This window comes from Phocoena phocoena, chromosome 9 (assembly GCF_963924675.1).
Source record: "Phocoena phocoena chromosome 9, mPhoPho1.1, whole genome shotgun sequence".
Classification (NCBI taxonomy): Eukaryota; Metazoa; Chordata; class Mammalia; order Artiodactyla; family Phocoenidae; genus Phocoena; species Phocoena phocoena.
Genome location: NC_089227.1, coordinates 33,520,315 through 33,592,403, shown reverse-complemented (window position 1 = coordinate 33,592,403; position 72,089 = coordinate 33,520,315). Strand labels below are relative to the sequence as shown.

Genomic DNA, 72,089 nt, shown 5'->3' with positions numbered 1-72,089 from the left:
GTGTTATTGAAGCTCCACTAAGTTGCTTTGGATTGTACTTAAATTTTCTTAAATGCTTTTATCATTTCTACATTGAAATGTCCAGCAGGTGTGCCATATCAGGAACCTGATTGGAGGCATTGATCTGTTCTTTTCTCTATTTGATGGGCCCCTGTAGGTGAGTTGTAATTTTCTGGGTTCTGCTCATTGCAGCTAAAATCCAGCTGCTGTGGAACACTAAATGACAGTAGTCCCACAGGAGGTAGACTCTGTACATGTGGGCTGGCCATGTTGCAGGTGCCAGGTTATCCTCCCTTGCAGCAGGAAGTCTTTCTGTTCCCTGGTGTCCACAGGCCTCTCATCTTCAGGGATAGAAAAAACAACCTACAACTCCAACTACTTCTCCACTTGTGAAAACCCAAAGAAACGAAGCACACTCAGGTGTACTCATCTTGGTCTCTTTATCCTCACTCTCACACATACACCCTCATCAAAACAGGATCACGTTAAGCTAAGTAAAGGACTCACAGCCTTCAGATATTCACCATGGGTTCCTAACTCTGACTTCTGCCTTTTCACCCAACTTGGAGCTGCATCTGTCATGGCTCTGAGAGCCCAAGGCTCCCACTTTTAGTCTCTACCTTCCCGCTGGTTGCCGTGGCAGCTTGGATGGGTTGGATTTAGAAGTAGAGGAACCAAGATGCACGAAGTCAGTATATTACCAAGAACCTTGCTCTTCGGGTTCTAAACTTTTAAGAAATTGGCATTTGTTTGGCCTCGTCCCAGGATACTCTGCACCACGGTTCTCAGTTAAGGAGCTGTTGACTGACATAGGACCTGTTTACCGATTTCCTGTAATGCCACAGTAAGTAGGACACCTTCTAAGCAATAATTTGCCATAGTTTTCAGGATATAAATTAATTTATATACATCATCAGATATAATTAGTCTGTGGTTTGGCCTGTGCCTCGATATGGTTTTCACAGCTCCCCATGTGGTTCTGATATATAGTCAGGTTTGAGAACCACTGATATAAATGGTGGCTAGACCTTTTAAAACTACTGTTTATAGTAGTGTTTACCAAAGTGAGGTTTGAGAACTGTGGAAATCAGAACACCTAAGGGTGGGCTATTTAAATCAAGTCCCTTAGACTCACATAAATCTAATGAATTCTTGGGTAGACAGCTTAAAATTGGCATTTTTACCAACTATTAAGATGAATCTTATGCATACCAAAAGTTTTGAGAGCCACAATAAAAGATGTGGTTGAATTCCCTGTGAGGATAGAGACCAAGAACATAGGAGGTACTTGTGAGTGACAAGTGAAAAGCTCCTACCCTTTTAAATGTTCCTCAAGGCCAGGTGGTCCAGATCACCCTCTAATACTTAACTGACGTGGCATAGAGAAGTGAGATATTGCCACTAAATAGTTAACCTGGAAGCTCTCTTGTTCCTCACTCACTAATTTGTATTTGGGGAAGGACGGGAGAGAATAGAAGACTCAAGAGAAGAGAAGAAGGCAGTGTGCTCCAGAGTGCTTTTAGACATGGTCTTGCCTGCCAATTGCTCATACATGCATTAGACAGCGTAAGCTATGTTACATACAAGTAGCAAATTAACCTCAAGATCTCAGGAGCTTCACAAAATCAGTTGGCATTTCTGGCTCATGGTATATATCCAACATGGGTAGGAGGATAGTTATTCTCTACATATTAGTCAGGAACCCAGAAATAACAGAAGCTCTGCTGTCTTTCCATACAACCATATCAACACAAGTTTTCAGCATTTCCTAGAGAAGGGAAAATAGTGTGGACAATTTACATCTGATCTACCTGCCTCTACCCTGAAGCTATGTATGCTACTTCCTCTCAAAGTCCGCTGGCCAAAATTAACCATATGGACCCAACCTAATTGTGTGGGAAGTTGGATGTTTTCTCATGAGTACAGGAAGGAAAGAATTGGATATGATGAGCTCTAGCGATCTCTGCCACACAACTGTTTACTATGCACATACTATGTGCTAACTACTGGGCCAGAAAATAGGAATTAGCTTTCAGATAAAACAGTCACCTTCCTGCTTTCATGGAGCTCATGAGACAATGAGGAGGAAATACAGATATTCCACCTATATAATAACAAAAGACAGAGTTGTAACTCACATGAAATACAAATTTTACCCAGCATCAAACTTTTCAAATTATTAGAAAGAAATATCAACAAAATATGCTACAACAATATCTGGCAGACCTAAACCCATCAGATGCAGCCTCTTGTTTTCTGCACTATGATGAGTTTTGGTTTTGGAGTGAAGGGTACTTACTTTGCATGGCTTGAATTAGCAAAGGGAAGCTTCTTAGGGTTTGCGGTCTCACAGCTTATACATATCATCTCACAGTCCAGTTCTAGCCATGTGATTAATTTGTATTCATCAGCACAGCTGCTGTTAATAAATCCATAAATTACAGATACATTTACAACAAACATGCCAGACAGATCAGGTGCATTTTGTTAAAAGCATTCCTAGCTCAGTATTCAGGAGCTAGTAAATTTCATCAGTTAATATTTGCAAGAAAGTGTGGTGGGATTAAAAGAAAAAACTATCTCAGGCGTTTCCAGGGCAGAAAGAATATGTCACAGACCCACTGTTAACCTTTTCCTTTTCGGCACATGATCAAACAAGCACACAAAGTAAACCTACCACAGTGGTGAGCACCCCAAGGGAATGTGCATGCTGCTAGAAAGGGGGAAATGACACGTCAGGGGAGTCAGAGGTTGACATGAAAAAGTGGTATTTGAACTGAGAATTGAAGGCAGAGTAAGGGTTAACTAGGTGACAGAAGGAGAGAGAGAATTCTCCAGGCAGAGGTAATATAGCATGTGGGTTGGGAAGGAGCAGGCTTGCTTGAGAAACTGAAACACGTTGGTGAGGCTGGACTAGAGGAACAAGATAGAAAACAGGGGGAAAATTATTCCAGAGAGATCTGAAGGGGTCAAACCATGGGCAGGGCAAGATAGATAAGTTATTTTTATTTCAAAAGCTGAGAGAAGTGTTGCAGTAGTTTTAATGGGGGTGCACAGAGAAAGACAGGAGCATTAGAGGTGAGGGGAGTGCGGAAATACGGAGGTGGGTTAGATAACTAATGGAGACATCTTAGCAGAGAGGTGATGGCATGAATTAGGAATGTGTCCTGGAAATAATGGAAAGTGGTTTGATTCAAGAGGTGGTTAGGAGGAAAAGTAACCTGAATTGGTAAACGATTGGATATGGTGATCTCATTCAACATTAATGGGGGATGTAAGATGCATTTGTTTTATTTAATTAGGTGGTTCCTTTAGTAATCAATCACAAAGAAAGTCATAGCTAAGGGAATAAGAAAGAGTAGGAAGGTTTTCCCATGTACTTGTCAAAGCTTTGCCATACCCTTGGTTCTAGTTCCTCAGCGGCCATCTAATAGCTGTGTGATTTGGGGCAAGTTGCTTAATATATGCCTCCATTTTTTCACCTTTAGAATTAATAATAGCTGCCCTACTCACATTAAATAAAATGGTGTAGGAAGGTATTTTTTAAACTGTAAAGCAGGTTTATATTTATATATACAGTAATTATATATACCATATAATTATAATATTATATTATTACTGTTAAATATAATTATGAAATCTCATTCTTCAGCCAAAGCCCTGAAGAAGCTGAGGGAATGAATAGTGATGAGGCTCCAGTAGTAAACAGAGAAGGGTAAATTCACGGTGGGAAATCTACATACGGACAAGCAAGGTAAAGTCAAGACTGACGGTTTGTTTTAGAAGGTTTTACTGTAAGTGTATATGCAGAAAAACTCAACTTTCAAGCAAATAACAATAATCATATAATTCTCTTGCCAAGAATAAAATCTTTGAGGAGGGGACTTCCAAGTTTTTCCTTCTTTCCCAATTGTAGTTTTTTTTTTTGTCTTTTTTTTTTAAGGTGTAAATTCTGGGACAGCATTCAATTTCCCATGAATTGTGCAGAGCAAGTGTGTGATGACCTTATTCTCTCTCAGATTTTGATCTAGTGGATATTCCCATGGAGTCTGCAGGAATACAGACATCTACAGCTGAGCCTGAGAGTCATGGAAGACGTTAGAGAAAGATGTGTGTGTCGTGAATGTGTGATATAGGTCTTCTAGAAAGGGTGGGGGAAGGGAACTTATGCATGTTCACTCTCATTTCTAAGATGCAAGATTTTTCATTTTTTAATAGTTCTGAAATTGGGATGCAATTTATGACTATTTAATGCAGTATTTATTACACACATACACCCCTCTGTCAATAAAAACTGTTGTTAAATTCTTGCTACATCTGGCACTGAAAACATTTTTGCAAGGAAATACAATATGTTAACTTAGAGTGGTCACAATTTTTAAACAACCTTGCCAGTAAAAAACAAAACAACAGGGGCTTCCCTGGTGGCGCAGTGGTTGAGAGTCCGCCTGCCGATGCAGGGGACACGGGTTCGTGCCCCAGTCCGGGAAGATCCCACATGCTGCGGAGTGGCTGGGCCCGTGAGCCATGGCCGCTGAGCCTGCGCGTCCGGAGCCTGTGCTCCGCAACGGGAGAGGCCACAACAGTGAGAGGCCCACGTACCGCAAAAAAAAGCAAAAAAACTCCCAAAACAACAAATAACTCTTTTGTAGAAATTGTATTGTTTTAGCGGGGATTATTCAATCTTCATTCATTCATTCATTCAAACAACTTTAGTAAATGCCTACTATGCACTGACCCTATCTCAGATAAACAAGTCCCTAGATTCTGAGAGGAGAAGGTGAGAAAACCATCGTATGCAGAAAGGCCACTACTCCCAGGTAGCCCTGGATTGCCTCTGTCATGTTCCTCTGCCCAGGAATTTGCCCAGGAGGTACCTCTTTCCATTCCCTTTTATTTTCTCCTCTAGGCCTTTAATTCTTCAGACTTGGCTCATTTTAACACCAGCTACTGAAGATCCTGAAATCTCTTGGAGGAAACTCTTGACCACTCTTGCCCAAGGTGAGGTGGAGGTCAGTGATTCTGACCCTCCACTCAGGAATCATGCCCATTAGAGGGTGTCCTTCTGTAGGAATAACAATCTGCTTTCCAGAGGATCCCAAACCAACTACGTAGTCATCAATTGACCCCAATAAGGTGAGGATTAAGTATTCAAGAATGAAATCCATAAAAATTGCCTCAGATATAAGGAATAAAGTTTGGTTTCTTCATCATGGCATTCAGAACTCTAAGAACATAGGGTGAAACAATATTCTCAACTCTTCCTTCCATTTGCCTACTATCCAGTCTAGTCAAACTGGTTTAATGGTGATGAATTGGGAGATTGGGATTGACATACATACACTAATATGTATAAAATGGATAACTAATAAGGACCTGCTGTATAAAAAAAAACAAACTGGTTTAATGTCTGGTTATTTGCTTATTACTGCCTAAGGCCTTTAATCATCATATTCTTCTAATTTTTAAAAATGAAGAATAAAGTAAATACAGTTCAGTGTACAAACTACTCAGTTTTTATCTAATATATGTAAATGCATGTACTTACCACGCATACCAAGGTACAGAATATTTTCAACACCCCATAAGGCTACCTCATCTGCCTTTCCAGTTATCACCATCCTCAGAGAGAATTATTTTCTGAAGTGTATTACCATAGGTTAGTTTCCTGTATTACAGTTTGACTTAATTATCTAACAAGAGTGAGAAAATGAAAGGGAAGCATATATTAGTTCTTTCTGACTGGTTCCCTCTTTCACTTCTCTACTGGATTTGTGTAACTCCAGTAGAGAAGTTTCAGAATGGCGTCTTCTATTGAGCCAGTGATCGAGAGACTGAGAATCTAATTGTTCAGTGAGCTAAAAATCTACCTAACTGTGCTATCACTGAGTTCATGTTTCTTTTATTATATTTAAGGATATGACATGACAATTCATTAAAACCAGATGTATTATATCTATGACATCCTCTGACTGCCCCATATAGTAATCCACAAAAAAAAAAGAAAGAAATGAGATGAGTTTGAAAAAAACAATGTTCTCACCAATTTCCTACCAAACTTACCTCGTGTCTTTTGACAATACCATTTGGTGACAGCTACGTGTAGGGAACCACACTAAACAAGAAATAGAAAATAATTCCATTCTAAAGTCAATTACAATCTTCAGTAGGGAAGATAAAAATATGAAAATGACTAGAGTCATGTGAAGATGAAGACATATTTCTCTATGAAGAGAGACTGCAAGTGGAGAGAGTGAAAGTTTAGGACAATCGTGCTGGTGGCCCTCAACAAGAGAAATAGGATGTAAGGCCATTAGTTGGGAGCATGAGAGGCCAAAGAGAGTCTTTTTTTTTTTTTTTTTTTTTTTTTTTTTTTTTAATGCGTTACGCGGGCCTCTCACTGTTGTGGCCTCTCCCGTTGCGGAGGACAGGCTCCGGACGCGCAGGCTCAGCGGCCATGGCTCACGGGCCCAGCCGCTCCGCGGCATGTGGGATCCTCCCAGACCGGGGCACGAACCCGTGTCCCCTGCATCGGCAGGCGGACTCTCAACCACTGCGCCACCAGGGAAGCCCGAGAGTCTTTTTGGCAAAGGTACCAGGGAGCTTTAGGTATCCTCAAAACCAAATATCTAGAACTGAAAAGTGTCCAAACCCTTCTATATCTACCATCAAATCTATTATCACTGAAGCTCAGAGAAAGTAAGAGGTAATAGCCAATAAACGCTGTCAGAGCCCTGTGTAGAAATACAAGAAGTCTGATCTCTAGGGTCAACAGACATAGCAGGAAATAATATTCCAAATGTTACAAGACCTCTTTTCCCTTTGACCAGGAAAGAATGTTAGAAATAACACAAGTCCTCTTTTCCCTATGGTTGATAGAAAGAAACTTAGAAGTCATCCAATCTCAGTTAATATCAAATCAATCCTTATTAATAGAAAAATCCAACTCAGCATTTCATTTTCATTGGTCTGAAAAATGATGCCCAGCACAATCTGGCTAAAATTCGAGTTCAGCTTCTTTGCTTGTCTCTAGGTTGAACAAATGTTAGTCTTGTGATGTCAAGCAAAATTATAATTAAACACTGAAGAGGTTAATCTACACCTACCCCTGATGTCTTAAATGCACATTTTAAATATATTTTCTAAGTGTTTGTCAAAGAAATCTGCATATACATCCACACATCTCATTTCATCTACTGCATGACAGAATAGTTTGTATTTGCTCGGATGGTTCTTAATTCATAATGGAAGGGGGAAAAAGATTTGCCAGTTTTTTCAACCTATCTTTTTATATATTTTATGGATATATAACATTTCTAAATGATTCAGACAAAGAAATGGTATTTTTTGCTCATTTTCCTATCTTAGCTGATCATTTTATTTTTAATGTTTGAGCCAGTCATCTCACTTAATCTTAGTCAGTGGGATGGAACTCTCTTGCCTTAACTATTTATTTTACAAGGCACTCCATTTGAATTTTGAGCCACTCATTGTTAGAATTTTACTGTTATGAAGCCCAAACCAAGAAACAAATCACTGGTCCTAATCTGACAGCTGAACCTGAACAGAATTAGTTAAAATGCCCCTTGCATATACAAATTATATTCAAATATATAAACGTTTAGGAAACCTAAATGAGAAGCTTGCTTTTTGTTGTTGTTGTTAGTTTGTTTTGGTTTGATAACAAAAATGTCCAGGGAATACAGTGTTTTCTTTGTAGAGACAGAAATGCCAATCCTCTTCTAGTTTTCCACGGAATGGTAATGAAAATTTTTTGACTCATATTTCCCATTTGAACATCTATTTCCTCCCAACTCTAGTCTTTACAAATAAATACAAGACAGGATGATTACATTTTAAAAAGTCAATTTAGTTCATCGCTTTTCTAGCAATAAAATTAGTTCACATATTAGAAAACCGGAAATATCTGATCAGCTAGGAAGAAAAGATGTGTGACTCTATAGGATTTTTGAGCATTTTATAAAAATTAAGGGAAAAGGCACTTTTCTTTAAATATCTAACTTAAATTTCATGTCCTCTGTGAATCTTTCCCCTCCCTCAGTTTTCTTCAACCTTCAGTTATCATCTGTTTCCCTTTAATGCTTTACTTGTGTCATGGTCATAGCCCACATTTGTATTTTGGTTCAGGGTATACAAATCTGTCTCCCAGCTAGATGGTGGGCTACCGGAAGAGAAGAAAATTAACCATTTATTGTATCCCTTGGGCCTGGAAAACTGTGAGAGATCCATAGATATTAATTGACTTGAATTAGAAGTTGAATTAACACCACTTCCCAAAGACAAGCTGAATAGATTCTATTGATTTGTTCCAAGGTCACAGATGTTGACGGTTTAGAATGAAGCTGATTCAGCTTTCCTTATCTCATTTAGACAGGCTGATTCGGTACACACAATTCATGCATTTCATGAAAATGTGTTCCTAAGAATATCTATCAAGCTTTCATACTCGCAATATGTATAACATTTGTATTTTACAACTTATTGACACACTACGTCTTATGGATGGCCACACATTATCTCTATGAGTCATTTTCAGCAGAATCCTAGACACAATTATTCATACAACTTTCAGATTCATACAATCTTTAGATTCATACAATTTTTAGTCATACTTTTTGATTGCCTGAATATTTTCTCAGGATTTTTCCTACTTAGGCAAAGAGACAACTATAAGCTAACTGAAATAAAGCAAGCTGATTCTATTGTACTAGAATGGTTTTATAATAAATCAAAACTCTCATTCTAGGTTGAAAATGAGCAGACTAATAAAAAAAAATATCCAAAGAGCAAAAGTAGGTATTCCTGGGTTAGATTATACACCAAGCTCACAAAATCTAAAACCTAGAACAAATTCAGAAGATGGCGGTGTGGGAAGATGTGGAGTTAGCATCTTCCCACAACTAGGGCACCTGCCGGCCTCTGGTGGGGGGCTCTGATGCCCAAGGAGACGGGAGGAAACCCAAAGTGAACTGGTAGGACATAGGGGGACTCAGCGGGGAGGAGAAGTGGAGGCCAGACAGGATCGATACCCCTGAGGCTGGGGAGATCAGGAGTGGCAGGCAGGAGGAGCCGTCCAGGAGGAGCGGGAGAGACGCAGAGGGTGCTTGCCCCGCCCACTCAGGCAGGGGAGCCTGCTGAGTTTCCAGACCAGTCCCCTTCCCTCCAGAGACCTCTCCAGGCCACAAAGGCCCTTGGGGGCATAGGAGGGAGGCCAGGGAGATCAGCAGAGGCAGAGGGGAGGGGCCCTCCCAGACCAGAGCAGCAGGAGAGGAGAGGAGGGCATTTGCCCCGCCCACTGGGGCCCAGGAAGTTTGCTGGGCTCCCAGGTAAGCTCCCCTGCCCTCTGAGAGCAGGGGTAGAAGGCACACCTGGGCCCCGTCTGTTCCTTGAGCCTAAGCCCCACCCCCCACATCCCCCAGGGCCTTTTCCAGCCCTGTGGGTCCTGAGCATTACCCCCACCTACCGCCCAAACGTCACCCTCCACAGCCAAGACCTTTCCCCCGCTTTTACTGTTTTTCTTTTCCCTCCTCCTCTTTTTTACTATTGTGGTACTGATGTACCTTCTGGTTGTTGACTCATCTATATTTTTATTTTTATATTCTTCTAAGATATCTGTTAGTTTCCTAGTCTAATTTTATTTTTCACTTTTTTTTTTCTTTTCTTGCCACCACAGGTGGCTTGTGGGATCTTTGTTCATGAACCCAGGGTCGGGCTGAAGCTCCTGATGTGGTAATTCTGAGTCCGAACCACTGGACTAACAGTGAACCTCAGAATAACCCAGGGAATATTCATCAGAGTGAGGTCTCATGGAGGTCCTCATCTCAGCACCAAGACCCAGCTCTACCCAATAGCCTACGAACTCCAGGCCAAACAACCAGTAAGACAGGAACACAATCCCATGCCTTAAAAAAAAAAAAAAAAAAAAAAAGAAGGCAAAAAAAATCTCACAGATGAAGAAGCAAGGTAAAAACCTACAAGACCAAACAAATGAACAGGAAATAGGCAATCTACCTGAAAAAGAATTCAGAATAATGATAGTAAAGATGATGCAGAATCTCGGAAATAGAATGGAGGCATGGATTGAGAAAGTACAAGAAACGTTTAACAAAGATCTAGAAGAACTAAAGAACAAACAAATAGAGATGAACAACACAATAAGTGAAATGAAAAATACACTAGAAGGAATCAATAACAGAATATCTGAGACAGAAGAATGAATAAGTGAGCTGGAAGACAGAAAGGTGGAAATAACTGCTGAGGAGCAGAATAAAGAAAAAATAATGAAGAGAATTGAAGACAATCTCAGAGACCTCTGGGACAACATTAAATGCACCAACATTCGAATTATAGGGATCCCAGAAGAAGAGAAAAAAGAAAGTGTCTGAGAAAATATTTGAAGAGATTGTAGTGGAAAACTTCCCTAACATGGGAAAGGAAATAGTCACCCAAGTCCAGGAAGCACAGAGAGTCCCATACAGGATAAACCCTAGGAAAAACACACCAAGACACATAATAATGAAACTAACAAAAATTAAATTTAAAAAATTATTAAAAGCAGCAAGGGAAAAACAAAAAGTAACAAACAAAGGAATCTCCATAATGTTATCAACTGATTTATCAGTGGAAACTCTGCAGGCCAGAAGGGAGTGGCAGCATATAATTAAAGTGATGAAAGAGAAAAACCTACAACCAAGATTACTCTACCCAGCAAGGATCTCATTCAGAATCAATAGAGAAGTCAAAAGCTTTTCAGACAAGCAAAAGCTAAGAGAGTTCAGCACCACCAAACCAGCTTTACAACAAATGCTAAAGAAACTTCTCTAAGTGGGAAACACAAGAGAAGAAAAAGACCCACAAAAACAAAACTAAAATAATTAAGAAAATGGTAATAGGAACATACATATCAATAAGAACCTTGAATGTAAATGGATTAAATGTCCCAACCAAAAGACACAGACTGGCTGAATGGATACAAAAACAAGACCCATATATATGCTGTCTACAAGAGACCCACATCAAACCTAGGGACACGTACAGACTGAAAGTGAAGGGATGAAAAATGATATTCCATGAAAATGGAAATCAAAACAAAGCTGGAGTAGCAATACTCATATCAGTTAAAGTAGATTTTAAAATAAAGACTGTTATAAGACATAAGGAGGGATACTATATAATGATCAAAGTATCAATCCAAGAAGAAGATATAACAATTATAAATGTTTATGCACCCAGCATAGGAACACCTCAATACATAAGGCAACTGCTAACAACCATGAAAGGAGAAATCAAAAGTAACACAATAATAGTAGAGGACTTTAACACCCCACTTACACCAATGGACAGATCATCCAAACAGAAAATAAATAAAGAAACACAAGCTTTAAATGACACAATAGACCAGATAGATTTAATCGATATTTATAGAACATTCCACCCAAAAGTGGCAGAATACACTTTCTTCTCAAGTGCACTTGGAACATTCTCCAGGATAGATCACATCCTGGGTCACAAATCAAGCCTCAGAAAATTTAAGAAAACTGAAATCATATCAAGCATATTTTCTTACGACAACACTATGAGACTGAAAATCAATTACAGGAAAAAAACTGTACAAAACACAAATACATGGTGGCTAAACAGTGTGCTACTAAATAACCAAGGATCACTGAAGAAATCAAAGAAGGAATAAAAAAAATACATAGAAACAAAAGACAACAAAAACACGATGACCCAAAACCTATGGGATGCAGCAAAAGCAGTTCTAAGAGGGAAATTTATAGGAATACAATCCTACCTCAAGAAACAAGAAACATCTCAAACAATCTAACCCTACACTTAAAACAACTAGAGAAAGAAGAACAAAGAAAACCCAAAGTCGGTAGAAGGAGAGAAAGCATAAAGATAAGAGCAGAAATAAATGAAATAGAAATGAAGAAAAAATAGCAAAGATCAATAAAACTAACAGCTGGTTCTTTGAGAAGATAAACAAAATTGATAAACCCTTAGCCAGACTCATCAAGAAACACAGGGAGAGGACACAAATCAATAAAATTAGAAATGAAAAATGAGAAATCACAACCGACACTGCAGAAATACAAAGGATAATAAGAGACTACTATGAAAAACTATATGCCAATAAAATGGACAACCATGAAGAAGTGGACAAATTCTTAGAAAGGTACAATTTTCCAAGACTGAACCAGGAAGAATTAGAAAATATAAACTGACTTATCACAAGTAATGAAATTGAAACCATAATTAAAAATCTTCCAACAAACAAAAGTCCAGGACCAGACGGCTTCACGGGTGAATTCTATCAAACATTTAGATAAGAGCTAACACCAATTCTTCTCAAACTCTTCCAAAAAACTGCACATGGAGAAACACTCCCAAATTCATTTTATGAAGCCACCATCACCCTGATACAAAAACCAGACAAAGATATCATACACAAAAAAAATTATAGACCAACATTACTGATTAACATAGATGCAAAAGTCCTGAAAAAAATACTACCAGACAGAATCCAACAGCATATTAAAAGGATCATACACCATGATCAAGTGGGATTTATCTCAGGAATGCAAGGATTCTTCAATATATGCAAATCAATCAATGTGATATACGACACTAACAAATTAAGGAATAAAAACCATATGATCATCTCAAAAGATGCAGAAAAGCTTCTGACAAATTCAACACCCATTAATGATAAAAAATCTCCAGAAAATGCGCATAGAGGGAAACTACCCTAACATAATAAAGGCCATATATGACAAACCCACAGCAAGCATCATACTCAATGGTGAAAAACTGAAAGCATTTCCACTAAGATCAGGAACAAGACAAGGATGTCCACTCTCACCACTCTTATTCAACAGAGTTTTGGAAGTCCTAGCTACAATGAGATATCACCTCACGCTGGTCAGAATGGCAATTATCAAAAAATCTAGAAACAATAAAAGCTGGAAAGGGTGTGGTGAAAAGGGAACCCTCCTGCACTGTTGGTGGGAATGTAAATTGATACAACCACTATGGAAAACAGTATGGAGGTTCCTTAAAAAACTAAAAAATAGAAAAGCTTCCTTAAAAAACTAAAAAAAGAACTACTGTATGATCCAGCAATCCCACTACCGGGCATATGCCCTGAGAAAACCATAATTCATAAAGAGACATGTACCACAGTGTTCACTGCAGCACTATTTACAATAGCCAGGACATGGAAGCTACCTAAGTGTCCATCAATAGATGAACGGATAAAGAAGACGTGGCACATATATACAATGGAATATAACTCAGCCCTAAAAAGGAACGAAATGGAGTTATTTGTTGTGAGGTGGATGGACCTAGGGTCTGTCATACAGAGTGAAGTTAAGTCAGAAAGGGAAAAACAAATACCATATGCTAACACATATATGTGGAATGTAAAAAAAAAAAAATGGTACTGATGAACCTAGTTGCAGGGCAGGAATAAAGAGGTAGACATAGAAAATGGACTTGAGGACAAGGGGTGGGAGGACGAAGCTGGTGTGAGGTGAGAGTAGCATCGACATATATACACTAGTGAATGTAAAATAGTTGGCTGATGAGAAGCAGCAGCATAGCACAGGGAGATCAGCTTGGTGCTTTGAGATGACCTAGAGGGATGGGATAGGGAGCGGGGGAGGGAGAATCAAGAGCGAGGGGATATGGGGACATGTATATGCATGTGGCTGATTTGCTTTGTTGTGCAACAGAAACTAACACAGTATTGTGAAGTAATTATACTCCAATAAAGATCTATTAAAAAATAAAATAAAACCTGGAACATTGCCATAAGACACTGGTACCATTAGGTGATCAAACGTATAGCATTTGACTAGCAAAATCCTGAAGTCATCTAAAGAAACACATAAGCAAAAAGATATGAGGCACAGACCTGTAGGTCTCGGGCATTTAATCTATGCCTTTCATCCCTCTGTTGATTAGTGGATTCCCACATTCCCTTCCCTTCTGCAGAGAAGTGAAATATGGCTCAGGATGTCCATATAGCTGCTAAGTAGACTCAAGGAAACAATCAATGTAGGAATAGATTCCAGCGGTGTTAAACCGTTTCTATCTTATCGCCCGTCACTATTCCTATTGATTTTAAGGACCGAGTCCCAAAAGACCAGTTATTTTGAGGGACATTAAATACATGAGAACATGTACTGCATTCTGAAGTATATAAAGCAGGATGCTTTGAAACTCTGTGTCCAACTAAGCAGCCCTTTATATCTTCTGAACTTCAGTTTCCTAATCAGCAAAATTAAAGGATGGAATTCAATGATCTCATCTAGCTCTTTAAATAATAAGCAGATTGGAATCAACTTCATCTATTTAGCTCCTCCTATACTTTTCAAAGGATTTTTCCATACCTGAAAACAAAGGGACACAGCTACCAGCGAGTGAAACTAAATAATCATCATCCTTATCTCCATCACCATCATCATCATGTTTTCATTGTTATTATTGTTACCATGCTCATGACAACATAGTAGAAGGTTTCTCTGAGTTCCATTCTCAGTTTCTTAGAGCAGACAATTCAGCTTACCTGGGGGTTACTGTCTTTGACCAGTACAAAGGAAATAATTCATTCTTATGACCAAATGCTTACATAACTTTAGGTGAAGGCTTACTTGTACATTTATCTTTGCTGTATACTTCTTAAGCAAGCCACCTTCTTAACACCTCTTTTATCACTTAACACTTAAGATAATGATTACTATATATGTATGGTAATAATTATATTTATGATGAAAAAGTTTAATAATCGGTAATTGGCTTTTCATGATATTTCACTCAACTCAACTTTCTACATTTTTTTGCATTCTTTTTCAATTAGAATGCTTTACATGAAGGAGGGCATTCTAGACCTTTCTCCAGACTTTACTGATATATGCCAGATGCCAAAAAACACCAGAGTACTCTGGAACTCTCTAAAGAGGCCAATAGAATATTAGTGATTCTTTTCTCTGTATTCCTTGTAGGAGGTAATCTATCATTGTCACATTTGAGTTTTAACTCAGGTTTTCATAGTTGTATTATATTTTAGATATGAATATGAGGTCATATTATAAAGAAGGGTTAAACACAACCCTCTACCATTATTCCAGCTATTGAATCAAATGCTGCCAACTAATGTAATATCTAATGTAAATGTGATTTCCTTAGTCATTTACATCAACATTTTCACAGTGACACAAAACTAATCTTTCTAAAATGCAAATCTGATTGTGATGCTGTCTTCTCTAAAATACTTCAGAGGTATCTTACTCTTCAGTGTTAAAGTTAAAACTCCTTAGCGTGAAATACAAGAACCTTTGTTATTTTGCCCCTGCTTATTGCTTCATTCCTTGTCCCTTATTGCCACACCCCACCTTCCTTCTCTTTGTCTTACAGTGGAGGTTGCAGCCTTCCTAAACTACTTGCAGTTTTCAAAACATACCATACTCCCAATACCCATTCTTGCCTCTATTCATGTTGCTTGGGCTGGCTGCCTAAATGCCCCACCTCCACCTCTTCACTTCCCTAACTGAATCAGAGGTTTCATATCTGGAAATGTCAACCATCCAGAATACTGGGACTACCATCTGGGATGAAATTTAGTAGGTCCCCAAATAAGCTAAAATCAACGTTACAAAGACCAAAGAGAGACCTAACTTAGAGCCTGTTAACTCTAAGTTCAGATAAGAACTATTACATGGTTTCTATGGCTATAACAGATTAGAAACAGCAACTTTGAAAAACGAAGCTGACAGATAAGCCCTGGTTATCAGCAAGAGTTGAAATATAAAAAGCTGGGTAACAGAAAATGAAGAGACGAGGAGAGTTTTTAAACTTTTGTAAAAGGTTAGAATATAGAGCAACCTACACCATTCAGAAATAGTTACATTAAGGTTAGAGTTTACTTAGTATACATTGGCAGGAAATGTTATAACATATTTTAGAAAGAATGTGATAAGATGTTTAAAAACCATGAAAGGAATGGTTTATAAAGAATGAGACTTTATTATCTAAACAGATTAAACTTATTTAGAATTGCATAATTCTAGATAAGTATAATATTACTTTATTTGGAAGTCTTGACATAAAAAAAATAAGTTGTTCTATAGTGGAAGATTCCAAATCCCCATGAAACATATATTTCTTTCTTAATTGTACTGAATTTTGACAATACCTTTTCAAAGGAAAAATAAATATATATGACATTAATAACTTTTATCCTCAGCTATACCGATTCATAATATTTGTATTTAAAGAGAGGCATAGGGTCAGGTATCTATATATGATAACAGTTCTGGTTTGCTTAAGCTATATTCTAAAATCTGTAAATACCTGTAAGGCTACTGAGGCAAGAAAATCAGGAAAGTGGCGACTTCCTAGGTGCTCTGGTAAATTGGAATCCATGCAGTTGTAAGAATGAATGATAATTAAATCGACTGAAGGAGATGGTGGTTCAGAAGAACAGTCCATGCCCCATCATAGTTCCCACAAAAGATTTGAGAAAAGGGACGTTTGTTTTCATTAATGCACATTTCTGTTAAAAAAGGATCCACAGAATGTCTTGCATTGTGTCACAAGAAAAGGAGAAAACGTTCTCAGTAATGAAGGGTCACTTTCTCTCTTAGCATTAACTATGATATCACTACTCATTTCCTTCCAAGCTATAACTGGAAAAGCCCTTTTATTTCACTGCCTATTACCTAGTAGGGGGGAAAAGTAAGTTTCTTCTGAATATTTCTGATTCACACTCTCCTTTTTGATTTCTCCATTGGGGCCTGCTTACATATAACACATTTCTGTGATTTAAGGTTCTTCTTTAGTTCTTTTTTTTATCATCCCCCCCCAAAAAAACACCATTTTGTCTACCTTTTATATACATGATGAAATATACACATTGAAAGAGAGTGAAAATACATATTCTTTGTAGCAACTTACTATTTCTCTTCCTAATATAATGAATCTTTAAAAAAATTAATTGGGCATTAACATAGCAAACATATCTAGTACATGACTAGAGAATTTATAATAAGTTCAGAAAATAATCTTCTTATAATAAGTCCTCCATCGATAACTTAATATCATGTGTCTTTGCTACTAATCTCTACAACAATCTGATGTTGAAAGAGACTTGGGAGCCTCATCGCATATGAGAAACACTGAAGTGACTGTAGCTGAGGCAAGGCTGTCCAAAATGGAGCCTGAATCTGGGTGGGGAGTCCCTTTTTCAAAACTATCTTATTCACACAATCCAAACAACATCTGGGAGCAACAGCATCCTTGGACAAATTTCAGCCTTTCGTAAGAACGCTCTCCAAATGTGGTTCTGCTTGAGTGAGAATCCAAAGACTCAAGTTTGATTCCAAGGTCTGCCACTTTAATTTTACAAGCTGTGTGACCACGAGCTATTAACTTCTCTGTTTCAGTGTCCTCATTGGTAAAGCACATATGATAATAGCACCTGCACCTCATTGGTAGGTACTATGCACATTAAGACACTTCATTTAGTAGAAATGCCTGGCATACAGTTACTGCTTGATAAACTTTCATTAGTGAAACATTTCGATCACTAAGGTAAAAAAAAGAAGGCATTGGTAAAAATTGAAAATCCCTTGTGGAATCTATTTCATTACCGTTAACTGATAACCTTAGAGAGTACAAATTATATCCTTACTCTCCTTAGCCATATACGTTTTCATCAGGATCATTTCAGGAAGAGGTCTGGATATTTTTTATTTTTTTAAGCCAAGGATAACAAAAGAAAATACCTGAGTTCCAGAAATGCTGTCAGTGATGGCAGGCTATCAGATGCTTGGGGCCACTCTCTAGCCATTACTCTTCTGAGACCAATGCCACACTAAGAATACAGACAGAACCATGATGTAAAAACAGAAGTCAATTATCAGTTCTGTGTAGTTTCCTTTCACTCAAAAACAGTACTGTTTGTTCTTCCTTGTAAAAGGCAGCACAAAAGAGGCGATGGAAGCTTTTCAAAGATTTGATTAGTTTTGTGATTAGTGAGCCAGCTGAAGTGAATAAAATGATTGGTATGGGACTAAAAAGGAAACACTAACTCAGTTTGGATTCTAAATCAGATTTCTGAGATCACCTGACTCAGCTCAGTGAAAACCCTCTTCATTCAAAATCCTTTTACACCAAATAACGTGAGAAATTTGAGTAACTATAAAACAAAACAAAACAAAAACTTAGATGTTGGAAGGATATGTCCACAGGTGTTAGCAAAGGGAAGCTGTGATCCTCACAGAAACAAAATGTTAATAAATGTGGTCAACAGGATGGGGTGGGGAAACAAACACCATACCTCTTTAAATTGGCTGGGCTGCATAAAAGAACTGTGTGTGAATCTGTTCTGCTCAGAGCAGTCCTCTCTCTTGACCAGCTAAAGTCTTGGGTTTTTATTTCAATTATTTGAGATCTGAATTTCCTCTTTATATTTTCTAGAGAATAATAGTAAAATATTAAATATCACTATTTTGAAATGCTGCTGTTTATTTTATCAAAAGAGAGGAAAGGGAAAGGTGATGGGAATATGGATATCTTCAATTCTGTGTGCCACACACAGAGATGACCCTTTTTGATTATTTTGCTAAGTACTTTACATGAATTATCTTGTTAATCCATACAATAATCCACTGAGGTAGATCTATTTTTTCCTCTTTTACAAATAAGAAAATAGTCTCAGAGAAGTTATGTAATTTGCCAAAATAAACTCAGTAGCTTATAGGAGGCAGAGGCCAACTGAGATCCACCTGCCTGTGAACCTTTGCTTATTGCAGTTTACCACATTGTACAGTCAGCTAGAGAGACCCTGCATAAACTCCTCTGGGATCTCATTCCTACAAGGACCTAAGGGCTAGCCCTCCAATAGATGCTGCCTTGCTTCTAGAGGGGAAGGCATCGACCATTCTAGACAACAATAGTGGGCAGTAAGCCTCTGCTCCAGGCTTACTTCCTTCTTTTGTGAGGGTTGAATGATTCCTCTGGTTCAACCTAAGAAGCAGAAGACCATTGCCTCACTGAGCAGGAGATCAGTAATGAGCATGCAGAAAGATTCCTGGCAGAGAGCATTAAAAAGTAAATAGCATGTTTGGAAAGAGTGTTTGAGCTTTAGAACAGAATGGAATTCATACTTTTAAGTGGAGGAATGTAAAATTTTGGCACATAAACTTCTTGCTTAAGAAAGAAGTTATCAATCCGTGCCCCAAGTTGTAAATAATTAAGTGAGATTCTTCCCAGAACACAGAGCCTTCCGGCGTTGGTGATGAAAGCACTCAGGACTTTGTTATTCCAGTCTGTTAACTAGCACTGACGATGGCTGGGAAAAGACTAAGATAACAAAGGACACCGGGACTTAGCTAAGTTCCCATGTTGTTCATTGAATCATTTTTGTTCCAGCTCAAGCTCCAATGCTGCTGTCTCATCCCCCATTAGTTATAAAACTCACCACCTAGCTCTTCATTGACAGAGCTTTCTGTGTATTAGTAATTATCCTATGTACTTTGTTTTTTGTATCTCAACTGCATGCTAACTCTTCAAGGCCCAGGACCAAGAGCCCAGGTCTCTTCTATCCTGGGATGCAATGAAATAGTGTGAAAGTACTTTATATGCAATAAACCAAAATAAAGCATTTGGTATCATAAGCTTTCACAGCCTACCATGGTTCTGGGCAGATTGAATCAGAGCATTTTATCACAGCTTAAAAAGAGCTAGGCCATCTCACATTTGCAAAGCACTGTTCTAAGGGCTATGCTTGTATTATTTTATTCAGTCCTCACAAGCACCCTGTAAGGAAGGGATGAGAGTCTGCCCCACTCTGACCTCAGAAGCTACTTCCTAAACATTCTGCTGCTTTGCCTCCTACTGAGAGGACCCAGAGCTAGGAAGAATTTCAAGTCTTCAATTTACAGATGAAGAGGTAAGATGCAGAGAAGGTAACTAACTGTCTTGCTTATGGTCGAACTACTATTAAATGGTAGAACTGAGCTAGAACCTAGTATTCTGGTCCTAAGCTCAGACTTCTTTCACTATAACATACCTCCCTGTATGGGAGGCAATCCATATACTATGTAATTTGTATGCAATTTTAATATTTTCGAGGAAAACTGTAGTGATCTTGAAGTTTCTCAGTCCCTGGTATATTCAGTTCATGGCTTATAAGTTATCCTTTATAAAATAGTAATACATAACAACCAATTGTTTTAAAGGTAGCATCTTTATCACCGTATGTTGAATGAAAGCGTATTTTTCAACTACCAAGTGGAGAGGGTAACCAAGAGTGGTGAGCGATTTGAGATTCTGCTTAGTGAAGCATTTTAAGCAAGATTCTGCTTGATGAGGAATTCTGCTAGGATTTTTCCTAGCAGAAAAATAGGAGTTTAGGCTTTCCTTTGTTTTTGTTTTAAATTTATTTTTACTTATCAAGTGTTTCAAACACAGAGTACAGAATATATTGTCCATGCAAGCATCTATATGCAGAACTAGATTAAATGCATGCTAATATGTTGCTACATATGGTTCAAAGCTCCATTTAGAAAAAATTAAAATGTAATAGAAACAGCCAATGCCCCACTATTCATGTTTCTTCCTTTCTCTAAATGTGATCGCTCTTCTGAATTTGCCATGCATTCCCCCATGCATGTCTTTTATACTTTTACTACCTATGTACACATGTAATCATAAATAATATATCATAATTTTATATATTTAGAGTGTATATGAAGGGCTACATGCTTTATGAATCCTTTTTTGACTTACATTCTTTTCTCTCTCAACATTATGTTTTTGTTTTAGCTTTTAGTTAGAAAGCATTGTCTTTAGGTATATAAATTATATACTTAGGTGTTCAGGCATATGAGAAGTATGAGCATAAGATACGATTATAAATTTTTAAAAAAATATTTAAATAGCAGAGCCCCATAAGGCAAAGTCTATTGTATATCTTAAATTATATATTTTGTACTCTTTAATGCAGGTGGTATACTTCTAAAATAAAAGATGAGAAATTAACATAATAAAATTGGAGTGGAGATGTAGCAGTAACATTATGCAGAGAATCAGCTGTAAAACATCATTAGAGAATCTAGGATAAGGGGGAACCACCAAGAAGTGTAGAAAATTCCAAGTGCTCTCAGATCCCAGTCCTGCTCAGTCCTTAGGCTTATCACCCACTCACTGCCTGTGCCTCTCCGTTTACTCCTGTTCCCACCTGCCTTCATCTTCTGTGCGTACAAAGCCTCTTTATCTTCCCTTGGCACAGTTCTGAGTTTTAGCCCTGGCAGGAGATGCCAGTGGAAGCTCCTTCTCTTCCTTTCTCTTGAAACCTTGCCACCCAATGAAACCTCCTAACAAGTCCCCCCACCTGCCCCAAGAGCTCTCCTGCAAACATCCTCCCTTTAATGACAAATTATTTTACACTTCTTACTTGTTGCCTCATTCATGTTTTTGGTCTGACAAAGCTCCTCAAAACACTTTATTCTTTAGGAATGACCTGCCTTTCTGGGTGATGAGCTTTTCAATACTTACACTGTTGAAATAAAATCTGATGATCAAATAGCAGGCTTCTTTCAATTGTAAGTTTTCTGATCCATGCTTCCAATGAGTTATGATATATTTTCTGGGTCAAGTGGTTCTAATAATTATGCCCAATAAATGTGACTGATATTCACACAAATTGCTCTACCAGTGAATTTATCCAACCCTCTTGGAAATCATGGCATTGATCCAGCACCAGACAAGAAACATAAAGAGAGAAATTTCAATCTATCATTACTACCAGAAGGAAGACATCATGACAATAACAAGACTTCAAAGTAGGTATTCTATTAGATTTTTTTCATAAAGTGCTATGAACAATAAAAAGTATGCTTTTGTATGGAAAATAAAATTGTTTCTATAAATAGCCTATTAAAAACATCAAAAATCTATTGTACTACATATTTCCATTTAAAACTTGCTATAGTATGTAGACAGATGGGAATGGGCTGTCCTATAGTATAATCCTATATAATGTATAATTTTAGATAATCAATTCATAGATATGCTTTGATAGTCTAAAATTTTATTTGTTAGAGTGCTTTAGGGAGACATATTACATTGACCCTACTTGCTCCAGAGATTCTTTCCAAATACCTTATCCAATGTCCCAGAAAGTATTTTTTATATCCCAATCATTAAAATGTTTATTTTTCTTCTAAAGAGAGGAAAAATTGTCAAAGTCACACCTTCACAGTTAATTATAACTGGGCCCTTCCCAAGGTCGTTTCCTGTACGAAGTACTTAGTCACAGGATTATTTCTACTTGAGCACTGTTTAGGCAGGGTTACAGTTTTTCCAAATCGTTTTAAACACTGGAATATTTTGGAAATACAATCTCCCTTATTAATGTAAGAGCCCTGCCCGTAAACTTGAGTTAATTCTGTTGAGTCAGGACTTACTGATAGATTCCTGAATTTACCCAGAGCTTTAAATGTTGTGTTCCAAGTGCCCTTTGCTCCCAAGGAATCAAGGAGTGCATTAATGTAGCTGTCACTGTAATATTTAATAAGGAACCTTGTGTAAGATTTTAGAAACTTTCCATTTGAAGGTGTTTTTTGCTTCTAAATAATACAGACACTATCAATATACAAATGGGGCTGAGAAGGCAGGAAAGCTGGTGGATTGTACTTATTCTGCATTCTCAGCACATAGAAAAATGGAATTTAAGAAGTAGGTAGTCCAGAGAGAAGTAAAGTCTTCCAAGTCCGCTGTTTTTACTATGTGCAACAGTTGAAATTAACTGTCGAATGAGCTATGAATCTAGCTAAGTATAAATATAAAAAAGAACAGCTTATGGTTAACACAAGCATATCTGTTATTATGCCACAAACCACAGGAGGAGCAACAGGAATGAACTGCAGTAACGATGGCAACCGGTCTCGCTACTTTTCACGTTAGTATGTTGTGTAAATACTTTAAGATAGTAAATGTTCATTCAAGGGCTTTCTATATATCACTTCAAGTGCTGACCAACTGTTTTTTTCTGCTATGTCTATAATTATTTGCTTGCATGTCTAGTCCTCCACTAGACAGAAAATGATGTCAGAATACAAAGATTTTCTTTGCTTGTGTTCCATGCCCTGCATAGTACTTTAGACGTGATAGACAAGCAATGAACATTGTTTTCTCAGAAGTAGATACTTCATATATTGTTCTAAGAATAATAGGTCTACTTCTTTTTGACAATGAGAAAAAAAGAATAGGAGGATAAGGAGGAGGAGGAGGAGGAAGAGAATGAAAAATAAGCAGAGGAGACTGATCCTGACAAGACGGTCATAATAAAACAATAAATTCCCATTTAAATTTATTTGGATCATTTCTCACTCATATGGTGCTTGACTTAGCACAAATTAGTGTTTCTTGAATGCTAATTAATAGTTTGGTTGATAACTGTAACCATATGAAGTCATGGTCATGTTCTAGGTAATCTTAGAAGGATTTCCAAAAACCTTTGCAAAGATCACAAAGTTAGACACAAAAGCTTTTCAAACCTTCTTCATGTTTTAAACTTAATGTGCAGAAGAAATCAATCAAGATGGCAGAGTAGGAGGACATGGAACTCACCTCTCCCCATGAACACATCAAAAAAGCATCTACATGTGGAACAATCCTCACTGAAAACGAACGCAGAAAGACTTCTGCACAACCAAAACTGTAAGAAAGATACACACAGAATCAGGTAGGAAGGGAAGAGAAGTGATCAGGTCAGGACCTGTGCCCCTGGAAGGAGGCTCAGAGGAAAAGGGAGGTTACATGGGCAGAGATCCTCCCTGGGGGGTGAGCTGTTTGAGCCACTTATTGAGTGCCCCGGCCCTGGGGTCCTATACAGGGAAGATGAGCCCCCTATGCTGGTTGGCTGGGACTAACAGGAGGGTTATCAGAAGGCTGGGCTTTGCTTGTGAGGAGCATGTGCATGCTGTCTTACTCCTGAGGTAGGACGGAGAGGGCAGATTGAAGACAGCGCCAGTGGCTGCTTGGTTTCCAGTGACTGCCCTGGCACATGCCCGAGCCTGAGCAGAATGAACAGTCAAGCCCCATCACTCCATGTCCCAGCCCTGCACTGTACCTAGGCTGCCAACACCAGAGAGAGAGCTCAGCTGTGGGATGCAGAGGCGACTTGGACCCAGAACAGTGTTTGGGTGGGGTGGGGGTGGCAACTGCTGGCACATACTTAAGCAGTGCATCAGAAGCAGCCTGGAATTCTGATGGTGGCTGGTCCACCATAACCCACACCCTGATAAATACTGAGACCATGTGGGCCCCACCTGCACTGTGATGACACTTCACAACAGGGCAGGGACGGTGGAGATTGGAAGGAGTGATCAGCTGTGTGGAATAAAGGGGACTCAGATGTGAGGCTGAGTCTAAACCAGGTGAAGGCAACAATTGCTCATGCCTACACAGGTGGCACATGGCAGGCAGCTTGGACCACTACAGCTGACACACCATAGCCCATGCCCCATCATGAGAGCACTTGCATGGGCCCCTCTGCTTCAGCACTGCTCCCCTCTGAGCCAAGAGTCCCAGTACTTAGAGAGGAGATAGCACATACTTAAAGGGAACAGAGCTAGCTCAGACCAGACCCTCAGGGCTTCTGCTCCAGCAACTTGGGATCTGCCCTGTCCCCAATAGGATGGTTACAGCCACTGAGCAGAGAGGAAGCCCTGCCTCAAAATCAGTTCCAACTCTAGCCACTGTATCTCCAGCCCCACTGCCTACCAAGGTGATGGGTGCAGGCATAATCTGAGGAAAGACATGACTTGCATCCACATCAAATCTAGCTTTCCAACCAAAGAGACTGGGCACAAGCAGTCTCTATAGGGACACACCTACATAAGAACACCCTTTCAAATCTGCAATGGGTAACCGTTTAACCTAAATTCATAGAGATAGAGAAAGTTAAGCAAAATGAAAAGGCAGAGGGACTGGTCTACAGATTTCAGACTCACCAACCCCCATAGTTGCCTTAGGCACTTCCTTTAAAAAAAAAAAAAAAAAAGACCCAATCAGAAATGAAGAATTCAGTAACTAAAATAAAAAAAGTACTAGCAGGAATGAATAGCAGACTAAGTGATACAAAAGAACGCATAAGTGATCTGGAATAATGGAAATCACCAATCAGAAGAGCAAAAAGAAAAAAATTTAAATGAAAACAGTTTAAGAGATTTTTCGGATAACATCAAGCAAAGCAATATTTGCATTATAGGGGTCCCAGAAGAAGAGAGAAAATTGATGATTGAAAATGTATTTGATGAAATTATGGCTGAAAACTTCTAAAACTTGAAGAAGGAAACAGATATCCAGGTACAGGAAGCACAGAGGGTCCTAAATAAGATGAACCTAAACAGACCCATGCCAAGATAAATCATAATTAAAATGACAAAAGTTAAAGATAAAGAGAGAATTCTAAAGGTATCAAGAGAAAAACACAGAGTCATATAAAAGGGAACCCCCATAAGGATATCAGCTGATTTTTCTGCAGAATATTTGCAGGCCAGAAGGGAATGTCATGATATATTCAAAGTACTGAAAGGGAAAAAACCTGCTAGTCAGGATAATCTACACAGCAAGACTATCATTTAGAATAGAAGGAGAGAGAAATAATTTCTCAGACAAGCAAAAACTAAAAGAGTTCATCAATACTTTTATGAATTCATCAATTCTTTTAGGGTAAACCTACCCTAAAAGAAATGTTTAAAGATCTTCTCTAAGTGGAAAAGAAGTAAGAATCTATAAGAAAGGGAAAATCCCACTAGGAAAGGCAAGTATAGAGTAAGGCCTGAGGATCAACCATTTAAATAAGCTAATACGAAGATTAAAAGACAAAAAATTGTAAAAGTAACTATAAGTATAACAAACAGTTAAGGGATAAGCATGAAGATGTACAATATGACATCAAAAACACAAGACATGGGAGAGCAGAATAAACAATGTAGATCTTTTAGCATATGTTTGAACTTAACTGACTACCAGTATAAAACAAGTAGATATTGTTATAGGTCAACACATATGAATCTCATGGTAACCAGTAATCAAAAACCTACAACAGATACACAACAACTAAAAAGAAATGAACACAAGCATACCACTAAAGAAAATCATCCAACCACAAGGGAAGAAACAAGAAAAAATAACAGAGAAGAACTACAAAAACAACGCGAAAACATGCAATAAAATGGTGTAAGTACATACCTATCAATAGTTAATTTAGATGTCAGTGAAATAAATTGTCCAATCAGAAGACATAGGGTGGCTGATTGGATAAAAAACATGACAAGACCCATCTATATACTGCCTACAAGAGACTCACTCCAGAGCTAAAGACACACATAGACTGAAAGTGAGATGATGGGAAAAGATATTTCATTCAAATGGAAACAACAAGAAAACAGGAGTGGAAATATTCATACAGACAAAATGGATATTAACATAAAGGCTATAACAAAAGACAAAGAAGGGCATTATATAATGGTTAAGGGACCAATACAAGGAGGGAATATTACACTCATTAACATGTATGCACCTAATACAGGAGCACCTAAATATATAAAGCAAATATTAACAGAAATAAAGGGAGAAATTGACAATAATAGTAAAGAATTTTAACACCCCACTTACATCAATGAGAGAGAAAATCAAAAAGGCAACAGTGGTCTCAAATGCCACAATAGACCAGTTGGACTTAATGGATATCTATAGGACATTCCATCCAAAATCAGCAGAATACACATTATTTTCAAATGCACATGGAAAGTGCTCCAGGATAGATCATATGCTAGAACACAAAACAAGTCTTAGAAAATTTAAGAAAATAGAAATTATATCAAGCATTTGTTTCCCAATCACAACAGTATGAAACTAAAAATCACGAAGGCTAAACAACATGCTACTAAAAAAAAAAAAAAAGGGTCAGTGAAGAAATCAAAGAAAAATCAGAAAATACCTTAAGAAAAATGAAAATGAAAACATAACTTTCCAAAATTTATGGGATTCAGGAAAAGCACATCTAAGAGGGAAATTTATAGCAATACAAACCTTCCTCAAGAAAGAAGAAAAATCTCACATAAACAATCTAACCTACCACCTAAAGGAATTACAAAAAGAAGAACTAACAAAGCCCAAAGTCAGCAGAAGGAAGGAAATGATAAAGATCAGAGTAGAAATAAATAAAATAGAGACCAAAAAACAATGGAAAATATCAATGAAATCAAGAGCCGGTTTTTTAAAAGAAAAACAAAATTGATACATCTTTAGCCAGGTTCATCCAGAAGAAAAGTGAGAAGACCCAAGTAAACAAAATTAGAACAAAAAAGGAGAAGTTACAACCAATATCACAGAGATACAAGAGATCATAAGAGACTGTTACAAACAGTTACATGCCAACAAATGGGACAACCTCAAAGAAAAGGACAGATTTCTAGAAACATACAACCTGCCAAGACTGAATCAAGAAGAAATAGAAAATTTGAACAGACAGATCATTAGTACTGAAATTAAATTTGTAATTAAAAAACTCCCAGCAAACAAAAGTCCAGGACCGAATGGCTTCACAGGGGAATTCTGCCAAACATATAAAGAATAGCTAATACCAATTCTTGTTAAATTACTGCAAAAAACTGAAGGGGATAGGACACTCCCAAATTCATTCTCGAAGGCCACCATTACCCTGATACCAAACCCAGACAAAGATCACACACACAAAAAAATTACAGGCCAATATCTTTGATGAATATAGATGCGAAAATCCTTTACAAAATATTAGTAATCTGTATCTAATAATGTATAGAAAGGATCATATATCATGATTAAGTGGGATTTATTCCAGGGTTGCAAGGATGGTTCAATATTCACAAATAATCAATGTGATACAACACATTAACAAAAGGAAGGATAAAAATCACACAGTCATCTCTTTAGTCACAGAAAAAGCATTTGACAAAATTCAACATCCATGAAAAGATGCTTAACATCACTAATTATTAGAGAAATGCAAATCAAAACAACGATATCAACTCACACCTTTCAGGATGACTATCATCAAAATGTCTACAAATATCAAATGCTGGAGAGGGTGTGGAGAAAAGGGAACACTTGTACACTGTTGGTAGGAATGTAAATTGATACAGCCACTATGGAGAACAGTATGGAGCTTCCTCAAGAAACTAAAAATAGAACTACCATAGGATCCAGCAATCCCACTCCTGGGGATATATCTGAAAGAAAAAAAATGAAAACACTAATTCAAAAAGGTATGTGCACTCCAATGTTCATAGCAGCACTACTTACAATGGCCAAGATATGGAAGCAATCCAAATGTCTATCAACAAACAAATGGATAAAGAAGATGTGGCATATATATGCAATGGAATATTACTCAGCCATAAAAAGAATGAAATTCTGCCATTTGCAACAATGTGGATGGACTTATAGAGTATTATTCTTAGTGAAATATGTCAGACAGAGAAAAACAAATACTGTATGTTATCACTTAACGTGGACTCTAAGAAATAAAACAAATGAATGCATATAGCAAAACAGAAACAGACTCACAGATATATAAAACAAACTAGTGTATGCTGGTGGGGAGAAGGAAGGTGGGATGGGCAAGATAGGGGTATGGGATTAAGAGATACAAACTACTATGTATGAAATAGATAAGCAACAAGGATATATTGTATAACACAGGGAATTATAGCCATTATTTTGTAATAATTTTAAATGGATTATAATCTATACAAATACAGAATCACTACACTGTACACCTGAAACTAATATAATATTGTAAATCAACTATAATTCAATTAATTAGTTAATTAAATGTGCAAATGATTATGCCTAACACTGGTCTTTATAAACCAAAATAACCACTTTGACAAATACCCTTCCCATAAACTGCTCAGTAAAGTCACAAATTTTTTTGACCATTGTATCTTTTTGACTGAACTGAGTTAATAGTTGGTGTGCTTTGTAGTCAGAGAAACTGATAATTAAGTAATACACTTACAGATAATCATTTCAAAGATTACCCACATCAAAGTGGCATGAGTTTTATCAGGTCTGGTCCTCAGCCAAAACTGTAATTAGCAAGGTTTGCATTCATTATCTCTCCCTATCACCTTCTGCACTGGTACTTACTTTAAGTTTTGCCCTTTTCTCAAGACAGTCTGTCCCCAAGTCAGTGACACATTTCTGGTATTCTGCATGTCTCCCTTCACCTATAAAAATATCCCATGTCCTTCGCTAACAAAGGTTTAACTATTGTGATTATTTGAGCTATGGCGCAAAATGCCTGATAATGATTGAAAGTGATATCCTTCCCAGTTGTCACTTTTATTTTTAGCACTGTCTTTCAGTGTTTTATACCTGGGGTGACCAACTGTTTCAGTTTGCCTGGGACTTTCCTGGTTTCAGCAATGGAAATTCCAAGTCTCAGGAAACCCCTCAGTTCCAAGCTTATTTACCCTAATTGCCCTGAAAGGACTGGAAAAAATGACAGCTGGGGAAGACTTTTTAGCCTTCTCTCTCAAATGCAGTTCCCAGTTGCAGATTTTTCTGCTGCTTCTCTCAGATCTCTCTTCAGTATGATGTACTTGACCCCCTCAGGATATCTTCTCTTTCCTCCCCACCACACTCTTCAAGACAGATTTCCCAGATTTGCTCCTCATGCTTTCTGGGTGATCTAAGCCTTCAGTTTGCTCAGTAAAAGACATTCACCTTCCTAGGCATCTCAGTGTTCACAAAAGAAGGGTCCAGATACATGTCATAATCCTTACCCACAACACTCTGCTCTTTGTCTTCACGTTGCCCACCTGTAGAGAGAGCATTCTTTATCTAAAGCACTCAGATCCTATAATAACAACAAAGAAAACCCAAGGGAAACCATCTATGAGTATGTTTATCTACACCAATATTTTTCATTAGTTCTAATAAGCAGAATTTGATGATATGTCTTGCCTGAAGTAAAAGGACAATGTAGTGAAAAGGTTCCAGCTGTCTAGGTTTGCCATCTCAATATAATTCTATTCATTCTATGGCTCTGGAACATCCATCATTTCTCAAGCATCTATGATTTGCCTGTGATAGAGAAGCAAGGAAGCAATATTTTTTAAAGGCTCATTGTGGGATTGTTTAAAATGCATTCAAACAAAGTAGATGATTTCACTAAATTAAAAAAATTTGACCATGTCATTTCTGTTATGGATTTATGGCTGGATTGTGTCCCCCCAAATTCATATGTTGAACTCCTAACCCTCAATGCTTAAGAATGTGATTAGATTTGGTGACAGGGTCTTTCAAAAGGTTATTAAGTTAAAATGAAGTCACTAGGGTAAGCCTTAATCAAATATGAGAAGAGATTAGGACATAGACACATGTACCAAGATAAAACCGCATAAAGACACAGAGAAGGTAACCATCTACAAGCCAGGAGACAGGCCTAGAACAGATCCTTCCCTCATGGCCCTCAGAAGAAACCAACCCTGCCAAAGCTTTGATCTTGGACTTCTAGCCGCCAGAACTGGGAGAAAATAAATTTTTGTTGTTTAAGCCACCCATTCTATGGTACTTTGTTATGGCGGCACTAGCAAACTAATAAAATTGTCTGGTGGATAAATACAGAAATACTAAGTGATCAAAATGAACTCTCATTAAATACAGATTTAGAACCTTGCTCAAGGCAAGAACCCAGGGCGTATGGATTAATTACTTGTATGGGTTTGTAGTTCTCACATCAGTACTTGGACTGTTATCCCTAGGCACACAGTAAACTCAGCAATCCAAATGGAAATAAATAGAAAGGTTCTCTTAAGAGTATGGATTTTTTTCTTCCAAACTATCAGTGAAACCTCTTGAAAATAGCTTTAGGAATGTAACATCAAGCGCTGTCTCATCTTCTCATGGATAACCTGGATCAATCATCTTTTATTTCACCACAACCCACAGCATTCCACTCCACCTGAAAAACAACAGTATGACAGTCTTTCCTGAAGAGCATTTCTCCACTCAGAGTAAATCATAAGTATAACTGAACACATATTAAACACATATTATACAGGAACTATGTATTAAGAAAGAAAATGTTTATAGGTTCTTAAAAATGGACAGAATGAATTGTATAATATGAGCTTTATCTTAATAAATTTGCTCTGTATATAGAACAAGCAAAAAAATACACCACCTTTGTCAGCGTACCCCTTTTGTATCATTTTGTCCTATTTTTCACTGATGTCTTAGAATCATCTAATTTACTTTGCTGTTCTACTTTCCCCTTGGGCAGCATTTAGAGGTTATTACTGATTCAAAAGTGGAGATAAAGGTCTCCAATGAAAAGTCAGATGGCTGAGAAAGATAGAAATACCCCTGACCTTGGACTTCCTTTCATAATTTCATTCAGAGAATGTTCAAAGGATTGTGCCGTGATGTTTTTCACAAGCAGGTGATACCTGCCACTCAATCTTTACAATTTTCTCAATCAGGCACTCTGGGAACTCCTCCTCTATCCCTCTCTCCCAGTCAGCTTCTTTCTGGCAGCAGTTGAGGTGCATTGACTAGGTTACAGGTCCTGCTTGAGACTGAACCATTAGGAGTAATAGGAGATCTACCGCTGGACCTCCTGGGTCAGGTGAACTCACAGTCTTGATGGGGTTTTAGATGGCTCTGTCATGTCATCAGCAATTTATAAATTGGTATGTAAAGGGTAGATTGCCGGTGAGGTTTCACTTACTTAGCGTTTGATTTAGTGCAGAAGTTTACAGAAGCAGGCCCACTGCCCAGTCTCGTGAGAAGGACTCAGATAACTAGATTCTTGAATTACACTTGAGGGAAAAAGTTTTCCTGGTATAGGAAAAATAGTTCTGAGGTTATCTCACATCACATTTTTAATGGAAAATTGTTGTTGACGTCCCCAACACCAACCTCCTCCCAATTCCAGGAACAGATCTCAATTTCACCTGGTGACCAGTGACTCCCAAACCCAGTGGTTTGAATGAGGGGGGAGGTTGTCAAGGAAGGAGCTTAGCTTGTGACCCACGTCTGACCAGTCAAAGGATTGCTGGTTACAGCCCTTAGTGACTGGCTGAGGGAGAAGCACAAAACCTAAACTGGTCTAATCAGAGGCACTCTTCTTCTGGGGTTATAGGGAAATACTCAGTATTGCCCTACCTATCAATCAAAGTTTACTCAGAAAAGCAGGACCATCAGCAATGATATACAGTAAGGATTTATTGCAGTGATTTGACCTGACACATATGTGAGAGCTGGTCAAAGTCTTGGCCTGCCGCTTTCTTCTGTCTCTGGTGTGGAGCCAGAAGTCATAGGTCAGGCTGAGGGAAAGAAAAGATGAACACCTGACTGAGGAAGAGCAGGGACAACTGGAATCTGCCTTTGTCAGTTACTCGCACCCTTGTAGGTCCCTCCCTGTCTCCAAGCCTGCAACCTTGCTGCTGTGGATAACCCTCAGGACAAGTGGTGCTCTGGCTGCAGATGCCCCAACAAGCTGAGTCAGAAGCTGCTATGGAGCCTAACCTACATCCACCTTCCAAGAGTCACAATGGCTATTGCTCCACAGTGACCTTCCAAATCTTCCACAGATTTCTCTTGTAGCTAACCCTACCCAGAAATATTCAGTGAAGAGAATTCTGGGAAACATAGTTTAGTTTAGCCAAGTCGACACATTACAAAGCCACCACAGCCTGAAACTGGAACATGGAGAAATATGAGGTGGGAGCTGCTGCAGCCATCTTGCCCCAGAGAGAGCCCAGAGCTGCTGGGCTGCTTTGTGGAGCCCAAGGATTAAACTAATATAATCAAAGTCAGAGAAGAGTGAAAAACAAATGAGCAACTTGATCACACCCTTCAAGCCCTGCATCCTGGAATGCCTGAAACTACCCCTGGAGTTTTCAGTTGTGAGAGACAATAAATTCTTTGTGCTTAAGCCAGTTTGAAATAGGTTTTCTGACACTAGCTCCTGAAAGACTGCTACATGACAATCTTAACGTAGGGCTGCTGTGTTTGCTCTTGCTGAAGTTTCTTAAGAGTTTTAAGGAACAGTCTTTAGTAGCATTAAATCCATCCTGGAGGAAACCAAGCAACAGTTAAAATGTATCTTATTATTAATCAGATAAGGAGAATCAATGAAAGATATTTTCCATTTTTAAAAAGACCAGCAATAAGAGAGAAAGTTTCCATTGTTCCTTTCATTAGACCACAATCAAATTTTTTCCTATCTCTCCTTCACACTTTCCTTGCTTTCCACCATGATGTAAGGGGACTGAGTGAGCACTGAGTACATATTTTCTGGAGTAAAAGAGTATATTTTCCTCTTATAATGGATTTTTCTACTATACTAAGAAAGAGTGTGGTAGATAATTCTATTATGCCATATAACATAATAAGTGTAAGGTCAACATTATACCAAACTTGTCAACCCCAAATTCTGCTTAAATGACTGACTTTGGTAGAACCAGTTTAAGTAAAATGAGTAATATCATCATGGCTAAGTTTGATTTTCAACTACTAATCATATTTATATAAATACGTTAAATGTCTCAGCACATTCCAAGGGTTTAAGTGTCAACTTATATATTAGGAACATTTAAAATCTGCTTCTAAGCCCAAAAGGAGAGTCTCAAATGTATCTAAGAAAGAAAAAGTAAGTCATAGATCCTCCTAGTCACCCAAAGAAGAACAATTAAAAAGAAAATTTTCACAGAGGATGAGATATGATACGTTAATGTCAAAGTGAGGTTGCTCAGCTCATCACCCCTGTCAGAGTCACCATCCCTTTAAATGTGGAATTCCTCATTGGAAAGAGAACATCTGTCTACCTTATTAACAAGTGCCTGTGATCACTCTGTAATTCTACAAAGGTGAGGCATAGAGAGAGTTGTACTGACCACATTAGGAACATTTTTTTTGTTTCCAATGGGGAAAAATTAATTTAACAAGACATAAGTGATGGGCCAGTAAAAACAAGGCTTTCTCCAAAAATATTTTATAGAAACAGTGCATATATTTTGCAAAATCATCTTAACACACATTAAATGTCTCAAATTATTAACCTATTTTTATTCAAATGTGTTTACATTTTAAACGATATGTAGAGATGTTAATTATTTTAATTAGTTTTATAATAAAAATTATTCTTCAAGCGTTTAGGAAGTCATTATGAAAAAGTTCACTTTATATATATAAATGGAGCCATTATATAATCTGATTTGCAGGGGGTTTTTTGTTTTACAATTTAAAAACTATTTTTTTGATGGAATGACATAAAAATTTGTTACCTAGAAGTAAGGTTTTCTGGTTTAGCAAAGATTCCTTTATTCTTATAGAGATGAAGGAAATTAATGCTGTGGTACTCAAAGTATAGTCCCTGGACCAGCAGCATCTATATTACCTGAGAACTTATCAGAAATGCAAATTCTCAGGCACCACCTTAGACCTGCTGAATCAGAATTCTGGGGTGGAGCCCAGAAGTCTGTGTTCCAACAAGCCCTCTAGATGATTCTGCTGCTGCTAAAGTTGAAGAACCTCTGTAGTAGAGGTTGCTTGGTCTAAGGCCTTTGCAATGAGACTGGAGCATGTTTGACAATGTGCTTTGGGTAGCTCCTAGTAAAACCATTGCTGACCTTCTAACTCAGTCCTCATACTCATATTCGAGTTTGTTTTGAAGAGCTGGCGGTTTTCAACTATTCAAAATTGTGCATATCGCATAACCAGTTTCAGTAGGCTACATGAGTAATAAATGAGATAGTATCTGTAAAGTGACTAGTGTGCTTATGTGTGCATGCTATGCGTGCTATGCCTCACACAGAGGGGACCTTATTTTAATGTAAATAATTGATATTCAAACTATTAGTCTTAGTTCACATTCTTTTCCCTCACAGCAAAATAAATATACAAACCCCACAAAATATCCTACTCATTATACATTCATAGACATTTAAGCCTAAGAGGAATTTCAAGATTACCCAGTTCAAGCCCCTCGTTTTACAGATGAAAAAACTGAAGCCCAGGGAGGCTGAATGACAGGTCAAAAGTCTCTTAGGAAGGAATGGGCAAAGATTAGAAGCCGCAGCTTCAACTCCTGGACTAGTATCTTACAGAAGAAGCCATTCAGGTTGTACTCACCACTACAACAGCAGTGTTTACTCTGGAATTTTCTCCTTTGCCCTTACTAATTATTATCCAGTACTAATCTCTCCTTCTGCACTCCCTCATGTATAAACTATTATTCAGAATCGCAAAGCTATTAGATTTAAAGCTTTCTGGCCTACATAAGCCTAGATATACATAAAAACAAAAGGTAAAATATGCATGCAAAAGCCACAAATTTCCATAACATTTAGTGAAATAATAAAATATTGTAGTGTATACATAGTCACTTTTTATTTTGTATTGTGGACTAGTAAATAAGCATGCAAGAAACCAACTTTCAACAATTACGTTATTTTGAAGAATGTCTTTGGGTTGACCCCACCTCTTTAGAACTTTGGAACTCACTAAATTATACAGCAGCACATGAAGGAAACTTCATACAGAAGAGGGGGGAAGAAGTATGTACATATAAAAAGAAAAAAAATCTATTTTAATTAGAAAAGCCTTCAGAGACATACTTTTTATTATTCTCCTTTTCCTTTATAGTGCCTTAAATATTCCTTGGACATTAAAAAATTATGGAAAATATAATTTACAGTAGCACAGTATGAAAATTCATTCTGAAACTTCTAATTATGTATAGCATTGTATGATTTTGAATGTATTTTCTTTATTGTATTTCCTCTTTCTTTCTTTTTTTGTTTATTTATTTTTGGCTGGGTGCACGTGGGCTTTCTCTAGTTGCAGCGACCGGGGGCTACTCTTTGTTGCAGTGTGCGGGCTTCTCATTGTGGTGGCTTCTCTTGTTGCAGAGCATGGGCTCTAGCCACGCAGACTTCATTAGTTGTGGCTCGCGGGCTCTAGAGCGCAGGCTTAGTAGTTGTGGCACACGGGCTTAGTTGCTCCGCGGCATGTGGGATCTTCCCGGACCAGGGCTCGAACTCGTGTCCCCTGCCTTGGCAGGGGGATTCTCAGCCACTGCACCACCAGGGAAGCCCCTGTATTTTCACATAACATATTCAAAGCTATTTAGTAGCAGCAAAATTTCTTAGACCAACACCATCCATTAATGTAATGCATTCTGTTCCTTCCAGAGACCTGGTCATCCCCAAGTTCAAAACTTAATATGGTATTTTCTACATTACAGGACATGAAGGTGCGCTGTATTCATGACTGGCATGAACAGTTAATGAGTCACTATTGCTTGCACCTCATTAATTGGCTTTCATATTAAGGCTTTAACAGAAGGAAGTGGAGGCTCTGTGGCTTACATAGAAAAATTACTACACTGCAAGCTGAGCACTGAACAAAAATCTCATCCTAATGCATCATTAGGGGAAGAGCCTGAAGAACTGAAAGAACCACCTATGCTTTTTCCAGTTTCGAAATGTTTAAAGAAGTTTTATATTAATGGCTTTTGATGCTTTTAATGATGTCAAGGATGGGATTTAAGTGCCTTATTAATTCCCTTGATTTGCCACCAAATCTTAAAAGGCAATTCGTGATTACTGAGCTAATCTTTTCTGATTATGAAAATCCATTATAGGAAGAAAAATATAAAATTCAGAAAAGTGGAAATGATTTATAAAAATGTTAGAATATATTTAAAAGAACAGAATGTTTGGACATGGGTTTAAAATTCCTCTGAAAGGATTTGTTACAAGATTATAAAATATCTTTGTGTATATTAATATTTAAACTGTTGTTTCATCCTTAAATTACAGAGATCATGCTGTTCATTTTTTTAAACTCTTCTTAAACTTCCCAACCACAATCACAACAGATGATGTGATAAACCTGAAGTGATTTATAAAATCTTACTGCCCTAAGCAGCTAGCAAAATCTCTGTCATCTCAGATCTCAGAGCCTGGAAAAACCCAGTTATTAATTCTTGATTATCCTTTCCCGAAATTCTCTGGTTTGCTGATGTGCTAATAAGATTCCAAGAATGTTCTAAAAAAAGAAAAATCACTACTAGAAACGATTGTGTTCTGAAGTTACAAATTGTTTTTTTTCTTCTCCCTGAATTCATTTTCAACTAAAATAAATTCTGTCCTTGAATGTGTGTACATAACTCCTTGGGCAGGCTATATTCTCTTATCATCAAATATAAATATTAAAAGCCTTAAAGATCTTAAACCCTAATTCAAATTACCTTTGCCAGCATACCAAATACCCCAGGGTGGGTGTATTAAAAGCTCTAAAAAGATTCTGCTTTTACTTTTTAGCCAAATGGACATGTTTTATTCAGGATCCCTAAATAAAATCCTTATTCAGCTCATCCACATTACCTTTGAGGATATGTCTTTCCTTCCTTCACTCCTTCACCCTTTCCAGCCCTTCATCCTGGCTCCCTGCATCTCCTGGGCTCTCCTCCTGCCTGAGGGCTTCAGTGCATTGAGGAACTGCCTCTTCCAACCTCCCCAGACCAGAAGCAGTGTCTAATCTTCCGTCAGGCTCATCCTTTCTTTACCAGGGAAAACTTATCTGATCTCCCTGATCTATATGATGTCCCCCAATATCTATATCTCTTAGCTTCCCAGCCTTTCCATTGCAGCAGGTATTGCAGACGCCATTTTAGATTTAACTGTGTATTTTTTTTATTATTGTCTCTATCACTTCAGCAGAGTTGAAGTCAACGATCATGCTGTTTTTTCCCCATTATTAACCTCAAACATCTATGTCTCTGCCACAGAGTAGGTACACACACTCCATCTGTCAACTGAATGCCAATAAATGAATGACTGTCTAAAACACATAAACACTGGCACGCGGCAGAGGATTGAACGTAGGAGTAAGCACGGACCATCTCTTTATCAACTCTCCAACAGGTAGCATTTATACTGGTCCAAATTTCTATATCATCTTTGTCTTCCAAAAGCTTTAGAAAACACTCTGGTGCACACAAACAAACACACACACACGTGTTTACATGAACACATGAGCGTGTACACACACAGTTATCAGTGGTTTTAGTGGTTAAGACTACTGCACTCAGCAGCGATAAATCAGGTTTTTAAAAAATAACCCTTGTTTTTAAAAATCTTTGAGAGTTAAAGAGCTACTCTGCACTATGATCCTGAAGAAAAAGTCCAAAACTTAGGCAGGATTAGCTAGGTCTCAAGATGCTGGAGGAAGGTGGTGAAAACTCCAGCTAGTGGGTACAGACAACAGATTTCTGATAAATCATATGTTCCTTCTGGCAATCTTTCAAGAGATGGTACAAAAGAGCAGTGAGCTCCAATGAAAATGAAAGCATTACCATTTCCCTATAAGTTTTAATATGCATTTTGATTTTTTTAAAACTATATTCCTATGTTCTATGTTTTCTTAAAAATCCAGAACCAAGTTCTGCAAACAGAAAACCTCCTTCACACTGGCTGTAGAGCCCTGAGCATCCTCTCCAGTCCTTAGTTTCTTCACATGAAAAATGGGAATCATGCTGGCAAACACCACTGAGAAATAAAAGCGATCAGGCATAGAAAGCCTGTAGCCCTGTCCCTGGCCACAGAGTATTGTTTGCTTCTCCTCTCTCCCTACCTGTCTGCTGGCAAAATTCCAGTGTTCACATTGAGAGTCTCTAGATTATCTGGGTATCTGTGTGATGTAACTATGTTAGCTGTCATTTGTTTTAACTAAAAGAAATTAAAAGTAACTTTGAAAGGGAGAGAGGGCTTTTCTTTCCCTTCTCAGCAACAAAGCAGCTTAATGTTTGCATTTGAAACATATATAAAAATGCATATTTGATTATAAAACCCATCCTTGGATTTTGTGTTAGGCTGTGCTTTCACCAGGAAAAAATACTTTTTCAAACATGAAAAAAAGTAATACTTTTCTGAGTTTCTTTCTCTTTCACACACACACACACACACACACACACACAACCACACATACACACCCCTTTATTTTCCTTTCTCCCCCTACTCCCTCCTCCAAAACATACCCTTCAATTCTATACTTCCTCAGAAGTGGAGAATGCAGTTGCTCTCAAAACCTCTAAAGAATTTACTAGTATTAAAGCTCCAGTTAAGTCTCGCCTTTGTTTGGTCACAGGGTTTTTCATTCTGTCCAAAGCTGATTGAAGGTCTTGTAACACATCTCTGTAACTATTTCCGCAGTGAGCACTCCAAGTATAGAGAAAATCACAGGCAGGTTTCCACATCAACTATAAAGAAAAAACATTAAACTGGAGTAGTTTGGAAATAAATCAGAGAGGAAAATAGATGCTTTAAAAAAAAGGTTTAAAAGCCTCTTAAAACTTAAAAAGAAAATGGAATACCAATTACATATATACTTATTTAATGTCACAGAAAACATGTTTTAATAACTATCACTCCTCTGTTATATTCCTGTCTCTAAACCTCAAGATTTAACAAATAATGACCAGAAGTAGGGCTTTTTTTTTCTTGATTCATGATCTAAACATTGTTCATTGTCTTCATAGGAATACAAAATTCCTTGTGCAATTTTTTTATTGTAACAGATGTTATTGCGATAAACTTTTTGCTCTCTGACAGACTTTTAAGGTTAAAATAATAACTCTTTTATTGTAATGTGTCTGTGGAGATCTTTACCATACCACATATAACAAGAAGGAAGTATACAGTATATCTAATGATTTAAGTCATTTTATTTGAGCAAGTCTATAAACAAGGAAAAATGTAGCTTCACGATCAAGTCAAAAGGAAAGCAAAAATATAATTCTCTAATTAAAAAATAATTTAATGATACATTTTAATGACCAAAAGAGAGATAGATATTCAATACTTATTATGCTTTCCCTAAGCACCTACCCATACCAATGACCTCATTGTTTCCATAGAAATAAATGTACGCCAAAGAGGAACCTCACATACGAGGGTGTATGTAATGGTAACCAAGGCAACCAGGCTTAGAGAGAATAGAGACAAAGGCCGACCAAATAAGACAAATTGTGGAATACACACACACACACAGACACACACCCAGGTTAAAATACATTTTCTCTAGGAAAACAACAAAACGATCTCTGCACTTGTAATTGGAATATTTGGAATATAAACTTTGTTACTTGCTACTTATTTGGGTTCACTAAACTAATTCATTTGTGATTTTATCACTTTCAAAGTGCAGGAACACAGGTTGTTAGCTACATATTATACAGAGTTGCCCTCTTAAAACAGAGACTCAATTAACAGTAATATCACATGATAAAGGGCCTTGGGATATAATCCTTCACCTTCCACTGATACCCCCATATACCCTACAATTGAAGTTAAAAGAATGAAAGACCTAAATAAGGAGTTCTGTTATGTTTCAATTCACTCTATATGAAAGGCTATGCATCAGGCTCAAAGGATAATTTGATGTTATTTATCCAATTAGCATTCCCGGGAAGCCATGAACACCCATATTTTCACCTCTCTAGACAAAGCTCGAGTCTTCAAGCTATTGAATGGAAGATAATTATCAAAGTTAAACCCTATCTATGTAGTCATAATGCAGCAACAGAAATCATCCCATATTTCTGTATATAAGCTTTATCCTCACCAAGCTGATTTATAAAGAACTGTGAATGAGGTGTTCTCTCATCTATTTTTCTGAATATTCACATTGAAACCAAACCTCCCAAAGAGTAAGTCCCACTAATACTCTGCAATGGCAGATGAGGTGAGGCATATTAATAGAGCCTTTTTGGCAGATTCAATCTTGTCTATCACTGCTAAGATGCAAAAAAGCACTAAATGAGTAGATTATTCTGTAGTGGGAATAATCCCGTGACCCACTGTAAAAGCTTTGAGACCTGTATTCTATGTTGCATTCATTTAAAATTCCCTGATGCTCAACTAGCTGTTACATTATTTTTCAACTTGTTATATATTGTTTAAAATAATAGTGTTTATAGCTAAAGGCTTCTAAGACTTTATTCTAATCCCCTTAGTGACTGAGTCTGATAAAAAGATGTATTTGAAGATATTTTATGATAAACAGCAACTGAGAGCATTTCAGTACCAAGATAATGGCACAGTATCACTGAAAACAGATGTCTCTTTAAGAATTGCAGATGGGTAATTTACAGGTTGTGCACTACAGTGCAGATTCAAAGTACACATCTTCACTAACTTTCCTGGGTAGAAAAGCTCTGCATCACATATCTTGCTGCAACACAGTGCATTGCTATGTATAGAGAAGGCCTGAGGCACACTCAATGATGAAGGAGCCCCTTGCTGCTGTCAGAAGCAGGAAATACACCAAGGTGATATGGGAATTAGAAACTACAGATTCAGAAGTCCAATGATACATTTACCAACTTACTTAGGCAGAGGGCCACATAATCTCCTCAAGTCCGGCAATTTGTACTGATAGCAGAACAGTATGGTCAGCTCTTGCAATTCAGAGAAATGTGGAAAGATTGCTGAGTCCTGGACCCTAATTAGGACCTCTGAAAGTGTAAAAAGACTTTCCAGGAGTCCTCTGAATTAGTCAGAAATACAAGGAGGCATATTGCTCTACACTCACTGGAGATTCCCTGGAGTCTAAACCATAAGCTACCTAGAAATAGGTACAGTGGCTTTGGGCTAAAAATACTATGGCAGTGGTAAACTGCATGATTTGTACTAAAATACGAGCACATTTTGCATCCCATTTTTGCTCCTCTTTGTAGCAAATTAAGCCTGAATATTCCTTCAGTGCAAAATTTGTTCTGCTATATATAACATCATTGGTGGCTCTCAATACAGATGACAGAGAAACACCACTGTAGTACACATACAGTGAAAATATTTGAAATACATTGTTGTTCATTAATTAATTATTTCACTTATTAAATCAAAATTACTGAGTTACTGCTATAAGGAATTTTGTTTTCCTTTTGTAAAAAGGAATAAAATGTTGATATATAGCAGGGCTCTTGTTTTTAGAAGCTTTAAAGCATAGAAGGGAGATACATACTTGCACAAACACTGGCCCAATGTATGAATAGACAGGGTTTGATACTAAATAATGATTAAGAAAAACTCAAAAATTACTTGCACATTCTAATTCAGTGTAAGAAAAAAAAGGATAGTTCCATCAACCGAGAAGCACTATGGTGTAACAGAAAGAAAAATGAGTTTTGATTTCAGCATCCTGGGTTCACATCTGATTTCCATTGGGTATTGGATGGGTCAGTTAGAGTAAATTTATCAACTTATCTGAGCCTTGAATTTTTTAATCTATAAAATATGGGTAATAATCTCCATGTCTGTGTCCAAAGTACCTCATGAAATGTCTGGCATATTGTTTGCATTTAATGCTTTTCAGTAGGATATGGTGGAAAGTGGGTACTTTTTGGGTGAGGGAAAGATAAGCAGTCGGATTTTAGCCTTACTGAGTTTGAAGTAAAAAGGGGCTATCTCTTATTTCCAATAAGAAATTGGAATAGAGAGATGATCTCTAGGGAGTAGGCAAGAGTTTAGCGTCACTTGTGCTAAAATGATGGTGAAAAGCATGAGAGGAGAGGAAAATGCCACAGAGGAAAAAAAGGGATGAAAAATTTAACCTTTAATTAAGTCTACAGTTAGGGACCACAACTAAGAAAGAGAAGCAATAAAAGGATGGAGAGAAGCTAGTGTCAGAGTAATAGAAAATGAAGCAGATTGCTTCATGTTGCAAAAGTTAAGGGCTGATAGTATCCCCCAAAGGACATTCAGTGGTTTGCTGGAGCTGGCTCACACCAGCCTACTGTTCATATAGCCTCCCAATTCCATGTTCAGTGACATCACATTGTAAGATTAAAATCACCCATGTTGGGAGTTTTTACACCAAGGAAATGGGCAAAAGCTATAAGTTAGGGCTTTTCCTCCCTTGAAGAACTTGTAAAACATCTACCAGCATGGCACTCACTGAGGACATCTCTTTTCTGTTACGTCTTCTGCTACCTCGAAAATCAAGTGATGTGGAAACATGAAAGAAAACTGAGAAAATTCAGGATTTTGGCAATTGATAGGACTTTGGTAACCTTGGAGGAGGCAGTTTCAAGAGAGTGGTGGAAGGCAGACTGCAGGTATGAGCAGGTGCCAAGGAACTGGGAGCCACAGAACAAATGGGTCATGCCTGGAACTTGGAAGTTGACGTAAGAGAGACAAAGCTAGAAGTAGAAGCGGTGGAAAATGAAAGTACGTTTAAAAGGACAAAGGTCTGTATAAAGTAATAGTAATTGAAAGGAGAGTTTGGTTTGAAACCTAACTTAGCCAGGTGGAGAATTTAGGGTTGTTGAGGGCTAGAGAGGTAGCAAACGCAACATACTCAAGGAGAAAATTTAACTTTCTTTAGACAGAAAAGACACAAACACAGACAAACATTAAAATAATTGTGGGGCTTCCCTGGTGGCGCAGTGGTTGAGAGTCCGCCTGCCGATGCAGGGGACACGGTTTCGTGCCCCTGTCCGGGAAGATCCCACATGCCGCGGAGCGGCTGGGCCCGTGAGCCATGGCCGCTGGGCCTGCGCGTCTGGAGCCTGTGCTCCGCAACGGGAGAGGCCACAGCGGTGAGAGGCCCGCGTACCACACACACACAAAAAAAATTATGGTGTTGGGTCATGTAACTAAGGGGGCAAGTATCAAGAAAAATAGAGAGGGAATGGGTTCAAAAGCATATGTTGTAGTTATGTACTTGATACACTGATGAAAAATATTAAGAACTACGTTTTCCCTCAATAAGCAAGTCTCTGCCAGGCAGAGTAAATACAACTTTTTCTATACTGAGATTGCCTTAACAAAGCCTGATAGAAGTCCAGCTTTCATCAATGCAAAAGTCTAATCAGTTGTTTGTCATCCTTTGCGGTATAGATATATGACATTTGGACTCAAGTTCTTAAATACTTACATTTTTCTTCAGCATTTTTTAATTTTCTAAGATCATTCTATTTTTGTAATGAAAAGTGAACATATGTTATCACAGGCAAAGACACAAAAGGTAACTTCCATACATTAATTAACTACAGACTTTATGAAATTATGTCCAAATATACATACACATTAAGGCCACAAGGATTCTAAACTTTGTAATAAATTAAACAGAAAATGAAATCATTTTCTCTGGAAAAGTTTGAATGAATAAAATGAGTAGAATAAACAATTTTCTTTCCGGAATGATCTAAGTTAAGTCATCTAAAACTGGAAATGAGTTGTGGACTGCCAAGATCTCTTCCAGGTTTACATTATCTTATACCTATTCAGTGGTCTAAAAATAGTTCTTCCTCTCTTGCTCAGTGTTATGATTTAATGGAAAATATGCAGAAACGCTGCACTAATGCTTTGACTAATCAGAAGGAAAGCATGCTCTTCAGGGTTTGTTTTTCTTGAATTATTCCTGAGCACAAAACAACTTCCATCAGGCTTCTCATCTTTATCACAAATATCTGACACACAAGCATCATTCTTGCCCCTTTACTGTTAGCTTTTTGATGTTAACTTCATGGTGTTTATGGATTCATCTCTGAATAAGAAGCGTGAGGCTAATAAAAGCAGAGAGTTATTAATTTCTCATCTATGTGCTTTGATCTCTTTATATAAAGGGCAGCAGCATCAGTAGGCATTTAATCTACCAAAGCTGAGCAGTTTCTAAGCTCCCAGAATTTGTATAGTAGGAATATGTCTTTGGTTTATCTTCCAGATACTAGAGGACAAATAAGAAGGTAAAGGAGCAATGAAAAAGTAATAAGTGGGATGCCAAAAGAAATGAAATGGAATAGAGCTTAAAAAAAAAAAGTTTTCTAAATTTAGAGTGCTTGTTTCCAAAAGCCAATCAGACTCACTAGATAACGAAATGCAACATGAACAAAAGCAATTCAAATTTGAGCAAAGCACTCTATGTCTCTTTTTAGCTCATAAAATATGAATAGTATAAAGAATGCAAGTGGTTTTAACTACCTTTGGATAATTACATTTTGCCACATTAAAGGATTAATAATCCACCTACTTTCCTCATAAAATGATTGGAGCAACATTTCATTTTAAGTACACTTATCTGAAGAAGTATCAAGGAAATTTGTCTCATTAATGATTATTATATGCATTTTATCTTCAGTGCATCATTTACAATATCGAGGTGGGCCTTCCATCACCTTTAATTGGTAACTACATAAATATTATTGAAATGAGGTTGCCGTTACCTTTAGAAAAGAAGGGAGACTAACATATCTGGGGTCCCTACTTCCTTAGAAAGGAGACGGTACTGGACTTGGTTAAAACTTGACCTAAGATTTTCTTGGAAAAGTCTCTTTGGGCACAGCCAGCTGTGTTTGCTCTAGAAATAACCACTTGAAACTTCAGGGGTTAAGCATGAGCCACAGGAAGACAGAGGACACATTCCTTACTACTGCATCAAAATAGTCTAACATCTTAGGAGAACCTGCTGGCTAAGCTATTCCAACCAATTCTTAATTAGGAAGAGACTACAGGTCACCTGGTTATAAATCCGAGGCCATCTCACTATTGTATTGCAACAAATTTATTTCAGTAGTAAACAGTTTTAATAAATGCTAATTTAAGTCTTATAATTAGCTGGGCTTTGGTTTTCTGAAATTTCCTATTGTTTGTGATCCCTAACAATAAATCTTAATAAAGAAAAATCTAAAATTGAATTCAAATATTAGTGTCTCTAAATACATTTTTAAATACCTTTGTAATATTTAACCTAATATGATTATTACTTCTATTTGATTTTCGGTGTGGTAATCAGATATATAATGCAGAATTAAACCAAAGATCATAGGAATACAATGTGTTACCCCAATGTATTACACTGTGATATCCTTTTTTCTTTATTCCATCGTCTCAAAAAATGGAGTATGTTTTCGGAATTAAAGATTATAGCACAAAGCATTATAGTACTGTACAAAATAAACAATGATAATCTAAATATTAGGTCACTGTGTCAAATCTCTAATACAAACAATGAAGATTTGAGATACATTTTACCAATGGTAGATGAATTTCCATATAATACTCTCCCCTTTTTAAAGAAATTATAAATATACTTCTTACTGTAAAAGAACAGCAAATCATAAATTTAAGTACTAAGGCTAGAACTGAGCCGGGCCCAGATACAGAACCAGACAATGCCACATCCCTGTAAGCAGAATCCAGGCATTGCAGTGTGAGTCGGAAAATCAGAAAACCATAAGACTTGAAGGACATTCCTTTTACCTTTTGCAAGAGATATTTTCCAAGGAAAATTAAATGTTGTTAAGCCAGTAAGAAAAAGTTGGTCAGCCAGGATTTTCTTTCTCATTTTTTCCATGCATTACCATTCTGCCAGTTTCTCAGAAGAGAAGGCTCAAAATCACTGCTGACTTTCCCCTTACCTACATTCTTTCTATAGTTACTCTCCACCATATTACTGAAAAATTAGTATACTTTATTCCCTTTTCCAAAATCACTCAGTGTCACACAGTTGTCAAATTTACCTCTTCCTCTTAGACAAAATAAATAATAATAAGATAACATATATTTAGCTATTACAATGTGCAAAGCATTTTCCCAAATATTTCACATATATTATCTCACTTAATCCTCCAAACATCTGATGAATACGATAGTATCATTGCTATCATTTTACAAAAAATGATTTTACAAAAAAAATGATTTTTTTACAGAAAAAAAAAAAGATTGCTAAAAAAGTCAAATGACTTGTCCAAGGTCTTAGGGCTAATAGATGGTAGAGCTGAAACAGAAATCCAGACAAGGAATCTTAACCTCTGCTCTGGCAGTCATTCAAGACTCTCCAAAATATATATATCCAACCATGTCTCCCCATAATTAATAAGATGCACTCTCTCCTCAAGCCCACATATTCTCCTCAGTGGTCTCTAGAAGTCATTGTATCCAGAAGCACTGAACTCCCCTTCAAGTCCTCTCCAATTATTCAAATGTTACCCATCCTTCAGGACTAGGATGTGCCCTCTGACAGCTCCTGCCTCTTTGATCTTCTATCGTTTAGTTAACTCTGAAAGAATTTATCATCAGCAGAGCAAGAGAATAACTGTGTGTAAAACAAACCTGGATTTAAATCCTAGTTCTGTCACTTAACAGCCATGTAATTCTGGATAGCTTACACAAATGCCTTCACTCTCAGTTTGCATATCTGTAAAAAGAGGATGGTTCTAATGTCTTCCTTACAAACTTTGTTAAAGTACATGAGATATTACAAAGAAAATGATCATAATGATTAGATGACACACAGTAAATATGCAATAAATTGCAACAACTATTATCATTCTCATTATTAGTTATATTTACTTATTTCAGCATCTAACCATATACTTGTTTAAAATATAACAATTCAAATATTAACAGTTTATCCCAATTCCCATGCCAAATGAAACTTGGCTTTAGAGAAAAAAATTCATATTTTTCATTCTGTTTGTGTTTGTTGTAGCTCCCAGGGATGCTGAGAACTGATAATGCTGAGATCTGATAATCCCAGAAAACATATTAATTGTACGGATTAATTTAATACTGAAAGCAAGGATACAGAGGCAAGATTCTAAAAAAGTAGGAAGAACTCCATATAGAATTTTTATTCACCTATAAAAGTACTAATAAAATTAGCTGTTTGAGGATTACCTACTTTCTCATTTTTAATCTAGACTTAGAATAAAGTGCTCTGAACACTACAGCTGTCAGTTAGAGAATGAGGAGGGAAAAGATTGTAGCTAGAAGATAGAACAGAGAATTAGATCCTCACTGATTAAGTACAGATGGCAAGAAGACATAAATATATCTTGCTGGTTACAGCTGTCTATAGGTGAGTGGTTTCTGAGATGAAAACATTACAATTAGGAATGTTCACTTCATTGGGCTTTCATAGGGAGGATGGCCCATTCTGATAAGTCAAATAAGAAATCAGCCTCAACAGGTTTATTGGAGCTCAGTGGGCACTGGTAGTAGGTAATTTAAAAGGGGAAGCGAACCCTTAGTGTCCTTAGTGAATAAATGTCCATATTGAATAAGAGGGAAAGAGCATAATCTTTATTGTTAGGCAGGGAACCAAGGTGAGAGAGTTGCTAGGGAAGTTATTATCATATATGGTAATAATCTCCAGAAGGTTAAATAAAGAGTACCTAATTTAGGCCTGTGAATATCTTGGTCCTGAAATCCCCAGCATTTCCACTTGTAAAATACAACTGTTTTTAAAATGCGCTATTTTTCTAATATTTTATTGATACCTATTTTTTTAATTAAAGCTCAGAAAAATTCCAATGAATTTTTACTAACTTTCACAGGAAAACCTTGGCAAGAGTTAAACATCTTTGTATAAGTATAAATAGGTTTTTTTCCCAAAAGAAATACTCTGAAAAACATGTTTTGCTTATAATCATATTCCAAGTTTTATAATTTTGCTTTCACGTAGGAATTACAATGTCATTGGAAAATTTCTTAAAATTTTCTTAAAATTTTACTTAGGGAGATGGTTAATTTAAAAGTGTTGTTCTCAGAAGTCTCCAGAGATAGACTTTTTTCATCTTAGAAAAGAATAAGGGAAAGCGGTGTGGGGGTGGGGTGGGGCGTGGGGGGTGGTGGTGTGATGAATTGGGTGATTGGGATTGACATGTATACACTGATGTGTATTAAAACTGATGACTAATAAGGACCTGCTGTATAAAAAATTAAATTAAATTAAATTAAAAAATTTAAAAAAAGAAAAGAATAAGAAGTGGTCAGAAGTACTGAAGAAAAATCTGACACACTATTAATAATCCATTCTTTAATTGGCTGAGGCTTGATGAAGATGTTGAGGCAAATTTTGATAGTATCCTATCATAGCTTGAAAAAAGAAAAAAGAAAAAGTGAAATGAGTTGCTTAAACTCTCCATCCTAACCGTAACTCCCAGCTCTGCCACTCAGCCACTATATTGGATTTGGACTGGATGGTCAGAGTGTAATAAAGTGCAAGGACCCCGAAGTCAAGGTTTGTGCTCCAAAACTCGTTCCATGACTTCCTAGCTACGCATGTTTGAGCAAGTTACTTAGCCTCCCTACAGCTTAGATAACATTAGTAGCTGCCCCACAAGTTTTTGTTGAAAGGATTAAATAAGTTAATTTTTGAAATGTTACTGGAATAGTGGCTGGCACAGAGTAAGTGCCACATAACTACTAGATAAAATAAAAATAGAACAAAGGAAAAAGGGAGAAGTTGAAAAGCAAGGAAAGTGAGTGAAAAGAACCTGATTGTAGACATTGGCACACATAGGAGGAAATTCTCTAAATTTGTGCCCACTGAGGAAGTGAGATAAAGGAAATAAAAGCAGCATGGGAACCACAGAACTTGTTATCTCCCTGCCCCAATTTCAATTCCCTCCCTCTGTACACCCTACCCAGAACTAATATAAGTATGTTTTGAAATCAACTGCTTAACTTGTAAATTGATCATATTTAAGAATCATCTCCTTCCTAGGAGAAAAATATTGTACAACTATTTTTTTTCAGAGAGATGGAAATCAGCATATATTTACCCTTTACTTTACATGGCCTAAAAGGTAAAGATTCTCATAGATTATTTGGAATAGCTTCAGGCCAATATGCCGAGAATTATTTTCTAAACATTTAACAATATGCATCAAAGTGGGATTAGTGTTAATCCCAATAGATTGAACAATAGCCCCTAGAAAGACACATAGGGGCTTTCCTTTCTGCTTCTGAGTGTTTATCAGCCTCAGGCGTAGACTTAGTCATTTCTGATTCGGGCTGTGCAAAAGTAAATAAAGGAAAAGTAGCCTGTTGGCCTCCATGAAGATTCCAGGGAGGACAAACTGTAAACAACCACAATCAGGGAGAAGTTGGATACTTAACAAAAAACTCTTTGATAAATAGCCCTCTGATAAACAACTCTAAATAAAACCTTTTTAAAAACAGAGCTTATTAAGAAAAAAATAAGTCCTGATTTCAATGAGACAACGTTTTTTAAAAGATTTTTTTTTAGAGCCATTTTAGGTTCACAGCAAAATTGAGAGGAAGGTATAGAGATTTCCTGTTTATGCCCTGCCCCCACCACATGCACAGCCTCCCCATTATCAACATCCTTCACCATAGTGGTATATTTGGTACAACTGATGAATCTACACTAATATATCATAATCACTCAAAGTCCATAGTTTACTGTAGGGCTGACTCCCAGTGTTGTACATTCTATGGGTTTGAACAAATATAAAATGTTATGTATCCATCATTATGGTATCATACTGAGTACTTTCACTGCCCTAAAAATCCTCTGCGCTCTGCTTATTTATCCTTCCCTCCCAACCCCTGACAACCACTGATCTTTTCCCTGTCTCCATAGTTTTGACTTTTCCAGAATGTCATATATTTGGACTCGTACAGTATATAGCCTTTTCAGATTGGGTTCTTTTGCTTAGTAATGTGCTCTTAAGGTTCCTCCATGTCTTTTCATGGTTTCATAGCTCATTTCTTTTTAGTGTTGAATAATATTCCATTGTCACACAATATTCCATTGTACCACAGTTTATTTATCCATTCACCTACTGAAGGACCTCTTGGTTTCTTCCACGTTTAGTAATTACGAATAAAGTTGCTATAAACATTCATGTGCAGGTTTTTGTGTGGACAAAAGTTTTTAATTCCTTTGGATAAATACTAAGGAGCATGACTGATGGATCACATACCAAGAGTATGTTTCATTTGCCAGAAACAGCCAAGGTGCTCCAAAGCGATTGTATATTCCCACCAGCAATGAGTGAGGGTTCCTGTTACTCCATATCCTCAACAGTATTTGGTGTGGTCAGTGTTCTGGATGTTGGCCACTCTAATAGGTATGTAGCGGTATCTCAATTACACAATTTTTTAGTCAGTTAACTAAAATATCAGAGTAGCATATCACGTACAGTACTGTTCCTTTTTTATTTCTTAAAGATTTCTCTTTTTGGCTCATTCAGTAAAAACTGATCTGTAGGTTGTAATGCCCTTCTTAGTATATAGAGATAAATGTAATCTATGCAAAGGAAGTATGGCTTCAGCCTTTGGCTAGTCGTGGCTAAAGAATCTTGTTTAGAGAGTCAGGTTTCAGGAAACCAGAAGCCAGCCTGCTGAGACTTCCACTGTAGCTGCTAGAATTCAACTAACTTGATTTGACTCTTGACCCTTCATGGAAAAGCTTGTCTTGTCCTGCACACCCAGATGACATAGTTACTTCAAAGTAAGAAAATTTTCTCAAGAAATTAATACCCAGTTCTATGCTCATAAAGGAAGTAGCGAATACAGCTTTTGCCTCCTGTCAAGTCATCATCTAACTAGAGAGATAATCTTTCCTTAACTGAAATATCTTGAAAATGTTTACACCCATGTAAGAGAAAGATACAGAAGATTTTATATGTGCTCATCACTGGAATATTTTTATTTAAGTCAATAAAAACTGATTCACATTTCTTTATGGTATTAAATAGAGAAAATATTTATCTAACTTACACCTAATAGTATACCTTTGTTTTAATATTAATAAACATTTGCATTTTAAGTATTTACTTTGTTCTACATGCTGTCATTCTGTATCTGATGTCTATAGTTATTGTATGCAAAACTGTAAAGGAGATAATGCTCGTAGATATCTCTAGCTATCATTACCAATGAACCCCACACCATCTTCTCTCTTAATGCTTTTTGTCACCAAACATTATTTACCACCAATGACTAAGTCTGTGCCTGAGGCTAATAAATATTAATTATTATGTCCTTTTTCCTTGTCATGACTGGGCCGCAACTCTTCCCTTCAAAGCTTATCTGTTCTCTGCCTCAAGTTATTATAGCCCTACATACTAACTGCCTATTTAATTTGGTCAATTTATTTGATAAAAGGCCATGGAGATATGCAATCCAATAGGAGAAACATCAGTATATTTTAAAGGTTCTTAATACCTTTAAAGAGTGATGTGTGTATATTTCAGATAATATCAATGGTTATAGGGGCAGTGACTTCAGTTAGTGGATCCTCTAGAACACTCAATCAATCCACGTATGCAGGGCACTCTTGATTGCATTTGATTTACCTGGTCTGCAGTTTTTCACTATTTAGACAAATAGAAATCTTACCTCTACAGCAACATCTCCAGCTTTTCCTTGGTGAGGAATTTCATATGCCTCCATTTGTCGCTTTGTGAGTCGTACTAACTTTTCAGCTAGTTTCCTCCAGCCTTTTCCAAGCTTGACAGCTGGAGTCAGACTAGCAGCCTCTTGGACGAGATGTGCTACTAACCCCTGGCAATCAGTCTTCAGCAGAGCCTGCAGCAACAATTGCATGTCATAATTAAAAGCAACTAATTTGAGCTTTTTTCTATAAATTAAATTTGTCATTACATATTCTGGAAACTGGCATCCTTTTTCTCACCACACATATATTTGAATTTTCTAAAATTCAAAGAGTTGATTTACTTTTTAAGCAAATCCAACAAGCAAAGTACAGAGACCACAACTAGATCAGAATTAGGGGAGATTTAGGACTAACTCATTAACTAATTATAGGGGCTTGAGTAAACCACTGAATTAATATATTTCTTAATATCCTTAATTACAAAAGGAAGAAGTTGAATTAGCCCCTTCCAAAGATACCCTGAGGTTCTAGCAGTCAATAATTTATCAACCCAGGGATGATTATTTACTATATGAACAGTAATTACTTTCCTTACCAGAGGACTGGCTACAGGATTTCTATAGAGGGAGCACACAGTTGCTGGTACATTATTCTATTTTTTTAATCAAAATGTGATTTAAAACTTCCCAGAATCATGTGTATTGCATAAAAAATGAAACACTCTGACAACCTTGAACAAAGCTATTGATATGTATGACTTTAAAAAAATTTACTCTCTCCATTCACCACCAGTGTAGTTTTGCTAAATTTAAATCTCAAGGTATCAAATATAAAACACTGAGGTTTCAACAATGCACACTGGAAAACCTTCAGACTCTTTCTTCCTTAATTAAGCATCTGAGATTTGTCAGTCACCATGCATGTTTTAAAACAAGTCTATGACTTTCTCTTTTGCCTTGAATATATTTTTAAAATACGAGATTAGATTTATCTATCTCTTTTCTGTTCAGATAAAGATGTTTGGTAGCCCTTCATCATTTAATGGCACTTAAAAGCTTTATCATTATGAAACAATAAGTAAAAATGAATTACCAAGTAAGTACACTTACTATGCAAATGAAGTTTCAAGGGGTAGCCTCTACACAATATGCTTCATTGTCTTCTGGTCAGATAGCCAGGCCTTAGCTCTTTCCATTCAGAAATTCTGAAGCCTCCACTGAGGCAAAATATAAAATTTTAGGAACTACTCCCTTGAATGAGCTCTCCACCAGCACTGGCTAGTTAGTCACCAAAGCTACTCAGTTATCACACACCAACACAGAGCAGGTGTAACCAGGCTTAAACTTTCAGATCATTTGGCCAATATAACCTTTTTTGCCACTAAGAGAAACAAGAAAGCAATTTTCAATTCAGACTTTCATGGCTCCATGCTGAACATGAGCTATGAGAGGTAATGAGCTATTGTAAAATGCATGTGCAGCTTCAACCAGGTAGATCAGCCAATGACTATAAATGGCCTGGGTTAAGTGAGAATGCAGCACACCATCATAAAACCACCTATTTAACAATCAGATATTGGACTTTAAAAATTCACCCCTCACAGTATCACTGTAGAAACATAAAAATAACAGAAGGAGAGGGATTGTTTTATATATATAGTTCTTTATTATATAAATTATTGTTAACATCACAGAATAAATTTCTCTCCAAAAATTTCTCTCCTCCTTTTGCACTTCGGTTAAAACTTTGCTCCTCTACATGAACCTGCCTCATCTATGTGAAGATCTACATCTCTTACAGAGCACCAGCTTTGCACAGTTATAGTGATATTTACTAGACACCAACATACGTACTCAAACAAATATTTTTACACACACGCATGCATTGTTAATACCTTTGTTTCAGGAAGACATAGTGGTCTTACGTGTGGCTTTGGAACCAAAAAGGTTTCAAATCCCATCTCTGATACTAACCAACTGTCAGAACTTGGGCAAGTTGCCCAACCGCCCAAGACTCAGTTTCCTCTATTTGAAGATGAAGATACTAACTAGACTTACCCTGTAGAGTGGTTAAAATGACTAAATGAGAGAGCATGTATAGAATGTTGGGGACAGTGCCAAACACACAGAGAACCCTAGAGAAGCGGTATATATCATTATTATTATTTATACAGTCACATTTTAGCCATTTTTAGAAATAATGCTCTTGATTTTTTTTTTTTTTACTTTTATAAAATACTGAATTTCTACATTTAAGGCAAAATAGTTCTTCATCTTTTTTATAGATCTCTGCTGAGCCTTACACTGGGGTGAATGCTATGTTGAAAAAAAAAAAAGAATCCTAAGAGTCCTATTAAAACATGAAGATTAAGAAGGGAATTAGCAATATCATTTTTGGATTGTGATGCATTGCATACAAAGGATGAATATTAAATTGCTAAAGTTAAAGACACTGGTGATATGTCTAAAAAACACTAAAAAGTGAACCTATACCAATGGCCAAGTTAACTAGCTTTGTTTCAGTTTGTTCTTATTTACTTTCATGTAATTGGAGCTTCTCTGATATTTTAAGAGCTATCTAAATATTTGAAAAAGGGAAAGAAGGGATCTCTTAACTGTTATGCTCTAGCACAAACAGAATCTTTAATCTTCCATTAAAGGAAGATCCTTGGGGGCCTAGTTTCTGGGAAAATCACAATTGAATGTCAAATCTAAGAAACCAGTTATATCATCTTGTAGGCAAAGCTCTATATTTGCTGTAAAGTGACTTCAATTTACTTGAGACTGCTGAGAATTTTTTAACTACTCTCATATGTTTACTTATAAATATTGCCAATAAAGTTCTCTATGGTAAATAAATTACTGTAATCAAGCAATACTCACCACAGTAAGTTCATAAAGAAACTTCCTGGTATTTCTATCTGCATGAAAATCTTCCTTTAACTTCTTTACAACATAAGAAACTTTTTCTGATTCTTTGTCTGCTTGTATTCGATCAAAATCTTCCAGTGCCAGATGTGAGTAACCTAGGACATCAGCTAAAACTTTCCAATCATAAACTTTTTCTGACACCAAGGTCAATACAACTGAGTAGTTGTAAGTCAGTTTTTTAAGAGGCAGGGTAATTTGTTCAAGAAGATTCCTGGTTTTGAAGACATTATCTGACATAGACATTACTTGTTCCTTTTCAATCACCTTGACATTTTTGCAATGTAAAAGTCCAATCCTACCTCTCAGGACTCCCACATACCATTCTTTCACTTTGGACCGTCCAATGGCTTTTACTTTACCTTCTCCAAGAAGAGCTACTGTGTCCCCTTTGAAATATTCAGGTAAGTAGTCAATCTTGCTTTGTCTTAGCACTGTCTTCAGGGTTACCCCATAGTTGGCAAAGTTCAAATTTTTGTTTTGAAATGTAGGATATTTAACATGCACTGTTGGTAATAAAGGAGCAGACTTGATTTCCTTCTCCTTCTGCAAATCACCTGGCAGATTTGAGAGGCTTTTTAGGTTTGGGGCTGGATCAGGTGCAGTAATAAAGAACTGTGTAACTGGCCTACCATTGGGAGGCTCCACTTGAACACGGAAAACAAACAAGTGCATTTCTCTGGAGTCAACTAAAGAGAATAATAATTGTTGATGAACTACTTGACCTGATTGCAACTGCTTTTGTTTAATTTCTTTCCCTTTTCCTTCTACCTTTACTTCAAAATCAGGATCACATGAAAAGACAGAAATACTTAAATCTTGTGGCTTTTCAAGTAAGAAGGAATGCTTCCCCCAAGGCTGAAACACACTGGAGATGTGCTGTGTTTCCCACCCTTCTTCTTTTTTTTTTTTTTTTTTTTTTTGCGGCTCAGCGGCCATGGCTCACGGACCCAGCCGCTCTGCAGCATGTGGGATCTTCCCGGACCAGGGCACGAACCCGTGTCCCCTGCATCGGCAGGCGGACTCTCAACCACTGCGCCACCAGGGAAGCACCTCACCCTTCTTAATATCAGAGATTGTAAGCCTTCCTGGCATATAACTATGTCCACAAACTGTGAAAATAGCAGCGAAACTGGGATGGATATATTTATGCCCATAAGTTCCAACCGAGGTGGTTTTGTGGATATAATCCTAAATGGTGGCAGCTGGTGACTGAGTACCTTTAGTTTGTGCAGCAACCACTAGATACATTGCCTGACTCAAGTCTACTAGCTTGACTTGGATGGTGTCTTTATAAATGTAGCAATTGTTTAATACTTTAAAAGGGCCTTCTTTACCCAGGCTGTGAAAACACACCACTTCTGTCATGACTTGGCTGAAAGGATCCTCTTTCACTTCAGCTCCAATTTTCATCTCTAGCAAAATGGCTTCCATTGTGTTAAGGATACCTAACATGATTCCCAACAGTGGGCTTACAGTGCATGAAAGATCATGGTTTAGCATCTGTGGAGGATCTAGAAAAGCCCTTCGAGATACCTGTTGGTATTCTCCCACAGCTACATGGCCTTGGGGCACATGAACAGTGATATCTGATTCAGGTAATTGTACTGACCCTCCCTGGTAGTTTAATTTGCAAACTATTGTGGTCTCTGCAACTTGTGTTTGGGCCCATCCAGGACTCTGATTAATTGTATTCAAATCTAGGCAGGAGCAGGCCAGGTGGTGTTGACTTAACCAAGCCATTCTATAAGCCTCTCGATCATTTTGAAGCCATTCTAAGTCTTGTTCTAAGATCTGGTCAGAGTTATGTATATTCTGATGGGCATGTGCTGTGTCATCTAAAATGTCCAAAAGTTCTGAAACACTTTTAGATCTTTCAGATTTCCTTGAGGAAGACTGCCTAAGCAACTGATGCACGTCAAGTTCATCACCAGAAGAACCAAAAGAATTTCCAGTTTCTACTTCTCTAAAAAAAAGAAAAGGATCTTCCTTCAAGATGGAAATATTATGTCTCTTCTGGTTATTTCTTAGCTGAATTATGTCATCCAAAAATGGGTTAGATGCGGACAGTTCATTCCAGAATGGATTCATAGCATTGGAAGCACTATTGCCATGAAGTGTGAAATCATCAGGCCAATTGAAAGGCAAAACTGGGTCTGGTTGTTACTTAAACAAAAACAAAGAAAAACAAAGATGAAGTGGCATTCTGAGATATAACCAACATTAATTCTTATTATAGCTAAAAAACTGAAAGTTTTTATTTGCTTTTTGATCTCCAGTCTAATGAATACTACAAAATTAATGTTAAATTTGGTCAAATTTTCATGTTGTGAGGAAAGAGATATTGTTTGACCAGATTATTTGACCATATGTAATGTTACTTTATCTTAAGACATTATGATTTATAAACAAATGTATAGCAACTTAGATAATAATCATTTAACACATCTTCTTGAAAATGATCCAGACTACAAACATTTATGCCTTGGTTTTTTTTTTTTTACATCTTTATTGGAGTATAATTGCTTTACAATGGTGTGTTAGTTTCTGCTTTATAACAAAGTGAATCAGCTATACATATATATATGTTCCAATATCTCTACACTCTTGTGTTTCCCTCCCTCCCACTCTCCCTATCCCACCCCTCTAGGGGGTCACAAACCACCGAGCTGATCTCCCTGTGCTATGCAGCTGCTTCCCACTAGCTATCTATTTTACGTTTGGTAGTGTATATATGTCCATGCCACTCTCTCACTTTGTTACAGCTTACCCTTCCCCCTCCCCATATCCTCAAGTCCATTCTCTAGTAGGTCTGTGTCTTTATTCCTGTCTTACCCCTAGGTTCTTCATGACATTTTTTTTTTCTTAGATTCCATATATATGTGTTACCGTACGGTATTAGTCTTTTCTCTTTCTGACTTACTTCACTCGGTATGACAGACTCTAGGTCCATCCACCTCACTACAAATAACTCAATTTCGTTTCTTTTTATGGCTGAGTAATATTCCATTGTATATATGTGCCAAATCTTCTTTATCCATTCATCTGATGATGGACGCTTCAGTTGTTTCCATCTCCGGGCTATTGTAAATAGAGCTGCAATGAACATTGTGGTACATAACTCTTTTTTTTTTTTTTTTAACATGACTCTTTTTGAATTATGGTTTTCTCAGGGTATAGGCCCAGTAGTGGGATTGCTGGGTCATATGGTAGTTCTATTTGTACTTTGAACCTCCATACTGTTCTCCATAGTGGCTGTACCAATTCACATTCCCACCAGCAGTGAAAGACTGTTCCCTTTTCTCCACACCCTCTCCAGCATTTATTGTTTCTAGATTTTTTTTGATGATGGCCATTCTGACTGGTGTGAGATGATATCACATTGTAGTTCTGATTTGCATTTCTCTAATGATTAATGCTGTTGAGCATTCCTTCATGTGTTTGTTGGCAGTCTGTATGTCTTCTTTGGAGAAATGTCTATTTAGGTCTTCTGCCCATTTTTGGATTGGGTTGTTCATTTTTTTGTTATTCAGCTGCGTGAGCTGCTTGTAAATTGTGGAGATTAATCCTTTGTCAGTTGCTTCATTTGCAAATATTTTCTCCCATTCTGAGGGTTGTCTTTTGGTCTTGTTTATGGTTTCCTTTGCTGTGCAAAAGCTCTGAAGTTTCATAAGGTCCCATTTGTTTATTTTTGTTTTTATTTCCATTACTCTAGGAGGTGGGTCAAAAAGGATCTTGCTGTGATTTATGTCATAGAGTGTTCTGCCTATGTTTTCCTCTAAGAGTTTGATAGTTACTGGCCTTGCATTTAGGTCTTTAATCCATTTTGAGCTTATTTTTGTGTATGGTGTTAGGGAGTGTTCTAATCTCATACTTCTACATGGTACCTGTCCAGTTTTCCCAGCACCACTTATTGAAGAGGCTGTCCTTTCTCCACTGTACATTCCTGCTTCCTTTATCAAAGATAAGGTGACCATATGTGCATGGGTTTATCTCTGGGCTTTCTATCCTGTTCCATTGATCTATCTTTCTGTTTTTGTGCCAGTACCATACTGTCTTGATTACTGTAGCTTTGTAGTATAGTCTGAAGTCAGGGAGCCTTTTTCCTCCAGCTCCATTTTTCGTTCTCAAGATTGCTTTGGCTATTCGGGGTCTTTTGTGTTTCCATACAAATTGTGAAATTTTTTCTTCTAGTTCTGTGAAAAAAGCCAGTGGTAGTTTGATAGGGATTGCATTGAATCTGTAGATTGCTTTGGGTAGTAGAGTCATTTTCACAATGTCGATTCTTCCAAGCCAAGAACATGGTATATCTCTCCATCTATTTGTATCATCTTTAATTTCTTTCATCAGTGTCTTATAATTTTCTGCATACAGGTCTTTTGTCTCCTTAGGTAGGTTTATTCTTAGGTATTTTATTCTTTTTGTTGCAATGGTAAATGGGAGTGTTTTCTTGATTTCACTATCAGATTTTTCATCATTAGTGTATAGGAATGCCAGAGATTTCTGTGCATTAATTTTGTATCCTGCTACTTTACCAAATTCATTGATTAGCTCTAGTAGTTTTCTGGTAGCATCTTTAGGGTTCCCTATGTATAGTATCATGTCATCTGCAAACAGTGACAGCTTTACTTCATCTTTTCTGATTTGGATACCTTTTATTTCCTTTTCTTCTCTGATTGCTGTGGCTAAAACTTCCAAAACTATTTTGAATAAGAGTGGTGAGAGTGGGCAACCTTGTCTTGTTCCTGATCTTAGTGGAAATGCTTTCAGTTTTTCACCAATGAGGACGATGTTGACTGTGGGTTTGTCATATATGGCCTTCATTATGTTGAGGAAAGTTCCCTCTATGTCTACTTTCTGGAGGGTTTTTATCATAAATGGGTGTTGAATTTTGTCGAAAGCTTTCTCTGCATCTATTGAGATGACTATATGGTTTTTCTCCTCCAATTTGTTAATATGATGTATCACATTGATTTGCATATATTGAAGAATCCTTGCATTCCTGGAATAAACCCCACTTGATCATGGTGTATGATCCTTATAATGTGCTGCTGGATTCTGTTTGCTAGTATTTTGTTGAGGATTTTTGCATCTATGTTCATCAGTGATATTGGCCTGTAATTTTCTTTCTTTGTGACATTCTTGTCTGGTTTTGGTATCACGGAGATGGTGGCCTCGTAGAATGAGTTTGGGAGTGTTCCTCCCTCTGCTATATTTTGGAAGAGTTTGAGAAGGATAGGTGTTAGCTCTTCTCTAAATGTTTGATAGAATTCGCCTGTGCAGCTATCTGGTCTTGGGCTTTTGTTTTTTGGAAGATTTTTAAACACAGTTTCAATTTCAGTGCTTGTGACTGGTCTGTTCATATTTTCTATTTCTTCCTGATTCAGTCTTGGCAGGTTGTGCATTTCTAAGAATTTGTCCATTTCTTCCAGGTTGTGCATTTTATTGGCATAGAGTTGCTTGTAGTAATCTCTCATGATATTTTCTATTTCTGCAGTGTCAGTTGTTACTTCTCCTTTTTCCTTTCTAATTCTATTGATTTGAGTCTTCTCCCTTTTTTTCTTAAGGAGTCTGGCTAATGGTTTATCAATTTTGTTTATCTTCTCAAAGAACCAGCTTTTAGTTTTATTGATCGTTGTTATCGTTTCCTTCATTTATTTCTGATCTGATCTTTATGATTTCTTTCCTTCTGCTAGCTTTACTTTTTTTTGTTCTTCTTTCTCTAATTGCTTTAGGTGCAACGTTAGGTTGTTTATTCGAAATGTTTCCTGTTTCTTAAGGTAGGATTGTATTGCTATAAACTTCCCTGTTAGAACTGTTTTTGCTGCATCCCATAGGTTTTGGGTTTTCGTGTCTTCATTGTCATTTGTTTCTAGGTATTTTTTGATTTCCTCTTTGATTTCTTCAGTGATCACTTCGTTATTAAGTAGTGTATTGTTTAGCCTCCATGTGTTTGTATTTTTCACAGATCTTTTTCTGTAATTGATATCTAGTCTCATAGCGTTGTAGTCAGAAAAGAGACTTGGTACAATTTCAATTTTCTTAAATTTACCAAGGCTTGATTTGTGACCCAAGATATGATCTATGCTGGAGAATGTTCCCTGAGCACTTGAGAAAAATGTGTATTCTGTTGTTTTTGCATGGACTGTCCTATAAATATTAATTAAGTCCATCTTGTTTAATGTATCATTTAAAGCTTGTGTTTCCTTATTTATTTTCATTTTGGATGATCTGTCCATTGGTGAAAGTGGGGTGTTAAAGTCTCCTACTATGAATGTGTTACGGTCGACCTCCCCTTTTATGGCTGTTAGTATTTGCCTTATGTATTGAGGTGCTCCTATGTTGGGTGCATAAATATTTACAATTGTTATATCTTCTTCTTGGATCGATCCCTTGATCATTATGTAGTGTCCTTCTTTGTCTCTTCTAATAGTCTTCGTTTCATAGTCTATTTTGTCTGATATGAGAATTGCTACTCCAGTTTTCTTTTGGTTTCCATTTGCATGGAATATCTTTTTCCATCCCCACACTTTCAGTCTGTATGTGTCCCTAGGTCTGAAGTGGGTCTCTTGTAGACAGCATATATATGGGTCTTGTTTTTGTATCCATTCAGGCGTCTGTGTCTTTTGGTGGGACCATTTAATCCACTTACATTTAAGGTAATTATCAATATGTATGTTCCTATGACCATTTTCCGAATTGTTTTGGGTTTCTTATTGTAGGTCTTTTCCTTCTCTTGTGTTTCTTGCCTAGAGAAGATCCTTTAGCAGTTGTTGTAAAGCTGGTTTGGTGGTGTTGAGCTCTCTCAGCTTTTGCTTGTCTGTAAAGGTTTTAATTTCTCCATCAAATCTGAATGAGATTCTTGCTGGGTAGAGTAATCTTGGTTGTAGGTTTTTCTCCTTCATCACTTTAAATATGTCCTGCCAGTCCCTTCTGGCTTGCAGAGTTTCTGCTGAAAGATCAGCTGTTAAACTTATGGGGATTCCCTTGTGTGTTATTCGTTGTTTTTCCCTTGTTGCTTTTAATATGCTTTCTTTGTATTTAATTTTTGACAGTTTGATTAATATGTGTCTTGGTGTGTTTCTCCTTGGATTTATCCTGTATGGGACTCTGTGTGCTTCCTGGACTTGATTAACTATTTCCTTTCCCAAATTAGGGAAGTTTTCAACTATAATCTCTTCAAATATTTTCTCAGTCCCTTTCTTTTTCTCTTCTTCTTCTGGGACTCCTATAATTCGAATGTTGGTGCATTTAATGTTGTCCCAGAGGTCTCTGAGACTGTCCTCAGTTCTTTTCATTCTTTTTTCTTTATTCTGCTCTCCAGTAGTTATTTCCACTATTTTATCTTCCAGGTCATTTATCTGTCCTTCTGCCTCAGTTATTCTGCTATTGATCCCTTCTAGAGTAGTTTTATTTTCATTTATTGTGTTGTTCGTTGTTGCTTGTTTCATCTTTAGTTCTTCTAGGTCCTTGCTAAATGTTTCTTGCATTTTCTCTATTCTATTTCCAAAATTTTGGATCATCTTTACTATCATTATTTTGAAATCTTTTTCAGGTAGACTGCCTATTTCCTCTTCATTTGTTAGGTTTGGTGGGATTTTATCTTGCTCCTTCATCTGCTGTGTGTTTTTCTGCTTTCTCATTTTGCTTATCTTACTGTGTTTGGGGTCTCCTTTTTGCAGCCTGCAGGTTCGTAGTTCCCGTTGTTTTTGGTGTCTGCCCCCAGTGGCTGAAGTTGATTCAGTGGGTTGTGTAGGCTTCCTGGTGGAGGGGACTAGTGCCTGTGTTCTGGTGGATGAGGCTGGATCTTGTCTTTCTGGTGGGCAGGTCCACATCTGGTGGTGTGTTTTGGGGCGTCTGTGGACTTATTATGACTTTAGGCAGCCTGTCTGCTAATGGGTGGTGTTGTGTTCCTGTCTTGCTAGTTGTCTGGCATAGGGTGTAGAGCACTGTAGCTTGCTGGTCATTGAGTGAAGCTGGGTCTTTGTGTTGAGATGGAGATCTCTGGGAGATTTTCGCCGTTTGATATTATGTGGAGCTGGGAGGTCTCTTGTGGACCAGTGTTCTAAAGTTGGCTCTCCCACCTCAGAGGCACAGACCTGACTCCTGGCTGCAGCACCAAAAGCCTTTCATCCACATGGCTCAGAATAAAAGGGAGAAAAAGTAGAAAGAAAGAAAGAAAGAAAAAAAGAAAGAAAGGAAGGAAGGAAGGAAGAAAGAAAGAGTATAAAATAAAATAAAGTAAGATAAAATAAAATGTTATTAAAATAAAAATAATTATTAAGAAAAAAGAATTTTTTTAAGTAAGAAAAAACCAAAAAAAAAAAAAAAAAAAAAAACCCCAAAATCGGACGGATAGAACCCTAGGACAAATGCTGAAAGCAAAGCTATACGGACAAAATCTCACACAGAAACATACACATACACACTCACAAAAAGAGGAAAAGGGGAAAGAAATCATAAATCCTCCTCTCAAAGTCCACCTCCTCAATTTGGGATGATTTGTTGTCTATTCAGGTATTCCACAGATGCAGGGTACATCAAGTTGATTGTGGAGATTTAATCCGCTGTTCTTGAGGCTGCTGGGAGAGACTTCCCTTTCTCTTCTTTTTTCGCACAGCTCCCGGGGCTCAGTTTTGGATTTGGCCCCACCTCTGCGTGTAGGAGGGCGTCTGTTCTTTGCTCAGACAGGATGGGGTTAAAGAAGCCGCTAATTCGGCCGCTCTGGCTCACTCAGGCCACGGGGAGGGAGGGGTACAGAGTGCGGAGCGAGCCTGTGGGGGCGGCAGAAGCCAGCGTGACGTTGCACCAGCCTGCGGCGCGCCATGAATTCTCCCGGGGAAGTTGTCCCTGGATCCCGGGACCCTGGCAGTGGCGGGCTAATCAGACTCCCCGGAAGGGAGGTGTGGAGAGTGACCTGTGCTCGCACACAGGCTTCTTGGTGGCGGCAGCAGCAGCCTTAGCATCTCATGCCCGTCTCTGTGGTCCGCACTGTTAGCCGCGGCTCGCGCCCGTCTCTGGAGCTCCTTTAACCTCTTAATCCCCTCTCCTCGCGCACCCGGAAACAAAGAGGGAAGAAAAAGTCTCTCGTCTCTTCGGCAGGTCCAGACTTTTCCCCGGACTCCCTCCTGGCTAGCCATGGAGCACTAGCCCCCTGCAGGCTGTGTTCATGCTGCCAACCTCAGTCCTCTCCCTGTGCTCCGACCGAAGCCCGAGCCTCAGCTCCCAGCCCTGCCCGCCCCAGCGGGTGAGCAGACAAGCCTCTCGGGGTGGTGAGTGCCGGTCGGCACTGATTCTGTGCGGGAATCTCTCCGCTTTGCCCTCCGCACCCCTGTTGCTGTGCTCTCCTCCGTGGCTCCGAAGCTTCCCCCCTGCCACCCGCAGTCTCCGCACGCGAAGGGGCTTCCTAGTGGGTGGACTTTTCCTACTTCACAGCTCCCTCCCACTGGTGCGGGTCCCGTTCCTATTCTTTTGTCTCTGTTTATTCTTTTTTCTTTTGCCCTACCCAGGTACGTGGGGGAGTTTCTTGCCTTTTGGGAGGTCAGAGGTCTTCTGCCAGCGTTCAGTAGGTGTTCTGTAGGAGTTGTTCCACGTGTAGATGTATTTCTGATGTATCTGTGGGGAGGAAGGTGATCTCCGTGTCTTACTCTTCCGCCATCTTCCCCCTCTCTCCTATGCGTTGTTTTATATTTCATTTTCATGAAAGAATACCTCTGAACAAACAGAATAATTGGTCAATTATCCAGATTTTTCTAAACATTGAATGGTTGGTCTCATTACATCTAAATTATTCATTTAATGTTTTTCTTTTCTGATAAAAAAATATCAAATACGTCTGTGTACAGCTTAAATAATTTGTTAAAAGATAATATGCTGAACTAGACAATCATGCATTTCTTAGATTATTTTCTGATAACTTCGTAATGATAAATTTTAATAACACTGAATTTTTTCATGAAAAATGAACATTTCATGAAAATAAACGTTGAAAAAATAGACCACCATTAGACCACCACCACCTGAACGGATTCCCTGAAATTTTTCAAGTTCAAAAGGGCAAAGAACATGCTTATTACCACTGTAAAATGGAAACACGTGACTTTGGAAAGTGGGTATTTTAAGCATCAGCAACACATGAAAATACTTATATATCAACTATAATGAATTTCTATATATCTCAAAAATCTTGATTTTTTTTTTTTGTTTAGAGCAACTTACACTTGGTTATTTTGCAAAATATTGATAATGATTCTGTGGACTTTGTGAAGCTGGTGCTGCTTTAGAGAAAATGAAAGCTAAAATAGAAAAATGAGTTCAAGTAAGCTTTCAGACTTTTTTGTTTAGTACATATAGAACTATACATTGATTGAAATGAGCTTTAAGTGTCATATATTAAAAATCAAAAGACATGTTTTGAAAAATAAATGTTGCATTTCTTTTATTTTTACACTTTTCTTCAAACCCAGTTCCATCGGACTTTCTTAAAACTTACTTTTTCTCTGAGAATCTGTTCAATTCTTTTATACTGTATTTATTAGCCCACTCCAACATACAGAGATCTCCTTAACCCCAAAATTCATTATATTTACTGCAATATACCACTGATTTAATAGTTTTTGTCTCCTCATAATATTTATTATATGTTGTTTGACTATTTTATTTTCCTCTTTTTTTTAATGATAGTTTAAGTATTTCCATGGTAAAGTTTAGATTTTACCATTCTTTCAATCTTCTGTACCACTTTTCAGAGGTAGTTCTCCAGTAATTAGTGGTGGTGGAGGAAAAAATTACAATAATTATAAATTCTTGTACCTGTAATATTGCAATTTTTTGAGGATTTTTGGGCTTCCATGTCAAACAAATTTCCTTCAGACGTACTTCGTGAAATTCCTCCTGACCAAAAATGGGCTTTTTCACTGGTTAACATTATTCCACCTACAAAGTAAATATAATATATATGTGTACATATATATATATATATATATATTTCTTGTAAGAATACATAAACAGGTTGGCATAGAAACCAAACTCAAAGTAATCTACATATTTAAATAGAAAACTGCATATAAAAACACTCTGCATAGGTCCTCTACTTCTGATAGGATGCTGGATAGGATGCTCCATTGAAAAACCCTCAGATCCTGGATTAATACCAACAAGCAAACCTAGAAATACATTAGTGATCCTATAAAAAAAAGTAATAATGAAAATCCCAAGGATAACAAAAAGAATAGTAAGTTGAAACTTCAATAAATAGGCATTACTTGTTTGGTGATTGGAAGTCTAAAAATCACAAAACGAAATTCTCCCCAAATCCTTCTATACATTTAATGCAGTTCAAGAAAAATCATATATTATGTATATGTGTTTGTAACTTAGGCTTTTAAAAAATTATGTAGAAAAGCAAAGACAAACCAGAAGAAGAACACGATAGAAGTTATGTGTGCCACCAGATATCAGTATTTATTATAATTTGTGCTAAGTAAGACAATGTGGATTTGGAACAGAAATAGACTAAGGACACACAATACCCCTAGAAATAGACCCACCCTCACATGAAAACTGAATATATGGCAGAGGTAGCCAGGCAGAGCAGTGTGGAAATAGATTATTCAGTCAACAGTGATGGTACAATTGGTTGTCCATGCTGAAAAAACTCACATTGATCATATACAGAAATCTGTTCTAAGAGATTTAAAGACTGAAAAACAAAACTTTAAAACTTAAAAATAGAGTCTAAGGAATTATCTTTATGCTTTCTGGAAATAGAGAATTTCTTAAGCAGAGCACACACACAAAATGCAAACCATAAAAAAAAAAAAGAGAAATCCTACATATCAAAGGACATTGTTTACAAAAAGTAAAAACACAAGCTCAAAACTGGGAGAAGATATTTGCGTTACATATGACTGAAGAAGAAAAAAGGATTGTACCCTAATATACATCAAAGACTCCTACAAATTAATAAGCAAAATCAAAACATTACAGAAAAATTTGAAAAGAGATCTGAATAAGCATTTCTTATAAAAAGTAAACACAAATGATCCCTAAGTATATTAAAATATGCTCAATTTATCAGTAATCAGGGAAATGCTAAATGATACCACATGAGATACAACCATCAAATTTGCAAAAGTTTTAAAATCTGGCAACATGAATTATTGGCAAAGATGAGGAGCAAAGGGAGCTTTTATACACTACTAGTGGAAGTGTCAATAAGTACAACCACTTAGAAATCAATATGGTATTATCTAGGAAAGGTGCTTACAGCCCAGTACTCAGCAATTTCAATTCCAGTTGTTTGTTCTAGTAAAACCTTCCATATGTGCATCAGAAGATATATACAAGAATGTTCATTACATATTTTAAAAAATGGGAATCAATCAAAATATCCTTTGCCATATGAATGGATAAATTGTGGTGTTTTAATACACTGGAGTACCATGCAACTATGAAAACAGATGGATTACCAGTAAAAGTATCCATATGTACTAACTGTAGATATGGCATTGCTGAGCTTCAGTCTTCTTTACATATATGTTTTCTCTGAGCCCTATGACAACACTGAAAACTGCGTATGTTAAATCAGATTTCATAGAGTACAAAAATGAATCTCAACAATATGACGTAAGTAACCTACAAGGTCAAATAGCTGGTGAGTGACTGACCAGCCATAATTACTCATGCACATTACAGCTACACCATATAGCCCATAATCAGGTTGCCATATACCCCTTCTCAGACTCAAGGTTCCCAAGAGTACATTCTGAGACTATCCCACCTTCCATTTCCAGTTTCCAGTCATGCTGAACCTTATTTCTTGTCGTCCTTCATCTGTTAATCACACCTCCTTCATCTTTGACTTGTCTTTTTAGCCATACATTTCTTTCAAGTTCTTGACATTTTATTTCAAAGCAGTTTATTTTTTTAGAGAAATCAAAAGCCTTTTCTGGTATAAAAAAAGAAAGAACAAATTGAAGAGGAGAGGGGAGGAGAAGGGAGGAAGGAAAAGAAAAAGAAAGAGAAAGAAAGGAACGGAAAGAGGGGTCATGTTTTCCAAATATGGTGGATAAACAAACGCAAAAATTATCTCATAAAAAAAAGTCAAATACTGCAATAGCAACTTTTTTCTCTGATAGGTGAAACTACATGGAAAGTTCGGATGAAAAGCAGAGCTTTGCACTATGCATTTTACACTGAACCTCAAGTTTCCTGGCAGATCCTCAAAATTATGTGGTTGATTTTACCATATGTAATGTCCAAAACTAAAGTCTTTAGCACAGAGTAGGTAGCCAAAACTTTGAAATAGGAAAACTAAGTTCACATTCTTCTGCAAAATTAAGCAGATTAAATTAAAATGAGAAAAAATATTTAAATAAAAAAGTATTTTTCAAAAAGTTAAAGTACACTTTAAATGGAAAACCAATTTAGACAGAAGTCTACCTAAACTCTTTAATTTCTTGTGGAGAAAAGAGCAGAAAGGAACAATTTATACCTAGGATTCTTTTGAGGCAAATAATCCTTAATATAAAAAATAGTAATTACCCAGTGGAATACAGTGAGAATGTCTCAACCACATAAGAACCAGGAATGATGCCTTATGAAGTTATGCTCCTGGAGAATTATAACATTTCAGAAACAGAGGGACAAGGAGGTTGTTAGCTGGAATTCTTTATGGAGTAGTCCTCTTCTCCAGTCACCCAAGCAGATCTTCACTGTCATTTAAGCCAGTAATTCTAAAATTCAACCCTACCAGAATGACCTGGAGGGTTTGAACAAACACGATACAAAACAGTTTGCTGGAGCCACCCCAGTGTTTCAGATCTAGAAGGTCTGGGGTTGCACCTGAGAATTTGCATTTCTAAGAAAGTGGAAAAGTGATGTGATGCAGTGGTTCTGAGGGGTACATTTTGAGAATCACATTCTAAAAACCACCATGCTAATTTCTTTCCCAAATAGACTTCTCCCTATTCTCTGGCTATTCCCACTATCCCCCAATGAATCCTTCTTCTCCCAATCTTTTTGTGTATACACACACAGACACACACACACACACACACCTCACTGGACTTTGTCCTAAATCTGGACTTTTCTTTTTTTCTGTGAATACAGGGAAAGGTGGTATAAGAGAAAATCCCTTGACTGGAAGGACTGTGATTCTGACATACAGAGGGCAGCGCATGTTTACACAGGTGCAAATAGCACTAGGCACATTTATCTTTTCCTTGTGTTTTCTTCCAATTAAACTTTATACTCAATTGCAATTGCTGTCTGAAACGGGAATTTTTTAAACCTCATCTAAAGAAGCATGAGTCAGTCTTTGTTGGAATGACTAAGTGGGAAAAGAGCAGTTTACTACCCACTTAACTGGGGACATGTTCTTGCTTTTTAGAACACAATTATTCTGATTCTACGTGATCCACTATTTTTTTTCTTAAAGAACCAATGAATAAAGTTTTGATCTTCATTTATTTTACTGTTTAAACTAGGCCTTAAGTGACTGGGAATATTTACCAACTGTATAACTTAGCAAAAGATCCCAGATTCTTTCTGAAGGGGGGTGGTGTTTGCAAGAGTAACCAGGCAAGCAATACCATTTTAAAGAATTATCCCTTTAAAATGTGTTCATTTGAAGTCATTATGGTAGTCATTATACAGTGAAGATTGCTATTTTTAGCCACCCAGTAGGTTCAAAGCATTTTCCAACTAGTCCTTGAATACCTCAGATCTCCGTTATGTTTCTATGATCTGTACTGCATTTAATTCTCTACCTATGTGATATTAAAAATGCTTCCAGGGGCTTCTCTGGTGGCGCAGTGGTTGAGGGTCCGCCTGCCGATGCAGGGGACACGGGTTCGTGCCCCTGTCTGGGAAGATCCCACATGCCGCGGAGCGGCTGGGCCCGTGAGCCATGGCCGCTGAGCCTGCGCGTCCGGAGCCTGTGCTCCGCAACGGGAGAGGCCACAACAGTGAGAGGCCCGCGTACCGCCAAAAAAAAGTAAAATCAAGTCCTTGGCAAGGTTGGTTCTACTCATCCTGACCTTACCTCATTCTTGCAACATCTTGCCTTTCACCTCAGAGAGCAGAACTATGTAATCAACATTCAAAAAATGGTAAGAAATCTTTCAAAAGTTCAGAGGCTATTCCATGGAGATAGAAGTGTTTAAGAGAATATTATAGACTTCTGATAAATATTCATTGTAAATCACCAATTTTTTAATATTGACCTAAGCATATATAACTGATGATCAATAGACATTTGTTTTATTAATCTGAAGTCCCTTCAGTATGTTCATTTTAAAGATGGATTTCTTTTGTGTGTGGATGCATACAAACACACACACACATAAACTCTTCTTTGGTTTAAAAAAGAATTTGAAAATGCTTACAAATACTCGAACTATGCATTTAACCAACAAGTAAGTGTATGTTATTCTTCAGTAAAAAGTAAAACAAAACAAATAAGTAAATAAATTAGGGTGATACTTGCAGAAAGTTGGTAGGAAAATAAAAATAAATGATTTTACAAACATCAAGCTTTAAGTTCCAGTATATTACTAGCAATAGACCCCAAATTTGGCTCTCCACTTTCTCAGAGACCACAATAAGGAAAACGTTACTAGTTACAAGCTACACAGTGACCATATGATACAAACAAACCACTTAACAGAAGCAACAACATCACCTGGAGTGGTGAGGAAGGACTGCTGGGAAGGACAGCCTTACCCCACCCTTTATCATATGTTCAACAGTGAGTTTCTGTCACAGAACTCTTTCTTAATATGTGCTGATGGCAACTCACCCAGGGGCAATTCTGTCAAATTGGATAGAGAGCAGTGGGTCCAGCTAGGCAGCTGTTTTCCTATCCTAACAGAAGAAAACACATTAGGTTACAAAAGGACAGCATAGATCATCAGGTCCAGTAAAGCCCACCCTACTTAGTTTCTCTCAACTGAGTTTCTGTTTCCACATTTCAACCCACGTGGATTTATATGTTCTAGCTTTTGATGAGGAACCAAAGAATCACTTTCTCTTGATCCAAACAATGAGCTAAGCTAAAGATGGGAGTCACTCTCTCTTGGGAAATTAAGAGGAGTAGCTAAATCGTAGACCTGAACAGAAGATCACTTTACTTCTGCATGTTGCAGTTAGGACATGGGCTGAAACTTTCCTGAGATCACAGTGGTATTAATGCTTCCACATAGAAGCATATAGGTACTAACCTTCTAAGCCATAGAGCAAGGTTAGTACTTTCACTGTGGAAAACGTTTAATGAAGGTGTTATCAAATGCCTGCTGTTGCCACGGTATATTCCTAGTGATATGTCTCTCAAGTTTAACTTTAAGCAATATATGTTCCTAGCAAAACTTAGAAGATGAATTAGCTACAAAACTTTTTTTAATGTGCACATGTACACACACACACACACACACACACACACACACTCCTTCTTGGTTTACAAAGAATTTGAGAATGCTTACAAATACTCAAACAACACAATGCACTTAAACAGCAAGTAAATGTACATCATTCTTCGGTAAAAAAGTTAAAAAACAAAACAAGTAAGTGAATAAATTAGGGTGACCCTTGCAGAGAGCTGGTAGGTAACTGAACAAGTTTAATTATTGCACGAGTTGCTGGATATGACTTCGGCTGTATAATAGTGACCTTAAGCCTTTTTTTTTTTTTTGCGTTGTTAAATGCAAAAGAAGTCTCTTGGCTTGTATTTTTCAAAAGGTACAGAGGTCAAGTACTGATTCAGAAGGGGTGGAGCCAGAGTCGGATTTACAATGTGACTAAGGAAGCTGAACCTGTAGGTCTCTGACTTGCATGGCCCTTTCCAGGGCCCTGTGTCTAATTCTGTACTTGTTTTCTTATAAGACTTATACCCTGAAAAACTCCACTACT

General features: G+C 37.4%; 1 protein-coding gene across 1 annotated transcript; it reads right to left on the bottom strand.

Annotated features, from left to right (window-relative positions):
* Positions 1 to 39,145: 39,145 nt before the first annotated feature.
* Positions 39,146 to 66,108, bottom strand: MACC1 (MET transcriptional regulator MACC1). The gene is given in 6 exon segments (XM_065884305.1): positions 39,146 to 39,358; positions 52,257 to 52,445; positions 55,137 to 56,049; positions 56,224 to 57,335; positions 57,777 to 57,787; positions 65,994 to 66,108. Coding segments are annotated over 6 exon segments (2,553 nt in total).
* Between the last annotated feature and the right edge of the window lie 5,981 nt (positions 66,109 to 72,089).